The 72,089-nt window shown below is 38.8% G+C and overlaps 1 pseudogene; it reads right to left on the bottom strand.

Annotated features, from left to right (window-relative positions):
* Positions 1–26,585: 26,585 nt before the first annotated feature.
* LOC145805601 (cuscuta receptor 1-like) lies at positions 26,586–68,656 on the bottom strand (annotated as a pseudogene).
* Between the last annotated feature and the right edge of the window lie 3,433 nt (positions 68,657–72,089).

Genomic DNA, 72,089 nt, shown 5'->3' with positions numbered 1-72,089 from the left:
CTCTATAGAAAAACACCAATATCGACTAATTAGACGGACCATCAAGAAGTAATGCTGGCTCTATAAAAAAACACTAACATGGACTAATTAGACGGACCACCCATCCCTTGAGGTTTTTAACAAATACACAAATCTTAACGTAATTTTAAAATTGAAGGGAAAGTCCGTGTGTTTATCAATTAAGATGATTCGATTCTTAGGGTACTGTCAGATTAATCTAATAATGGACCATAAATTTATTTTACACAAAAATTTATAACTCACTCTGTACTTTTTATTTTTTTTTATTTTTTCCTTTCAAATGTTACCATTAAAGTTATAGGGAATTTCATTAATTTCTAGAGACATCAATGGTGTGTACCATATGCATCTTAATATAAATTGACATAATTTTATCACAAAATTTTATAACATCAACAACAAAATGAGTAACCTTATCAGAAATTGGGGTAAAAAAAATTATTGTAACCAAACGATAACTTTTATTACATGAATCACAAAATTTTAAACATCTTATTATGCTAATTTGTGGCTAATGTTACAAAATTTTCCAATGAAATTATGTCAATTTATAATATGGTACATATGGTACACACCTTGAAAAAATATGAACCACAAAATTTCACTAATTTCTATATCTATATATTAACTTTTTAAAAAATTTGTTTTATAATGAGCAGTTAATGTTAAATCATAAGTGTTCACATCATTGAATGAAACAGAAAATTGAGCAATTATTCATTGCTCATGGGGCATTGACATGGCTATGTCACAAAGTCATTCATTTATGTGGGACTCACGTGACACTCACACAAATGAATAATTTGAATAATTTTGGGACAATATTACATGGGGCATGAAATATTTTCTTTTAGAAATCATAGCAAACTACCCCTTACGTACAATTGAAGTCGCTGGACGTAAGCGTTAAGCTCCTTCTTATATTTTTCATACTTTTTCATATTCTTCTCGAAGGTCTTAACTTAGACACGCATTGATAATTTAAACAATTTATCTCGTATGCCTGGCAGTAAATATTATTTTTGTAAAAAATTAATTTTATCAAACAATTATAACACAAATAAATCATATTTTGTTTTATAAAATAGATAATTTAAGTTTTTAATCATTTTATCGTTCATTTTATAAAACAAAATGTGATTTATTTCTATATTTATAGTTGTTTGATGAAATTAATTTTTTACATAGATGACTTTTACTGTGAGACTTACAAGATAGACTGTTCAAATTATTGATGTGAGTCCAAATTGAGACCCACAAGAAAAATATAAAAGGATATAAAAATAAATAAAAATATGGAGGAGAGCCCATTTCTACACTCGAACCCAAACTAATTTCGACCTCACTATCATACATTAGTCTACAAAATTATTATTCATATGTAATACCGTGTGGATTTGGGTATCAAAATTTTCCTTCATATTAGCATTACTGATAGATTCAATTTACAACCGCAAGAAAAGAAAAGAAAAGAAAAAAACCCATAATATCATAATATGGCTAGTTCGTTTGGCCATAGTATTTGACTCTCAGTTGTTCGAATCTTTCTATCTATGTTTGGATCAATTATATGTTATATTTAATTTTTATTATTATGATTATAAATTCATTAGTTTCACTGTAATATCATATATAAATTAAAGAATTAAAATAAAAGCTTTATTCAACATTGTAAAATAGGATTAAATTCAAATAATTGTAATCCATTATTTACATCATTTAACAGACTATGAACCTACAATAGCTAGAAAGCGATCAACAAATCAACCAAGTCCAACAACCACTAATAATCACATACAATATGTAAAATAAATTGATGTATTATTATTGATTGATGTGTATTGAATTACAAGATTGTTGTATTGATATGTATGTTACAAGCTATTATATAGGAGAGGTGTGAGGTAAGTGAGTGGTGGTAGTGGATGGTAGTGGAGGTGGTGGGTGGTAGTGGAGATGGTAAGTGTGTTAGGTTTAGTGGGGTGGATGTAGTGGGTTAGGTTAGTGGGTTAGGTTTAGTGTACATTAACAGCCCCCCTCAAACTCAAGGAGGATAGGAACTAACCAACTTGAGTTTGAAGAGAGTAACAAAACAGAAAAGTAAGCTGACAATTAAAAATGGGATAGGAGACACTGTATGGTCGTGTCGGACCGTTGTAGCAGACAGTTTACGGGGTCATGTCGGACCGTTGAAGCAGACACTGTGTGGTCGTGTCAGATGTAGAAGACAGTTTACGGGGTCATGTCGGACCGTTGTAGCAGGACAGTTTACGGGGTCATGTCGGACCGATGTAGCAGGACAGTTTACGGGGTCATGTCGGACCGATGTAGCAGACAGTTTACGGGGTCATGTCGGACCGTTGTAAAAGACAGTTTACGGGGTCATGTCGGACCGTTGTAGAAGACAGTTTACGGGGTCATGTCGGACCGATGTAGTAGGACAGTTTACGGGGTCATGTCGGACCGTTGTAGAAGACAGTTTACGGGGTCATGTCGGACCGATGTAGCAGGACAGTTTACGAGGTCATGTCGGACCGTTGTAGAAGACAGTTTACGGGGTCATGTCGGACCGATGTAGCAGGACAGTTGTGGTGGTGCACCAAGGGGGCGACTTAGGGAGTGCGCCATGAGCGACTTATACATGATACTGTGTATAACCCCCCCTCAAACTCAAATAGGTGTGAAGATAGAAACCTATTTGAGGTTGAAACAAAGGGATTGATAAAGCTGACCGGGGTAAAAGACACTGTATGAGTGTGTATATAGGCTGCCCAAAAAAAAATATACATGGATGTAGATATCGAGCCCTCAAAAGTCGTGCCCTCAAAAGGTGTGCCCGCACCCTCAAAAGGCGTGCTATCAAAAGGCGTGCCCGAATGCATCAAAAGGCGTGCCTGTTTGTCGGCGAGAAGAGGCGCGCGATGCGCGTGGCTGCCTCGGCTATTTAACCAAGACAGAGCTGAGGCAGAGGCGAAGACAAACAATTGGCGAAAATCCTCTGAAAAACTCTTCGTTTTGCTGAGAAGGTTTTGCTGAGAAGATACTCTGTAACACTCTCTATAACACTCTGTTGCCCAGAAAAAATGGCTTCGTCTTCCCGCGGGCTGCTTACCCTCTTTCCCGACCTCAACGAGTCTACAGGAGAGAGAACTGGTGCGGTGGCCAGTGAACCTCAACCAAACACTGCTGGGTTTGCTCCGCTGAACTTTCCGATGCGGTCTGTGGAGCAAAAAATGGCGTTGCAGTCGGATGTGGAGGCCAATCAGTATACGTTGAAGGCATGTGTGGAGTCCATGACGGCGGTCACAAATCTGTCGCACCGGCTACAGAGTAGGACAAATGAGGTGCAGCAGTTAAACTCCCAGCTGGCTCTGCTCCAACGCATGTATAAGGATGCGCGAGCAGAGATGAGCGTGCTAAGGGCAGAAAACAAGGAGCTGAAGCGGAAGGCCACCGTGATGTTCCGATTTGGAGGTCCGCCATATGCTGCAGTGGAAGAGTTTGGGGGAGTGAACGTGCTCGGTGGACAAGGAAACACGGAGGCAACACCGTCAAGGGCTGCTCAGGACGGAGGCAAGAAGAAGAGACCTGCAGCAGAGTAGAGAAGCAAAATCCCGCCTGTGGATGTGGTTGTTTGGTTGTGTGATATATTTGTTTTTGTTTTTGTTTTTTTTTGTTTTTTGTTTTTTTTTTTTTTTTGTGTGTGTGTAAAATGGTGATCGGGGTGAGCCCCGACATGAATAAAAGGAAATGAGTTTGGTGTTCGTTTTCTTCTTCTTCTTCTTCTTCTTCTTCTTCTTTTTTTTTTTTTTTTTTTTTTTTTTTTTTTTTTGCAAAGAAATAAAGAAAATAAATAAAAATAATGAATTGGGAATCAAAACGGAGGAGAGAGGGGACAAGACACATGGGTGTCGTGGTGTAAAGGAAATAAAAGAAAAAAAATAAAGAAATTGAGTGGGTGACTCAGTGGATGGCCGTGAGGAGAGAGGGAGAGATTCGAAAAAGGTGAGAAAAATGTGAGTGGTGTGCGTCTTTAGAGAGAGAGAAACCGTGAGTGGTGTGTGTGTATGAATCTGAGTGTGTTTGTCGGGTGAGTGGAGTGTATGTTGTAGGGTATTGGGGTGAGAATGTGAGGTGTGTATCTGGGTGTGGAAGGAGAGAACCAGCCCTAGAGAGAGAGCTTCGAAAAATGTGTGTTCTCAGTATCTCAGTGTGTGAGTGTCTTGTGTATGGTGAAGCTGCCGTGGTGAAGCTAACATGTGGTGTGTTGTTCTGTATGTGGGTTCTTCCCCCCCCCTCCTCTCTCACCCGAGTGTGCTGTGTGTCTCTGTGGAACGCCAACCGGATCGAGGTGTGCAGAAACTCCAGAGCCGTCAGGATCGGCAGCAACCCCTCGTCAAATCTCACATCGACGACGGCGCCGATGACCTGGCAGAACTTCCCGATGGAGCCAGCACTGGTGAACTCGTCGGTGATCGTTCCGCTGGGGCCGCCTGTTTTCGGGAGAGGTGGTGTCGCCGCCGTCGGCGACGGAGCGGCCGCGGTGGTGGCGTAGTCGAGGATACGGTTAAGGAGGAAGCCCTTGGGGGAAGGGCGGTAGGAGGTGCGCGGTGGGAGGTGCATGGTGAGGGAGCTCAGTCATGGTTTCCACTGAGCGGAGCAATACCATGGACGGGTCGGAGCTTGATCATCCGAAAAGAAATTACAAGCCTTACAAGTATGATTTCTATCTATCTGGGAACTTGTGTGTTTCAGTGAGGTGCCGAGAGGGAGAGGGAGGTGTGAATGGGTTGAGACCCGGCGGGCGGTCAAGGCAAAGTTGCCGCCCGCCAGAAGGCGAAGAGCACCAAGAGCTTAACCTATAGCTCTGATACCATGTAAAATAAATTGATGTATTATTATTGATTGATGTGTATTGAATTACAAGATTGTTGTATTGATATGTATGTTACAAGCTATTATATAGGAGAGGTGTGAGGTAAGTGAGTGGTGGTAGTGGATGGTAGTGGAGGTGGTGGGTGGTAGTGGAGATGGTAAGTGTGTTAGGTTTAGTGGGGTGGATGTAGTGGGTTAGGTTAGTGGGTTAGGTTTAGTGTACATTAACACAATAAACCAACACAAAGGATATCAAACTTCTTTTTATATGAGTTGAATTCAAAATCTCACACCACAAAAGCTGCTGTACAATTACTTAGACCAAATACCGTGGTGAAATGTTGTTGTAATAGTGCATCTCAAAAATGTAATTATATTGCACACTCACTTTCATAACATCATGCATTTAGTAAAGTCTATATATCTCAGACTTTGAAATGAAGACTTGGAATTAATTTGTATGATTTGAGAGGACCTTGACTTGGGGTCAACAATAAATATCCTATGATTTTATAAATCTTGAATTTGCACAAATAAAATTCAATTTGAGTATAAATCTTGAACATTTTATTATGCTAATTTATGATTAATGTTACAAAATTTTCCAATAAAATTATGTCAATTTATAATATGGTGCATTTTATTATACTAATTTGTGATTGATGTTACAAAATATGTACCACAGAATTTCCCTAATTCCTAATATATTAAGTTTTAAAAAAAATTCTTTTATAATGAGTAGTTAATGTTGAATCATAAGTGTTCACATCATTGAAGGCGACACAAAAAATCGGCCATGGTATTGACGGGGCCATGCCACAAAGTCATTCAAATCATTTATTTGTGTGGAATTTATGTGGAATTTACACAAATAAATAATTTGGATGGCTTTGAGGCAATGTCACATATATTTTTTTTCTACAAAATCATAGCAAACTGCCACCTCCTTATAATTGAAGTTGTTGGATGTAATTGATTAAAGGATCATTCTCAGCGTTAAGCTCCTTTTTATATTTTTCATACCTTTTCATATTCCTCTTGGATGTCTTAACATAGACATGCATTGATAATTCAAACCATCTATTTCGTATGTCTCGCAGTAAATATTGTTTATGTAAAGTATTAATTTTATCAAACAATTACAAGATAAATAAATTACATTTTATTTTATAAAATGAATAGTTTAAGTTTACAATCATATTTATCGTTTATTTATAAAACAAAATATGATTTATTTTTACATTTATAGTTGTTTGAAGAAATTAATTTTTTGCATAGATGACTTTTATTGTGAGACATACAAGATAGACCGTTCAGATTATCGATGCAAGTTTGAATTGAGACCCACAAAAAAAATATAAAAGGGTATAAAAAAAAAAGGTATAGAGGAGAGCTCATTTCTACACTCGAACCCAGTATAATTTCAACCTCCTTATCATACATTAGTCTACAAAATTATTATTCATATGTAATACCGTGTGGATTTGGGTATCAAAATTTCATTCATATTAGCATTACTGATAGATACAATTTACAACCACAAGAAAAAGAAAAGTAAAGAAAAAAAAAAAAAACCCATAATATCATAATATGGCTGGCTCGTTTGGCCATGATATTTGAAGCTCAGTTGTTTGAATCTTTCTATCTATGTTTGAATCAATTATATGTTGTATTTAATTTTTATTATTATGATTATAAATTCATTAGTTTCACTGTAATATCATATATAAATTAAAAAAATTAAAATAAAAGTTTTATGCAAAATTGTAAAATAGGGTAAAATTTAAATAACTATAATATCATTCAACAAACCACTAACCTACAATAACCGGAAAGTGATCAACAAAACGACCAAGTCCAACAACTACTAATAATTACATATAACCCCCGCAATGGGGGATATCAAACCTTTTTTTATTATTTTTATTTTTAAGAGTTAAATTCAAAATCTCACACCACAAAAACTACTATACAATTAATGGACCAATTGTCGTGTTTAAATCTTGTTGTAATAGTGCATCTCAAAAATGTAATTATATTGCACGCTCACTTTCGTAACATCATGCATTTAGTAAAGTCTATATACCTCAAAATTTGAAATGAAGACTTGGAATTAATTTGTATGATTTGAGAGGACCTTGACTTGGGGTCAACAATAAATATCCCATGATTTTATAAATCTTGAAATTTGCAGAAATAAAGTTCAATTTGAGTATATTTATTACCGTCAATTTTTTGCTTAAATTTCACTCTCATCATTCTTATTGGAATTTGTCTTAATTTCAAACGAATTTTATTGTGAAGTTGAAATATAATATAACTTTATTTATATATATTTTTCATATTTAAAAATTTTATAATAGCAATTCAGGGATCAAAGTGAACCAAGAAAGCAAAATTATGATTTGATGAAGTTATTTCAATTGAACATCTGATATGCTTTTTATTTTTTATCTTTTTATGAGAAAAAGAATAAACCAACACAAAATTATGATTTGATGAAGTTGTCCGAATCTTTCTATCTATGTTTGGATCAATTATATGTTATATTTAATTTTTATTACTATGATTATAAATTCATTAGTTTCACTGTAATATCATATATAAATTAAAAAATTAAAATAAAAGCTTTATTCAACATTGTAAAATAGGATTAAATTTAAATAATTGTAATCCACTATTTACGTCATTTAACAAACTATGAACCTACAATAGCTAGAAAGTGATCAACAAATCAACCAAGTCCAATAACCACTAATAATCACATACAATAAACCAACACAATAAACCAACACAAAGGATATCAAATTTCTCTTTATATGAGTTGAATTCAAAATCTCACAACACAAAAGCTGCTATACAATTACTTAGACCAAATACCATGGTGAAATGTTGTTGTAATAGTCCATCTCAAAAATTTAATTATATTGTACACTCACTTTCATAACATCATGCATTTAGTAAAGTCTATATATCTCAAACTTTGAAATGAAGACTTGGAATTAATTTGTATGATTTGAGAGGACCTTGACTTGGGGTCAACAATAAATATCCCATGATTTTATAAATCTTGAAATTTGCATAAATAAAATTCAATTTGAGCATATTTATTACCGTCAATTTTTTTCTTGAATTTCACACTCATCATTCTTATTGCAATTTGTCTTAATTTCAAACGAATTTTATTGTGAAGTTGAAATATAATATAACTTTATTTATATTTTTTTTTTATACAAACTTGGAGTTTTAAAAATTTTATAATAGCAATTCAAGGATCAAAGTGAACCTAGAAAGCAAAATTGAGAGACTTGAAAAGTGAAAAGTATTATAAAATGTAAGAGCTAAAAACATCAAAATGAAACACTACCACTCCTAAATGTCAAAATTATGCTTTGATGAAGTTATTTCAACTAAACATCTTATATGCTTTTTATTTTTTATTTTTTTATGAGCATAATAATAATAATAAAATTAAAAGGGTAAATTACATTTTTAATCTCTATATTTTGACTCAAATTTTACTTTGGTCCTTATAATTTCAAATTGAACAATTTTTTCAATACACTTTAAATCTAGTTTCAATTTGGTCTTTTCGTCTAAAATTCTGTTAATTTTTCTTACATATATACTTTTCTTATATAGTAAAAAAAAATCTTACATATATACCTTAGGAGACTAATAAATGTCCCAAAATCATTATTTAACCTCCAACTTAAATAGGAGGACCAAATTAAAACTAGATTTAAAGTGTAGGGACGAAACTATTTAATTTGAAACTATAGGGACCAAAATAAAATTTGAATCAAACTATAAAGGTGAAAAGTGTAATTAATCCAAATAAAAAACATTTGGAAAAAAAAAAAAAACCCATAGTTTGACCATTTTGTAACAAAATAAATCATGAATTTTTAATTATATGCTTATATAACATTTGATGGAATGACCTCAATTTCCACCAATTTAATTCCTCTACTTTGTTCACTATAATAGAACAATAACAGATTTACTGTTTTTTTTTTTTTTTTTTTTTTTTTTTTTTTTTTTTGTGGGTACGATTTGTTTGTGATAAAATATAATCTTGCAATGACTTTATCTTAATTATAAAGACTTTATTCCAATGGAAAATTTTCAGGTTCAAATGCTTTTGAGGGTTATCTACACTAGAACCCCTTAAACTATTGAGAATTATCATTTTGATTCTTTAAACTATAAAAGCATAGTATTGAACCTCCTAAACTATTAATAAGTATCATTTTACCATCTAAATTATAAAAGCGTACAAATGTTTTTAAATTATAAAGACATACAAATTGGACCGTTAATAGAAACGAACAAAGTGAAACACACCAATAGTTTAGGGGGTCTATTTGTATGTTTTTATAGTTTATAGGGGGCAAAATGATACTTCTTAATAGTTTGGGGAGTCTATTTTTATGCTTTTAAAATTTTAGAGGTTGAAATAATATTTTTCAATAGTTTAGGAAATTTCTGCACAAATAACCCTGCTTCTAAAGGAAAATGGAACAATTTTAGTTCTAGGGTTCATTAACGTAGTGAATAATAAATTTAGTATGACTGTGATAGTTTATTATCATAAACACTTTGTATTGTAAACTAATAATAAGTAACTATTGTTTAAAAAAATAATAGATAATATTTGGGCATACTTTCTTTCTTTTCTTTTCTTTTCTTTTCTTTTTTTATTATATTTTTTTAATTAGGAAGAGAATAAGAAAATTATATTAAACTAGACAATCAATTATATAAAAAATTTTTACAAAAACATCCATTCAAGTCCAATATCAACAATTATTGCTAAAAAAAACAGAAAGGCCCATTATTAGGAATGAATAAACAACTAAAACAAGACAATTGTAACGCCCTCAAATAAACCCATAATAACCATAGCATTAACATGCATTTATAAAAGAAAACGAATCATTTGAGTTAGTCATCAGAGTATTCTTATTGAAAGACATCACATGTAACATCCTGCAACATCAAAGTAAATGCCCTAAGGGCTTACATCTTTCCAAACTAACACTTGGACACAAAAAGGATGAGTACTAACTCATTTACAAGTTAAGCCCTAGGCTTGAATGTTTACATGAAATCTCAAAAATAACAAAATAAAACATATAACTAAAGACAAGTCTTCAAAATCCCAAACATCAAATCCTTCCAGGCTAAGTCCGTGGAGGTAGCTTATCACCTGAACCTGAAAATGATGTTCCCATAAAGGGTGAGCCACAGCCCAGTAGAAAAATACTAAACCAAATATAAGCATTGAATAAAGCCATAGCATTCAATAGATGGTTAACCAAGATAATCAATTTTATCATTAAACATGTCTAAGACACATTTCACTTTCCATTATTATCAACATGGCTCAGAACCTGGCCAAACTCACAACAGTGAATTATATATCATATTCACATTACTTCCAATATCAACAAAACAAATGAGACTCATGCTCATATCAAAACACTTCATACTTCCCATTTGATACACATTTTAGTGCTGTATCAATAATCATGTAAAAACACTTCAATATAATAAGCACACATAAAAATGGTGCTAATGGAGTCCATCCCCTATCTCTTCCCAAACGAAAATCCGGTTTAGAGGTCCATCCCCTATCTTCCCCTAAACCGTGGAGTACATCCCCTATCTCCTCCCACACAATATGCAAATGCAATGCTCAACCAATACACGTATTTTCAGTATTAATTCAATAGTCAAAATTAATGACTTAACCAATGTGATTAGTTTCAGTTATTCCTAATCCACATGCAATGTCTACAACAATCACGACTATCCTCCACCGATAGCCCAAAACAGTTATTTCTAGACTGGAAATAAATATATCAACAATTCAATAGGTGAGTGATTTAAATCATCCAACTACACCAATTAATCAATGAATTTAACCAAATTCCCCAATTCCCTTAAATTAATTTTACAAATTAATTAATTAATACAACTAGGGTTTTTCCCAAAATTATCTAAGTAACCCCAACATCTTAAAATACCAAAACTTAGAACAAAGCTTATAAAATAGAGTAGGAAATCCCTACCTTGAAGATCACAACTAAAATAGAGAAGATGGAGATGATGACCCAAAATCCAAAGTGCTCCAAATCCTCTCTTTTTCAGATTAAAAGAAAGATCTCGCGAAGCTCTACCTTTCTTCCAAAGGAACTAGGGTAGAAGACCACAAGGAATAGATCAAATCTTAGAGAGAAGGTGAGAGTAGAGAGAGAAACTCTCAAATGGCGGTTTTTAAAGGTTAAGAAAGAAAAGGTAGGTCAAAAAGTGATCCAAAAAGTGAAATCACGGACTGATATAATCGGCTCTACGCTCGAGCGTAGAAAGCCCCGCTCGAGCGTAAGACACAGAATCATGCTCGAGCGTGAAGAAAGCCGCTCGAGCGTCGTTTGCACCCTTCCAGAAGTTTTGCAGGCGCTGGCACCCGCTCGAGCGTCAAACTCCCCGCTCGAGCGGAGGAGCAAAAACAAGGGATCACGCTCGAGCGTAAAAACTACCGCTCGAGCGGAAGAACTGCAGAGCAAAAAAAAAACAACTGGGGGATGGAAAATCACGCTCGAGCGTCAAGATTCCCGCTCGAGCGGAGAAGCAACAACGAAGGGACCGCTCGAGCGTTAAAACTTCCGCTCGAGCGTGAAGGCCAAAATCTGGGGCATCACCTATTGGCATCCAAAATCAACCAACCTGTAACAGACCCGCCCAACACAACCTATACTTCAAATACAAAGAGATTAAAGGACAACAACAACCAATAAGTAATGACAGGATCCACAGAACCTAAGTCCGGATACAATAATTTAAAGAGAAAAGACCGGGGTCGCTATAACAATAATGATAGAGAGTTTTAATTTTAGAATTTTAAAGAGAGCTCTAATGATGTAGAAAGAGGAAAAAAAATAAACAAAAACAAAAACCGACAATGATACATACCACTAAAAGTGATGCTCTAAAGCACCACTAATGAGTTGGCATTCACTTTTAAAAAAAAAAAAAAAACAAGGCACAGCAACACTGTAGCAATGGGTGGGGCTCACTGCCACATCATTAGTGCTACCACTAAATAGTGGTCTCAACCATTTTCCAACAAAAACATAGTCACACACATCACATTATATGTGGGCCCCACTATTTGTCACATCACTAGAACTCTCTTTAGAGTTTCAAAATTAGAATTTTCAATCTTTATTCAAAACAAGACCCGCTAACAAAGAAATAAATAGTCAATCTAACCTTTGCAATGATTGACCATCCTACCTATTATTTCAGAATGTACAAGATTGCCAACTCAGCTAATTCTTCCTCAATTGATTATGTAGATATAGTTAAAGTGGGTAATTATTTGATAGTCCGGGAATACCATATGGTATTGATTATGGGGTTTTTTTTTTAAGGTCCCTCGTATTAAGATTTTATAGCATAAAGGACATCTAATATTTTCATAATGTCTAAGGTCCCTCAAGTTGATCCAGAGAAAATTAGTCTTGAGAAAATTGGTCAAGAGAAAATTAACGCCACAGAGAAAGTTGGTCCAGAGAAACAACGTAGCAACCCTTTCTTCAAACAACCTTTGCTCTTGTTGGAAATCCAGAGAAAGTTGGAAAAGAAGAGGTTGCACTTGTTGGGGGAAGAGACGGTGGAGGAGTGGTTGATGGAGGATAGAAAGTGCATACAACATCGAGCTGATTACCAAAAAAAAAGAAAGAAGCAATAACATCAGTGGGATTTGTAGACTAAGAAGCACAACCATTGAAGGAATGAAATTAAACATACACACATGGGTACAGGTATATGTGAGTGTGAAATCTATGAAAATATACATAATATATATGTATATATATATATAAACAATTCCCATGTTTAATAGTTCTTCTATGAGTTTGTGATAGATTTTCTTTAAACATGCTATAAATTTCTCTGGTCCAGAATTTCTCTGGATAGAAATTTTTTTCCAGAGAAAATGAATGAAGAATTTTTCTAGATCACTTTAAGCTAGAGAAATTCTCTCAAAATCAATGAAATTCCTAAAGAAACATTTCCAAAGAAATTCTCTTTAACCTAGAGAAAATTCAGGAATCCACATCCAGAGAAAATTCAAAGGTAATCTAGAGAAAAATGCCAAATCCAGAGAAAATTCAAGAGTAATCTAGAGAAAAATCAAGGGTAATCCAGAGAAAATTGTCAAATTTAGATAAAATTTGATCCAGAGAAAATTGTCAAATTCAGAGAAAATTCAAAGGTAATCCAAAGAAAAGTGCCCAAATCCAGAGAAATTTAACACTATCAACACTGTCATAAAAAGAAATTATGATTTAACCTGAGTTGAATAGTTCTTCAAGCATAAAAAGAAAATGTATTTACAAATGATAAGTTTGAAAACAATAGAGTAACAACCGTGAATTAAGATTTCACCAGAAATCTTATTCACACTCTTTGACCCTGCAGTAGAACTCTTGGCTTCTTCTTTTCCTGAGAAAACTGTATTTTTAGCATGGTCACTTGAACAAGATTGACTGTTGTTGTGAGACTGACTTGAACTGCTGCTCCTTTCCCTTGCAGTAGTTGAAGGGAGATCAGAGGTGCTACTGACTGCTATTCTGTGTTGACCATCTTTGCCTGAAACAGGTGACGCCACTGATTTCATTGGCACTGGAGATGAGGAAGCAGATTTGGCAGTGTACTCACCCTGGACAAGCTTAACTAATCCAGTTATAGATGCAGAAAGCTGTGAAACTGAGCTCTTCATGGCAGCCTCAGAAGACCCACTACTTTCTGACGGCTTTAACCTCGATTTCTCCACTGCCATCCCCAATTTGAATCTCAAATCGACGATTCTCAACTGGTGCGACTCCTTCCGTACCGAACGCCCTTGGTTACTGGATTACAGCTCCATCGAGACCACGGTTCGTGGGTTAATGGCTCTTGTGAGAGAAGACGATGATTCAAAAATTAGGGTTTCTGAGAGAGAGTTGTTGAAAGGCGTCGCTAGCATTGCGGCAGCGATGATGAGGCCGATGGAAGATGCTAGGGCTTCGAAGAGAGAGAGAGAGAGAGAGAGAGGAAGTGCTGCTTTGCAGTAGAGGAGGAGAGACAAAGAGTCAAATTTCTCTGATATATGTTTAGGAACCTTAGACATCAAAAAATAATTTTGTGGATCTCTTCCATTACGAAAAGTGGAAGAAGAACCCTAGACTAATTTTTCCATTGTTTATATGATATTTTAAATCAATCATGTAGTAAAAAATTTTATGTATAGAACATACTAACTCATCTTTCTTAGGTACTTAGGGGATAAAATATGACTAGTTTAGTATATATTGTAATTTTTCAGTGGCTGGAGACATTATCATAATACTTTATGAATATATCATAATTTTCCTAAAACTAGTGGTTAATGAATTATATTTGACGATAGTTACATTTAAATGATGAGAATCACCAAAACTCCATTGTGCATATGTTGTAATTATTAAATTGTTTGGATGGTAGTTACATTTAAATAATAAATTTCATCAATCTTATATGATGATTTATTATTAAATAATTACATGCCATATTAATAATTATGTGATACTATTAAACTGAATTTTTATTTATGAAGATATCTCAAGTTAAAAGAAAATTATTCCATGTCATAAGTACTCTAACGTTGACCTTCTTATCATGGGTTGGTTTTCATGAAATTCAAATGAAAGGGTTGGTGGCAACCCAACCGAACGGAAAAACGTGCATATCACACAAACATTCATAGCATCATCATGCATCTAGTAATGGTAAAAGCACTCTTTTTTAGGGCTTTTGAAATTTAATTCTACTCTTTAATTTAAGTGTGTTATTTAGTTATAGTTTTAGAAAATTAATTTCACATCTACTTTTTAAAATATTTTTAAAAATACTTACTTTTCAATATTATATGTCATATCACTCATTTAAAACTCATAACTAAATAAATTTTTTACATTCAAATCATAATTTTAAAACTCACAAACTCAAAATACAACTCTATTCTTAAATCATAATTCTAAAACGCAACCAAAGTCTCTTTATCAAAATTTTCTACGAAAGATTTGAGACCTTGACATGGGGCAACAATAAATACCCCCTGATTTTATAAATTAGGGGAAATTTTAATGCAGTTTATATTTTTTTTTTATAAAAAATACAGATAAGTTGTAAACTATATATATTAATAATGAAAATTATATATTTCTCATAAATTTGCAATATTTTTTTAACAGTCCAGTTGTCTGGTAATTTCCCCTATAAATTATGCAATTTGACGGGGAAAAACAGTACAAACCAGTGAAAAAAAAAAAAAACAAAAGAGAAAAGAAGATAAAATACATTTATATTCCTTTAAAATATGTGTTTTTTTTTTTTTTTTTGGTGTTAGTTTTATCTTTTAATGCATGCCGTGCAAAGTAATTATATTTTACGATATAAAATGTCTGTTGTCTTAAGTGTAAATATTTTACGACGTATTTTTGTATGCCGTGAAAATATATATTTTTTATGACATACTTTTACATGCCGTAAAAAAAAGGATAAATTATGCAAATAGTCCCTATAGTTTATCCGTTTTTTTTTAAATTTTTTTTGTCCCTATGATTTCAATTTACTCAATTTTACGCCTTAATTTTACGGATTGTGTCATATTAGTCCAATAAATAACTGCGGTTAAGTTTGACGGACGGAAAATTAAATGATGTGCCAATTTGGTCCCTGTAATTTATAGGATGTGTCAATTTGGCCCCTGTAGTTTATATTAAAGTCAAAACAACAGGGACCAAATTGACACATCCTGTAAACACAGGGACTAAATTGACACATCATTTGATTTTCCGTCCATCAAATTTAACCGCCGTTATTTATTGTAATAATATGACACAATCAGTAAAATTAAGGGACAAAATTGAGCAAATTGAAATAGCAGGTACCAAAATAAAAAAGAGGTAAACTACATGGACCATAGGCTGCTATAATTTGAACTAAAAAAAAAAAAACAGATTGAATTTTTTTTTTCTTTTTGTCGAAGTTTTCACGACATGCTAATGCATGCCGTAAAAAGTTATAATATTTTACAACATGAAATGTATGTTATTTTAAGTGCAAATATTTACGACACACTACAACAAAAACACATTTTAGTGACACCATACTAGTGACATGTTCTTGAAAAATGTCACAAAAAGAATATTTGGTGACATTTTTTAAAAAAATGACATAGAGCCACAAACATACAAGGCTTTAGTGGCATTTCAATTAAAAAAAGTGTCACTTCACTACAACGAAAATGTCACTACAACAAATTTACACTTTAGTGACACCACACTAGTGGTATGTTTTTAGAAAATGCCACAAAAATAAAAATTGGCATTAAATGTTTTAGAAAAATGCCACAGAACCGCAAACATATAAGGCTCTAGTGGCATTTCAAAAAAAAATGTCACATCAATTTTGTGACATTTTATAAAATAATGACACAAAAAATTATGCTCGTGACATTTACCAACAGATGCCACTAACCTTTAGTAGCAATGGCATTTTTTAAAAAATGTCAGGACACTAGGTATGTACAAATTACTTTTTATGGCACTTAGGTGAAAAGTGTCATAAACAAATATTTTATAGCATTTTGAAAAATGTCACTAAGCTAAAAACTTTCAAAGCTTATAATGGCATTTTTGAAAAAATAAAAAATGCCAATATATTTTCTAAAATTTTAAAATGCAGTAAATGATTAAAAATAAATAAATTAAACTCAATATACACAAAGGAAAAAGCACATTCGATGACTAAATTTCCTGACCAAAAAAAATTTGGTCGCTGAAAGTATAGCTTTCAACGACCAAAACAACATTAGCAGCCAAAAGTAAAGCTTTTTGGCAACTAAACAATTTTAGTAGCCAAAAGTTTACAATTGGCGAGTAAAACTAAGTTTGGTCGCTGATTATATGGGTTTTAGTGACTAAAAAATCTTTAGTAGCCCAAAGTAAAGCTTTTTGGCGACTAAAAAAATTTAGTAGCCAAAAGTCTACAATTGGCGACTAAAAATAAATTTGGTCGCTGATTATATAGGTTTTACTGACTAAAAAAATTTTAATAGCCAAAAGTAAAGCTTTTTGGTGACTAAAAAAATTTTAGTAGCCAAAAGTCTACAATTGGCGACTAAAAAATAAGTTTAGTCGCCAAAAGTGGTCATTTTTAGCGCCGGAGAACTAAAATCCTAATGCGGGAATTAAATTTTTTGGCGACCAAAATTTTGGTAGCTGAAAGTGGTCATTTTGGCGACCAAATCCGATTTTGGTCGGCAAAAGTTAAGTTTTTTAGCAATTAAAAAATAATTAGTAGCCAAAAGTATAGAATTAACGACTAAAAAATATTTTTAGTCGCCAAAAGTGGTCTTTTTTTTATTTTGCTAGTAAATAATTTATTTTACATAAATTATATTCAATAAAATAATTATGTTTATACATATATTTTTATATTAATATGGATGCATGTTCTATATAAATAATATATGTTGCAAATATAATCATGGGTGCTATATAGGTGTAATGGGAAGAGTGTGGTGTGTAAGGCTTATGGTGCGGGATGTTGGCGGTTCGAGTGTCCACAAGAGCGGATCAAATTGTTCTACAACGAATTATCGTCACGAATGACACTTGATAGCGTCATGAATAGTGCCTACCATGACCTTAAAGTGTAACTAAAAGGTTTTAGTCTTGATAGTGTAATGACACTTATAAGTATCACTAACTCTTTTTTTAATGGCGCTGGATTGTGCCACAAATAATATCTACCATGACATTAAAGTGTCATTGAAAGTTTTTAGCCATGATGGTGTAGTGACACTCGCAAGTATCTACCGTGACTCTAGTATCTATCGTGGCACGGATACAAATGACACTTGTTCAAAATGCTACAAGACTAAAAAATGTCATTAAACCAATAATTTTGTGGCACTTTCAAATGTCACTAAACTAAGAAAATGTTGTAGTGACATATTTTTGTAAGATGTGAAAATATAAAAGCATGTCATAAATATATGAATTAACAAGGGTAAATTACACTAACAGTCCCTATAGTTTGGGACTTGTGTCACTTTAGTCATTGACTTTTCAATTGTGACACATTTGACACTGAATTTTGAATCTTGTTTCAAATAAGGACAATTAAAGGTACCATTGTTTAATTTCAAGGGCAAAATCGTTAATTTAATAAAATATAAACTAATTTGACAAAAATAAATGTCAAAAAAATATTTTAATTTTTAAAAATTATTTCTATCTACTAAAAATAAAATTATGTAAAATTGATCAAAATTAATAAAAATTACATGATTAATTTTAAAAATTAATTTTACATGATCATCATCCAAACACATAATAAAAATTAATTTGGTAAAAAAAAAAAATGTCTAAAAGATTTATCAAATTTATATAATTTTATCTTTAGTGGGTAAAAATAATTTTTAAAAATTCAAAAATATTTTTTTGACATTTATTTTTGTCAAATTAGTTTATATTTTATCAAATTGACGATTTTACCCTTGAAAAATCTAATGATATCTTCAATTGTCCTTCTTTGAAACAAGATTCAAAATTTAAGGTCAAATGTGTCAAAATTGAAAAGTCAGGGACTAAAATGACACAAGTCCCAAACTCTAGGGACTATTAGTATAATTCACCCAATTAACAACTTACATGGTATGTATTATTGAAAAAATATTAACAGCTTACAAAAAAAATAAAATGCCGTAAAATTTACTAACTACGACATGCATTTGATGTATGCCGTAAATATAAAGCCATAAATAATTAGTTTTGTTGCAGTGATCTTTAAGTTTTTTAATTTGAGTCAATTTAGTCTAATTTTAAATGAAATTAATGATAATAAAAATATTCTTAAAGTTTGTGTTTAGTATAAATTTGTCATAAAAGTTGTTAATTTTGTCAATTTAGTTTCAAAACATTCATAAAAAATAAAAAATAACCGTATAATATTGAGAGGCAGAATTGAGTAAAACGAAACTTTAAGGATTAAATTAATGCAAAATGTATACTTAGAGATGATAATTAAAATTCATAGGGGCATTTACACATAGGTCTCACTTTATAAACTTATACTTTATTAGGTGCTCTATAAGATTTTTGGAAAATTCTATTTCCACATGTTTTTTGTCTCTATGCACACTTAATGAAAAAAAAAATTAATGACCATTTTAGCATAAAATAAAATGATCATAATAGGCATCAATAATCACTACAAATTAAATCTATATTTTCTCCGTACACATTTTTAAAAAATAATAATTCTCAACGCACATCTTTTAGAAAAACAAAAATTAAAACCTAATTTCTCCATTATTTCTCACTTCGTCTATTGTATTCCGTTACTTACTACAGTCCATTGTTACACTATCCATTGCTCCATTGTTCATATGAAATTAATATTAGACATTATATACAGATTTTGCTGCTTTTACTCGATCCAAGGACACCAAGATTCAAGAAACAAAGCTAGGTGGTGCGATTTAGATGGATTTGAAGGTGCTGTATAATGTCATTGTTCTTGATTGTCATTCGTCAACTCACCGAAATTGAAGCAATGGTATAATAAACACCCCAATTAACCCCCTTTCTCATTCTCATCTTCAAGTTTTTTTATTTTTATTTTTTTATTTCAACTAGTTCTTGATTAGTTTTTACTCAACAATGAAATAGAGCTTAATGTAGGTCTTCAATGGAGTTGTGTTTTGTTGGAAGGATCTTCAATAGAGATGTTGTGGTTTGTTGCCGTGGGTGGGTGTGTGAAAAAGTTGAGTCTCTGAAGGGTTTGCAAGGTTTAAAAATGTGAAAAACCTATTTTGGTGGTGTGTGTACAAAATGTGAATTAGGATTATAATTGAAATATGTGGTGTGTGGAATGAGAATAATAACACAACTATTTTCATGAGTGTGTGAATTGAGATATAATGTGCATAGAGAAGAAAAGGTGTGTGGAAATAGAATTTCCCAAGATTTTTTGGTATTTCAAATCCCATTAATTTTTAATAGACAAAATTATCCATCAAACAATGTTTGTTCATCATTTGCAATTGTTTAGTTTGGAAATTGAGGATTGTGTGCCCAGTGGGAAAAGGAATAAGCCGTTTTGGCCGTGTGGTGTGGACATGGTTGGGTACTCTCTAAACGCTCTGAGGCTGGCAAATTCGAACTCGTGGATGTGGATTCGGCAAGATGTTCGAAGGTTGTGAGGTTGAAGGTAAGTTCGGATGATACTATTGTTTCTGCAAGTATTTTGTTTTGGCAGGCTCAATTTAGTTAGGATAAATATGGTATAATGCGAACTAAGAAAACTAAGAAAACTAAAAAATTTCTTAGTTGATGGAATAACTATATGAAATATTTCTGTGCAAAACTAAGAAATTTATCAAATTTTTTTTTTCAATTTTAAAACTAAAAAATTTATCAATTTAAAACTGGAAAGTTTTCAAAAATTGATAATATTCTCAATTTTAAAATTCAAAAATACTAAGAATTTTCTCAATTTTACTCAATAGTTTCGCAAACTGAGAAATTGTTAATTTTGTATAGCTAAATATTTTAAAAATAAATGTGTATAATAAAAGTTATGAAAGTTTTAAGTTTTGAAATAACAAAACAAATATAAATGCCACATAACTAATATGAATAAGAGAAATTATCTACTGCTTTTGAGGAGTGTTAGTTTTTTTTTTTTTTTTTTTTTGATCGGCAAAAAAAACTTTATTGATGGAAAAAACACTTTACATCAATAAAGAGGAGGTTGGAGCTATAAGAAGCTCCAATCTCCTAGATGGATAGAAACCATCACACAAAGAAAAACAAGAAAACCAAAGAAGTTAAACCCAGCAACCAGCAGCCCTTCCAGCAGCCCTTCCAAGCCCCATCTTTGTTTAAACCCAGCAACAAGCATCTGAGTCATAACAGCATGCTAACCAACAGAGCAGCCTCCAAGACTCTGAGTTCCAGATGTACTGACTCACCCAATTGATATTTGAATCAATCTCAACCAGCACATTTACAGCATTCCAATTGTGATGCATCTGAGGCACCTCATCACACCAGTGGCAACTCAACTTCCATTTCTGATGCAACACCAACCAGCGTACCTGATGCAACTCAGCATGCCTTTCAACACAGCATGGCAACCCCTCCACCCAGCAGACCCGAGCAACCAAGATATCTAGCATTCCCCAAACCTTACTGCCACCCAGGTTATGTAGCATAATCCAGCCGACAGAGCATCCCCCATAACTGACCCAGTCCAAACCTGACAATAAGGACCAGCCAGAGCACCTCATCCTCATGCAACCAGAACACCCCATGGCTAATCATCAAGACCATAACAACAGGCATCAACTCTGTTGAGCTACCAAGACCAGAGCAATCTGCTGCCTGAACTCCTAATGCAAGCACTTTTTAATCTGCTGCAGATTATGCACCAGATCATGGACAGTGTATTTCAAATCTGGGACATAAGATTTCACCCACAAAGCAATTCGTACCTCAATGGTTTCACACAGAGCACCGAAATTAGGTTCCACCCCATTGAACACAGAGTCGTTCCTCTGTTTCCATATTGACCAGAAAATAGCATATGGTATTACACTCCACAACTTCTTTTCAATTTGCCTCATACTACAACCATACCACCATTGAAGAGCACTCTGAATCGAACCAGGTGAAACCCACTGCATCCCCCACCTTTTGACAAAATAAGACCAAATCAGCCACACATAAGGGCAGTGAAGTAACACATGATTAATAGTTTCCTCTCCTTCTTTGCAGAAAACACAGCAGACATCAACATTGGCATTGAGGATACCAATCCTATGCAAATAACTAGCAGATTTGATTCTTCCCCTCCAAACCAACCAACCAAAGAATAGTGCTCTTGGGGGAGCAGGGGCCTTCCACAACCAAGTAGAGATCAAACTATTAGACCCAAAGCCCAATTCAAACCACTGATAGACAGATGATACACTAAAGCCGCCAGATGACGTAGCATTCCAAGTCAGACAATCAACAACATTAGCTCTGAGCAAAGGGGGGCTACTTAGATGCTGTAGCAATCTACTCAATTCTTCTTCCTCCCAGACAAAGAGGGGCCTCCTAAAATTAAACACCCAATTCCCATATACATCTCTATTGCTGTAAAACATGAATACAGACCCTTGCTTGTCAACTGATAAGGAGTATAGCCTAGGAAATTCATCTCTAAGACAGACGCCCTCTGCCCAACAATCAGACCAAAATCTAATTCTTCTGCCATCTCCAATCTTGACCACAGTATTGCTCTTAAAAAATTGCATAAGCTCTGCCTTAGAAGCCACAGTATAAATAATGTCAGCCCATATCTTGGAGAAAGTGCTAGCCCTCTCACTAGAAGGAAACCATGCCCCACCTAACTCCCTGTACTTACCACATATAGCATCCTTCCAAAGAGATTTCTCTTCAGTACCAAACCTCCACCACCACTTCAGTAAAAGGCATACATTCGTAGTTCTAATTCTCTTAACACCCAACCCTCCTATGTTTTTATTTTTAGAAACATCCTCCCATTTCACCAAGTGCACTTTCCTCCTCAAATCTGAGTCACCCCAAAGAAAACCAGACTGAATGCTTTCCATCTTTTTTGCTACCATCTCAGGCATCTTAAATATTGAGAGATAAAATATAGGTAAGCTGGCAAGGACAGACTTAATCAAAGTTAGCCGACCTGCAAATGACAGATATCTCCTCTTCCAAGAAGCAAGCCTTTGTTTACACTTATCAATCACTGGCCGCCAAGTTCTGTTACTTCTTGGGCTGGCCCCTAATGGCAGCCCCAAGTATTTGATGGGCAATTTCTGGAATTTACAATTCAACCTACTTGTAAAATCTTGGCCCAGCTCATCTGGAATCCCCACCCCACAGACCACACTTTTGTTAAAATTAATTCTAAGTGCTGGCAAGACTTCAAAGCACCTGAGAATTCGTTTTATATTGACCATTTCCCCCCAATCTGCTTCACAGAACAAAATGGTATCATCCGCAAATTGAAGATGAGTAATCCGAAGACCATTGGGCCCAACAGATGCCCCTCTAATTAGGCCCAAATCTTTTGCTCTACCCAACAAGATATTAAGTGCTTCAGCCACAATGATGAATAGGAAAGGTGACAGTGGGTCTCCCTGTTGAAGTCCCCTCTGGGGGCAAAATTCGGGAGTTGGAGACCCATTAACCAACACTGAAGTTCTCACAGAAGCAACACATTCCTTCATCCAACTTACCCACTTAGGGCCAAAACCAAATTTAGATAACATAGAATACAAAAATTCCCAATTGACCGAATCATATGCTTTATGGAAATCCAGTTTAAGCACAACTCCACTTCCTCTAGTCTTCTTCCACCCATCTATTATCTCGTTAGCAATAAGTATGCCATCTAAAATATTTTGCCCCTCAAAAATGCTGATTGAGATTCACTTATGATCCTAGGTAGCACTTGTTTCAACCTATTTGAAAGTACCTTGGCCAATATCTTGTATACAGAGCCCACTAAGCTGATGGGCCTATATTCATTAAGACTAGCTGGGTTCTCATTTTTTGGGATTAAAGCTATCAAGGAACTATTTAACCCTCTGACCAACTTGGCATTTTGATGAAATTCCCTCATAACTTGCAAGACTTCCTCCTTCACAATGTGCCAGCATTTCTGAAAAAATCCCATATTAAATCCATCGGGCCCGGGAGCCTTGTTTCCTCCACAAGATTTAATAGCACTAAAGATTTCCTCCTCAGAAAATTCTGCTTCCAAAAATCCAGAATCATGGCCTTTCCCAATTGACCTAAAGGGGCCATCTAAGGTTGGCCTAACCCTCCAAGGCTCCTCAAACATGTTGGTAAAGTGTTTCAAGACTTCATCCTTAATAACTATTGGCTCTTCTACAGTATTTCCACCCACCAAAATAGAGCATAAGGCATTTCTATTACTTCTACACCTGGCCATAGCATGGAAAAAGGAGGTATTTCTGTCACCCAATAATGCCCATTTAAGTCTAGATTTTTGAAACCACATTCTCTCCAGCATTGTACTTAATTTCCAAGCATCACCTTTCAGTTCTCTTTTCCTAGCTACTTCATCTGCAGACAAAGCCCTTACTTCAGCCACTAAATCAAGTGCATGAACTTCGTTCTCTGTAGCTTTAAGCTTGTTCTCCACATTTCCAAACACCTCATTATTCCACCTCTTCAAAGCTGATTTTAACCCTTTGAATTTGACTAAACATCTGAATCCAGCCCAACCCATCACATTTAGAGCAGCCCATGTTTGTTCCACAAATGACAAGAATTTTGGATGCATAATCCAAGCACTTATAAACCTGAATGGCCTAGGGCCCCAATCCCTCTCATCTTCCATCAAAACAATGGGGCAATGGTCAGAAACCAGTCTAGGTAAACCCCAAAGCTTGAAATTGAATGTCTGCACCCATTCTGGGTTTAGTAAGAATCTGTCAAGCCTGCTCCATCTATCACCCTCTTGTGACTGAAAGAGCCAGTCAGAGTTCAAACAAGGAGGCAACTGATGAGGCTTCCGACTCAATTCAGGGCAACTTGCCGGTGGTGCAGGGGGACAATGAGGCTGCCAAGGTAGGAGTTGGTGAGCACAGGGCTGTTGTGGCAGTAGGGGTGCGTCCTGTTGTGGCAGCAGGGGAGTGTTCTGTGTCAGTGGATGATGGAAAGCTAAACAGTGGACAGAGTGTTTCTGTGGTGGAAGAGACAACTAGTTTGCTGGAGGTGGCATGTGGAGCACGTAAGGTCAGCCCTGAAGTCAATTTGGTGGGCTCTATGCAAGGTGTGAGTGGAGGTCATGCAAATGTCAATAATGTATTATGCACGCCTGGTTTCATTAGAAGTATGAGTGGTTCTGTTGGTTATGGGGCTGGTCTAAACCTTGAGGTGGTGTTGGGCAAAGCCCAAGCCCAATATGGGGAGAATAAATTTAATCAGGCCCAAGGCCTTGGTGATTCTAGATGTGCAGAAAGTCCAATTAATGTTGAGAATTATTGTCAGCCTATATGTGGGGTTACGGCTCAACACCAATTACAAATTGAGTCAGGTAGTGGAGTGGGTTTGGGCAAGTCTGGGGAATATTCAAAACTCTCATCCCAGGTTAACAAAACCTACAGGAAACATAAGAGTAAAGGTATGAAAAGGAGAGTCTGGAACAAGAAAGGGGGCCTTGAGCTTCATAACCGAATTGGTCCAGCAGCACAAGTCAAGAAAGGAGCAATTCTTAGGTCTGCAGTGGCTGCTATTTCACTGTCTATGGCAAGTGATTCCAGTCGCAGTAGATTGTTACTCAATGAGGCCGAAGCAACTCTACAGCTGGTTACTAAAATATTTGTTATTGCTGGAGAAGGTAGGACTGACCCACAATTTTGTATTAGGACGTCAAGCATAATTTTATGTGATTGATGGATGACATTATCATGTGGTGCACTTGTAACACTTAATAATTTTTTATTAACACTAAATGGATTGGCGCTTCTCAATTCTTTTCAACTTTTAATAAGGGTAAAATGGTCATATATACATAAAGTTAACGGAACACCAACCTTATTAGTAGGACTTTTAGATAGTTAATCTAAGCTTATATTTATTCCGTTAAAAATTTAACCGGCCTTTTGAAATTGGATAATTTAATTCAAATCGAAAATTTTAAAGATGAAATTGACAAAATTAAAATTTAAATAACCAAATGATATGAAATGCTATAACTATATTTTATTCAAAATAATAATAATAATAATAATAATAATAATAATAATAATAATAATAATAATAATAATAAAGGATTAGAAGCATAATTTTAAAGACTAAAAACAAGTTTGTATAATAATTGTATATCATTAGATACACGGTTTCGCACTGATGAAAGATTGAAATCTGAGATGGAAAGAAATAAGAAGAGAACAATTCAGACAAAATCCAAAGAGAATTTATTTTAAACATTAAAATGAAGATGGAATGGAAGTGAAGCACATTCACATGTTTTTCAAATGCATTTTTCTTCGGTGCCTGGAAAACCCTTTCAGAATAGAAAGTTTTCGGAAGATTTATTAGACGTTTCTTCTTCGTTGTATTCACAACACTTGAACCGTCAGAGGGGTTGAGGTGGGCCATCTGATCCAAATTTTAAAATAAATAAGTAAATAATAGTTTGGATCCATTCGATTTTTATAAATTGAGTTGATTGGATATGATTTGATTTTGAACTAATTTTACTATTATCTCGTAAATTATTTATATTCTTTTACTTTATTCTTAAATTATTAATTTTGTTTATTTGGTCTTTAAAGTTTTTAATTTTTATTCATGTGTTATAATTGAAAATAATTATACATATCAATAATTGTCTAAACCTAATTTAATAAAAAAATGATTATTCCACAATTTAAATTGTACAATAAAATACTTTTCTTTTTTTTTTTGGTTTTATTTGAGAAGAAACATAGTGACATAGATTAGAACGGATATCTAAGACGTTTTCATTTCCTTAGATTCGAATACAAGACTTACATCTAAAACGAGAAGATTACATACTTCTGTTGCTCAAACAAAACTGTCCAAAACAAAATAGTACCAAGTGGTCATGCAAACTTCAGTGAGGTGAAACCAAGCCCGTCGCCAATGTGGATTTATGAACAAAACTGCAAAGATCCCCATCAACACGATAATATAAGAGACTAGAAAGCTGACATAGAAAACCTCCATATCTATGAAACCATCATATTCTACCTCTCCATCCTGCACTTTCGGCATTGTTGATGTTGGAATAGTTCCAAGGCAGTTGGTTTTTAAGGGAAGTCCACAAAGAAGAGAATTTCCCTCGTAGCTACTTTCTTCAAAAGTTGCAAACTGAGCTTTCCATTCTGGGGTCGAACCTGATAAATTGTTGTATGCAACACTGAAGACTTCCAAGTTGCTTAATTCAATCAATTGTGGGATTTTTCCATTCAAGTTGTTGTAAGAGAGATCCAAGCTTTCTTTCTCCCTCAGATGTGAGAATGTTGTTGGGATTGATCCGTTTAGATCATTATGGGATAAGTCTAGTGCATGGATGTTGCTCAACTTTCCAACTTCAATTGGGATTTCCCCTGTTAAGTGGTTGCAAGAGAGATCAACTCCTGACATATAGTCAAGAGTTTTGCCTTTATATGAATAAAATCCATACTTTGTTGTGAATCCCACTTCTTGTTGGATATCCAAAAATCGAAAACGTTCATCAATCATGTACGGGGAAGAAATAATTCTCCTCGTATAATCCTGTTGACTAAGTCCACGCTCCTCCGTACGACGTCGCTTTGTCACCTGAAAACACAAACGTGAGCTAGCCGGCGGGTGTGTGCCGGAAACCTCTCCGATGCCTAAGTCAGAAAACTTGACAAATAGACAAAGCTCTGAGTATTCAAAAAGCAAAGTTGTGTGTTACCTCCTCCAAGGTGATGTTTGTGAGCTTTTATAGATTTCAAGTGGCCCAATCCTAGTAGGACTTTTATTCCTCCATGCAGAGTCCTCTTAGGATTCATACTCCTAGAGGATAATGCTTATCCTCTTACGTACCCCCCCCACTGCTTAAACCAAGTGGGATGGTTTGCACCATAGCCGAACTGCCATACGACCGAGATAAACTAGGCTATATTGAGCCACAGAGTACGCCGAACTTATCCTTAGTTCGGTTCTTACGTCTATCCCTTCTTATCTCAGCTTTCCATGCAAGACCCATGGTACGACCTTTAGACCGAACCACTGATTCGCGGCCGGTATAACTCCAAGACCGGCACAACTCCAAGTCGTTCCCGGACCGAAGTAGCTTTACAATCTTTGAGCTGAAGTAATTTCATCTCTTTTGACCGGAATAACCTTATCCTTCTTGGGCCGAAGTAACTTTATCCCTTGAGCCGGAGTAACATTACGGTCTTTTTCACACAGTCCTTCGTACTCTGGGCCACAAAGTCCATCTCACAGCTCGGCCCAATTTTCACCAAAAATTACCCTCTCAATTGCCCCTTAATTCCATCTGCATAGCATGATTGGGATTACCAGTCTACTAGCCGAACTGGAGTTTTTTAAGCTTTTCCAGCCGAGATAAAACCCTTCAGCTTCTCCAGCCGAGCTAAAAAATCCTAAACTTTTTAAGCCGAGCTAATTTTTACTCCGGGCTCTATTTTGTCCGGTCAAAACGTCTCTTCAATCACGACTGTAACGCTTCCCTTTCCAATGACACGTGGTAGATTCTGATAGGCTGGGGGCAACTGTCACGCCGCCCTCGTACTACGAAATTTTTAAACAGTTCCCGCCCTTTCTCTTTCTCTTTCCACAAAATAAACATTCTGTCCTTTGGATTAATCATTCTATCATTACCTCTCCTCTCTCTACCCTGTGTTCTTGCTGTTCTTCCGTTGCACCTGAAGACTGATATTGCTGCCACTTTCCCATCTCCAGTTCCCTCTTCTTCAATCCGGTAAGCCAATCCATTTTTCCTCCTTTGTTTTGCTTTCGTATTTTGCTTTTAATGTTTATGCGAAACATTTTTGCCCATTTTCTGGTTTGCTTCTGTACTTTTATTTGGAAAAAACTTTATCATAGAACACTTGAATATATGCCATATCCTGTAGAATACTTGTTTTCAATCCAAAATCACCATTTAATCGAACTCGGATACCGTTCGTGCTAGATGTAAGTTTTATCAAGATAAAACCGAATTAGAGAAGATGCATGAAATAAAATGCACCGAAATAATAGGTCTTCATCTTCTTGATTGTCTTTAGCCGAGATAAAATGCACCGAACTAAGTCTGAATTTAAAACAACAAAAATCTTAGTCTTGGACCGAGCTCAGCCTTCGGGGCTAAGGCAGCTTTCTTAGTTCTTTAAACCGAACTCAGAAAGCTGCCCCTAGAGGCTTAACCGAACCAGCCAAACCAGAAGTTCAAACCGAGATACAAACTGTAGCACCAAACATAGCCGAAGTAGGACTTTATCTTGTTTTTATTTGTAGCACGGTCCGATGATCTGTGCTTAACCCCTATGTTTTCCACTTTGCAGACTTAGGTAGCCTAGGCACTCCTTCTTGCGCTCAACCGAGCTACTGAGCCCAATCTTCCGACCGAACTAATTTATTCTTAATTTATACCATAGATGGGTAAGTATAGGTACCTAGTAAACACTCCAGGCGGCCTAGCCGAATTCAGGAAGGACTATAACATACCTGATGATGTCCACCTGACATTAGCCGAAAGAGATGTCATTCCTTGGGATAACGAAGGCTTTGTCCCCTTCACCCTTTTATCCATTATAGAAACCGGACTACGGTTTCCAGTCCAACCATTGATCTGTGAATTTCTTAGGCAGACTAGACTATGCCCTACCTAACTGTCCACTAACTCATACCGCATCATTATGGGAATAGCCGCACTGAACCAACAAGCCGGACTAAACCTTGGCCTGGCCGAAATCTTCCACCAATATTCCATTGGCTCAAAAGAAGATGGGTGGGTTTATTATCTTAGGATACGTCGCCGCCGAGAGAAGATAATTAAATATACATCGGACAAAGACTTAAACGACGATGATTTTTTCTAGGTCTCTGGGAACTTTGAGGATTTTCAAGCCCAAATTCCTGGCCGACCTATCAATTGGAAAAAAGGAGAGCCCGGTAATTTTAACTTTGGTCTTCTTTCTGGCATATATATTTTTTTTATTTCGGTTTGTTAGTCTATCAACCGAACTAACAGTTCTTCTTTCGTAGATTCCGCCCACCTCCATTCCTTATACAGTTATCCAAACCTTGAGATTTTGCGAGCCGCACTACGATATCCTGAACGTAGTTGGGCCAAACTGCTGAAATTCGAGCCGACCTACCGATACAGTGGTCGCCGAAAAGCCAGAGTAACTGACTTTCTTCTCGAAGACGCCCCAGAGCCGGACCCAAATTTGCCACAAATAAGATTAATTGCTTTAACTGCTGAGGAGGAAATGGCCAAGAAGAAAAGACTAAGGGCGCTTCTGACCGAGACAAGCAGGCCGGAAGTGCCGTTACCAAGCCAAACGCAGCCTGCCGTTGTGGCCCTTCCCTCTGAACAACCGTCTTCATCGCGCCGAACCAAGCGCGCCCAAACCACCGAGTCTGAACCAAGTTTGGTTGATGAAGATGAGACTGGTATTCCACCGACTCTGCCACCGAGCCCCCAACCGGAGCCTACCAACCGAACTACCGCCAGCTGGGCCCCAAAACTTACTTTCAACAACCGAGATGTCCTAGATGCTGATTCGGTTGTCGCTGAAAAAGATCACCAGCTGGCCTTTAGCCTGGCTAGGAGTGTGTGCCTCCCCAAGGATATGGAGCACCACCAAAAACAGCTAAACACCGAATTGAAGTCCATTCGGTCTGCAACGAAGTCCATGATCCTGGTAAGTAGCTCTGTCCGTTTTTCTGTCTAGTTTTTTTAAACTTTTACTTCGGCTCATGGGAAGTTTTGTTTTGTCAGGCAATTCAAAAAAACTACAACACTCACAAGAAAGTGCTGGAACTCAGAAAAACTACAAGGCAAGCTGTGGCAGAAGCCGAAGTGAAGTCGGCCGAGGTAGAAGACATCAAGAAGCAGATGGCCGAGCTACAAGCTGAGAACACCAGGCTGACCAGACTGGTTAGTTCGGCCGAAGCAGAAAGGCAGAAGGCTGCCATAGCTCTGAAGGACAAGTACCTGCGCGAGCTGGTGAAGCTCGAAAGAAAGAAAGATGCCGAAATATCCCAAGTGAAGGAGAGCGCAAAAGAAGCCGGCAAACAAGGCTTCAAGAAGACAGAGAATGCTTATGCCAAGCAGTGCAATGCTGCCAAGGAGCTGTTCTTCAAGTGTGGCTGGAGGGCGGCTGTTGAGAAGCTCGATCACAATCCACAGACCGAGGTTTTCAACCCTCCAGCCTACTTTATACCGAGCTCTCTTGCAGAGTATGCTAACGTCATGCAACATCAGTTTCTTGAAGGCTCAGACTCTGACTCTGACGAAGACTCTGCTTCTGAAGATACTCCGGTTGTTAGTGCGGACCAGACAATTCGGTTGGAGCCCACGGTGGAAGATCTGACTACTAATCCTCCAGGTGAAACCGTGGTTCCAACCGAAACCACTCTCCCAACCGAGAGTGAGCTCCCGTCTGAAGCCGGTTTTCATGTTGATGCTGATGCAGCTTTTGATGCTGATATTGAAGAACTTTTCTCTTGATTATGAATTTTTTCCTTTCGTTATTTTTTGTCTTTGTAACCGGGCTATGCCCTTCTGTAATGAATGAAAAATTTGCTTGAACTCTTATTCCGGTTGTGATATGTATGCCTGTACTTTGTAATGTCTTCTATTACTCTAACTACTATTTCGGTTCTAAATGGTAAACTATGCTTACCAGCCAACCACTCCTTAGCCGACATAATTACTTCGACTGAGGAGTACACAGAATTTGTTTAATCCAGCCAACCATTCTTCAGCCATACCTTTACTTCGGCTGAAGAGTACAAGGAGTTGGTTTATTTCAGCCAACCACTTTTCAGCCATACCTTTACTTCGGCTGAAGAGTACAAAGAGTTGGTTTATTCCAGCCAACCACTCTTCAGCCATACCCTTACTTCGGCTGAAGAGCAACAAGAGTTGGTTTATTCCAGCCAACTACTCTTCAGCCATACCCTTACTTCGGCTGAAGAGTACAAAGAGTTGGTTTATTCCGGCTAACCACTCTTCAGCCATACCCTTACTTCGGCTGAAGAGCAACAAAAGTTGGTTTATTCCAGCCAACCACTCTTCATCCATACTCTTATTTCAGCTGAACAGCAACAAGAGTTGGTTTATTCCAGCCAACCACTCTTCAGCCATACTCTTACTTCGGCTGAAGAGCAACAAGAGTTGGTTTATTCCAGCCAACCACTCTTCAGCCATACTCTTACTTCGGCTGAAGAGCAACAAGAGTTGGTTTATTCCAGCCAACCTTCTAAGTTAGTTTTTCCAGCTAACTTAGAATAATGTTTGGTTGTTCCGACCAAACGTCCTGCAGCTTGGATCCTTATCCTGGGCTTAGGAAGGGTGTTGGTTTATTCCAGCCAACCTCTAAGTTAGTTTGTCCAGCTAACTTAGAATAATGTTTGGTTATTCCGACCAAATGTCCTGCAGCCTGGATCCTTATCCTGGGCTTAGGAACGGTGTTGGTTTATTCCGGCCAACCTCTAAGTTAGTTTTTTCCAGTTAGTTTTTTCCAGCTAACTTAGAACAATGTGTGGTTATTCCAACCAAACGTCCTGCAGCCTGGATCCTTATCCTGGGCTTAGGAAAGGTGTTGGTTTATTCCAGCCAACCTCTAAGTTAGTTTTTTCCAGCTAACTTAGAACAATGTTTACAATATTCCTATCTTTACTAAAGCTAACTTTTACAAAGAACAATTCATGCTAAAAAAGAATCGCTTGTTTTATTGAAGAAAGAAAAAATTACACATGTTTGAAAAAGAAAAGCTAAAAGTAAAATAACTTGAGATTGGCCGTGTTCCATGGCCTAGGGATTGCTTTGCCGTCCTTGTCTTCTAGGTGGTATGCCCCTTTGCCTGCTAACCCAACCACTTTGTAAGGACCTTCCCAGTTTGGCCCTAACTTGCCATCTCTTGGTACCAAGGTGTTTCCCATTACTTTGCGCAGTACCCAATCGCCGATCTTGAATTGTTTTGGATGTACCTTTTTGTTGTATTTTCTAATTAATTCTCTTTGGTACGAAGCAATGTGAACCAGTGCCCTTTCTCTTCTTTCTTCCGCAAGGTCAAGTTCCAATGCTATGGCTTCTCTATTTAAGTCTGGATCAAAATTTTCGCTTCGAATTGTGGGGAGGCCAACTTCCAGTGGGATCACTGCTTCCATTCCGTAAGCTAAGGAGAATGGTGTCTCTCCTGTTGATCGCCAAGGTGTAGTGCGGTAAGCCCATAAAACATGAGGAAGTTCATCCGTCCATTTGCCTTTTGCTTTTTCTAAACTTTTCTTTAGTCCATCCAAGACGACTTTATTTGATGCTTCTGCTTGGCCATTAGCTTGGGGATATGCCGGTGTAGAATTGTAGAACTCTATCTTGTACTCTTCACAAAAGCCTCTGAAGATTCTGCCGTCGAACTGAGTGCCATTGTCTGAGATTAGGGCTTTTGGTATGCCAAACCGAGTGATGATATTCTGCCAAACGAACTTCTTCACATCTTTTTCTTTGATTGATGCCAATGCTTCTGCTTCTACCCACTTTGTGAAGTAGTCTGTTGTTGCGAGAAAGAACTTCCTGTTGCCAGGAGCTGTTGGAAGTAGTCCTACTATGTCCAAGCCCCACATTGCGAAAGGCCATGGGCTAGTTAATGGTAGGAGTTCTCTAGCTGGTTGATGTATTTGGTGCGCGAATTTTTGGCATTTCTCACACTTCTTCACATATTTCTCTGAGTCTGCCTGCATATATGGCCACCAATATCCTTGCGAAATGGCCTTGTAAGCTAGCGATCTTCCCCCTTGATGGCTTCCGCAAACCCCTTCGTGTATTTCGAACAAGAATGCTTCCACTTTGCTGTGATGGACGCACTTTAGGTAAGGCCCTGAGAATGACTTCTTGTATAATGCCAAAGATGGAGATAGCCAAAATCGCTGCGACTTCGCTCGTATTCTGTTGGCTTCTTTTTTCTCTTCTGGTAGGATGCTGTCTTTTAGGAATAGGATGATGGGATCCATCCAGGAGGGGCCTAATTCTGCGCAACATACCTCTTCTGCTTCGGGGTCCTCTATGCTTGGTCTTGGTAAGAAGTTGATGAGCAATGGATGAGGGATGGATGTATCTGCCATTGAGGCAAGGCCTGCTAGTTCGTCCGCTCGGCTGTTTTCCTCCCTGCCAATTTGTTCTATCCTTACTACATCGAACTTCTTGATCTCTGTTCTGACCAGCTCTTGGTACTTGGCCATTCTGTCATCCTTTGCTTCGTAGTCGCCAAAAATTTGGTTTACCACCAGCAGAGAGTCACTGTACACCATTAGTTCGGTGGCCTTCATGTAGTATGCTGTTTTGAGTCCTGCAAGAAGCGCTTCATACTCTGCTTCATTGTTGGATGCTGGGAAGCCAAGGTTGATTGCGTGCTCTACAACCAGGCCGTCTGGAGAGATGTGGACTATGCCGAGTCCTACACCATGCCGGTTGGATGCTCCATCCACAAAGAGCTTCCACATCTCTCCAACGAACAACTTCCAGCAAGTGGAGGGGTCAGATGATGTCGTGGGGTCAAGAGTGGTGTTTTCTTCAAGGTCCATGCTTGCTGTCTGCCCCTCGACATCTGTTTGGACTGTTGGTGAGTCTTGGTTTGCTTAGTTTGCTTCTTTCTTGCTGTCTTTGTTCTGGTCTACCTTAGGGTCTGACTGAGTGCTTTCTACTAGGGGTTGCGCTATTCCGGCGTCAACTTCCATCCCTAGTTCGGTTGTGTCAGTTAGGTCGACTGGGCAGATATGATGACTTCCAGGAGTGAACTCTGCGACGAAGTCTGCCAAGGATTGGGCTTTTACTGCGGTTCTGGGTTGGAACTTGATGTCAAATTGCCCCAACTCCACTGCCCACTTCAAGATTCGCCCAGAAAAGTTCGCCCTCTCAAACAAAGCTTTTAATGGAAAAGCTGTGAGGACAACTATGGTGTGGGCATGAAAATAGTGTGCCAATTTCCTTGAGGCCATCATTAAGGCTAATGCGAGTTTTTCCAGTGGCAAATACCTTGTTTCGGCTCCCAGCAATGTCTTGCTGACATAATAGATGGGCAGGTGTTGGATTCCTTTTGCACGAACCAAGACTGCGCTAACTGCGTGTTGAGAGACTGCCAGGTACAAGAAGAGTTCTTCACCAGGTACTGGGGTAACAAGCAGTGGTGGGGAAGACATATATTCCTTCAAGCTTTCCAGAGCTTGGTCGCATTCTTCATCCCACTCAAACTTGGCCTTTAAAGCTTGAAAGAATGGTTGTAGTCTGTCTGACGATTTGCTTATGAACCGATTGAGCGCAGCCGCCATGCCGGTGAGATGTTGCACTTCTTTGACTGAGTTTGGCCTCTCCAACTCCTGGATTGCTTTGATCTGAGAGGGGTCTGCTTCTATACCCCGTTGGTCACAAGGAGCCCAAGAATTTGCCTGATCCTACTCCGAATGCGCACTTGGATGCATTGAGGCGCAACTTGTGCTTCTTCAAGACTTCAAACATTTCTCCCAAGTCCTTGAGATGGTCATTCTCATCCTTGCTTTTGACTACCATGTCGTCGATTTAAGCCTCCATTGTTCTGCCTAACAATGGTTCAAACATCTTGGTGACCATCCGCTGGAATGTCGCCCCTGCGTTCTTTAGGCCAAAGGGCATGACCTTGTAACAATATAGTCCTCTTGGTGTTGTAAAGGATGTGACCTCCTGGTCTGGTTCATGCATGGCGATTTGGTGGTAGCCTCTGTATGCGTCCAGAAATCTAAGTCGATTGTGCCCTGCCGTTAGGTCTACCAGTTGATCTATCCTTGGTAGAGGAAAGCTATCTTTTGGGCACGCCTTGTTGACTGTTTTGTAGTCGACGCAGACACGCCATTTGCCATTCTTTTTTGGCACCACGACTGTGTTGGAGATCTATTTTGGGTAGTGCACTTCTCTAATAGCTCCTGCCTCTAGCAGGTTACCTACTTCTTCTGCCACTATTTCGGCATGGTGAAGTGCTGATCTACGAGTGCGCTGAATGACTGGTCTGGCGGATGGGTGGACATTGAGTTGGTGACAGATGAAGTTTGGGTCAATGCCTGGCATGTCGTAGGGTGTCCAGGCGAATACTTCGATGTTAGAGGTCAAGAATTCCTAGACCTCTAATCTCTCAGTGCTGGACAACGACGAACCGAGCAAAAAGAACTTATCCGGGTTCTTTTCATCAATTTTTACCTCTACCAAGTCCTCCACTGCTTTCTGATCCGCTGCTTTGCTGACGTCTGCGAAGAGCTCATTACTTTCTGGTTCTTCCACCGAATGAACGTATCCTTTGGCAGCGCGGCTGCCATTCACCGTGGCGAAACATTGCTTTGACATGATCTGATCTCCATATACTTCTTCAATTACACCGGTGTCGTTGGGGAACCGCATTACTTGGTGGTAGGATGATGCCACCGAACGCATGGCGTGTAGCCACGTTCTGCCCAAGATGATGTTGTAAGTGGAGGGGACCTTCAATATCCAGAACTCCACTTGTTTTGTTACACTTCCTGCTCTGACTGGAAGAATTATTTTGCCGACAGGCCACTCTGGCATGGAGTTGAATCCAATTAGGGGAGATACTGCAGGCGCCAAGTCTTTGTCTTGTAGCTTTAGTTGTTTAAATGTGTCGTAGTACATGATCTCACATGAACTACCCTGGTCAATCAGAATCCGCTTGACGTCAAAATCCTTGACTCGGAGAGTGACGACTAGGGCATCATTGTAAGGACAGTATATTCGATCCAAGTCTTTATCTGAAAAAGACATAACATTTGTCGCCTCGGTTTTTCCCTTCTTGATGGCAGGTTGGGCACTTAGCACCTCTCTAAAGTGCTCAGCCTTTTTAATTGACCCCCTGAGTTCGCATACACGCTTAGGCTCAAAGATTCCATGTATCACATTGATAATGCCTTGAGGTGGGAGGTCGATTGGCATTCCGTTGGGGTTATTGTGATCCTGGGGGGCTGGTTGCGTCCCTCCTTCAATGTATTTGTCCAAGTGGCCCGCTGCCACTAACTCTTCCAGGTGTTGTCTTAATGGTGTGCAATTCTCCGTGCGGTGTCCCTTTTCTTTGTGGAAGGTGCACCGCGATCTTTCGTCATAGTCCTTCTGAGTTTCTCCTAGCTTGGCTGGCCACTTGACGAAAGGCTCATCTCTTATCTCACTTAGAATCCGATAAATCGGTTTCTTGAACACCGTGGTTATGGCAGTGCGGATTCTCAACCATCTTTTATCGGGGTCTTCCTCGTTATCTCGTCTGCCACGTCCGTTTCTGTTACTTCGGTCTACCGTGTTGACCTTGGCTGAGGTTTTCTTTTCTGGTATTGCGGTCGCACTAGATTTTGCTTTGGCACGTGCGCCATCCTCTTCTACCCTGATGTACTGATACACTCTTTCCATCAGGGCTTCCATAGTGAGGGGTGGCGTCATGGTAATCGAGTCCCTCAGTCTGTTCCCAACTGGAAAGCCTCTTTTATATTGTGCAATGGCGAGATTGGTGGGGCAGTCCCCTATCTGATTGAATGTCTCCCAGTAGCGACTGTTGTAAGATCTGAGGGTCTCTTTTTCACCCATGTCGATGGAAAGAAGCTGGTCGATCTCCACCGGGGTTTTAGTGTTTGTTCGGAACCTTGTTACGAAGGCTTCTACCAATTGTGCCCAAGAGGGTATGCTGCCTTCTGGTAGTTTCTCGAACCAAGTCAAGCCTAGGTCGCCAAGACTTGATGGGAAGAGTATGCACGTCAAGGCCTCGTTTCGCCTGTATACAGCCATGACTTGGCGAAAGTGGCTCAAGTGCGAGTACGGGTCCGTCTTTCCTTCATATGTGGTGAATTTTGGCTGAAGGAAGCCTGATGGTAGGGGCGCGTTTTCGATTGCTGGAACAAACGGCGAAGTCTGTAGTCGTGCCAATGCTTTGTCCGTTGGTTCGTAGGCTGGGCGTGGTATTGGCATTCCAACCTCGATGCTTCCATGCGTTCGAGGAGCCAACCGCTGTAAGGCAGAAACTCTGTGCAGATCCCGCGCCCTGGCATCCTCCTTGCATCGTGCTTTCTCTTCGAGCACGGTTCGTAAGTCGGATGATCTGGGTAATTCCGTCTGTCTAGATCTAGTTTGATGCGAATGTGAGGGCCAATATGTGCTTCCTTCAGTGTATGACCTTTCAGATCTCGTCCTCTCAGACCTGGAGTGATGAGTTCTGGAAGACCAGGATTGAGTGTCGCCTGTCCTGAGGCTTCTGCTCTCTCCTTGCGAGGGTGTAGTATTCCTACTACGATTTTCTGTGTGGCGAGGGGGCGTCTTGTTTTTGCGCCCCTCTCCTGTCGCCACTTCTTTTTTCTTCATTTGGCGTTTCAAGGCCTCCATGTCCGCCGCCATCTTCTTTATCAATTCATCTTGCTCTTTCACGCGATCTTCCAGAGCTTGAGGGTCAATTCTCCGTCTTTGCCTGTCTGGACTTTGTGAATGAGAGCGATGGGGGCTGTTATTCCGCCTTCCCCTAGCATCCCTCCTGGAGGTATGTCGTTGGGGCTCCAAGTCCGCCATGGGAGGGACAGCAGGTAATCCTTCACGCCTTGCGCCCCCATCTGGAGTTAGTCCGTCGACGGCGGACTGCGGCAATTCTTCAATGTGTGTCATTGATTGCAAAGGGGAGAAGCTTTAATCAAGAGGTTTTGTTCTGTCTGTTATTCCCACAGACAGCGCCAATTGTACGGGGAAGAAATAATTCTCCTCGTATAATCCTGTTGACTAAGTCCACGCTCCTCCGTACGACGTCGCTTTGTCACCTGAAAACACAAACGTGAGCTAGCCGGTGGGTGTGTGCCGGAAACCTCTCCGATGCCTAAGTCAGAAAACTTGACAAATAGACAAAGCTCTGGGTATTCAAAAAGCAAAGTTGTGTGTTACCTCCTCCAAGGTGATGTTTGTGAGCTTTTATAGATTTCAAGTGGCCCAATCCTAGTAGGACTTTTATTCCTCCATGCAGAGTCCTCTTAGGATTCATACTCCTAGAGGATAATGCTTATCCTCTTACACACCCCCCCACTGCTTAAACCAAGTGGGATGGTTTGCACCATAGCCGAACTGCCATACGACTGAGATAAACTAGGCTATACTGAGCCACAGAGTACGCTGAACTTATCCTTAGTTCGGTTCTTGCATCTATCCCTTCTTATCTCGGCTTTCCATGCAGGACCCATGGTACGACCTTTAGACCGAACCACTGATTCGCGGCCGGTATAACTCCAAGACCGGCACAACTCCAAGTCGTTCCCGGACCGAAGTAGCTTTACAATCTTTGAGCCGAAGTAATTTCATCTCTTTTGACCGGAATAACCTTATCCCTCTTGGGCCGAAGTAACTTTATCCCTTGAGCCGGAGTAACATTACGGTCTTTTTCACACAGTCCTTCGTACTCTGGGCCACAAAGTCCATCTCACAGCTCGGCCCAATTTTCACCAAAAATTACCCTCTCAAATCATGTCATAGTGATCGCTTGACCTTGACCCCTTCACAAATTTCCATATTGAATAAGGAATATTAGACCCCCACAAATTAGTTTCTACAGAAGATTTTGTATGGGTTGTCTCAAAAGGTATGTCAATGAAGCAACAAGGTGTGGGACCAGAGAAGTTATTTTGAGAAAGATCCAATATGCTTAACTGTTTCAACAGGCATAATTGAACTGGAATTTCATCTTCAAAATTATTAAGTTTTAAGCAAAGAATGCTAAACTCAAAAAGGGTTCTGATCCAGCTCGGAATGGTTCCACTTAGGTTGTTATCACTAACATCTAATGTAACCAAAGAAGAATTGTTGTAAAATGAAAATCCCAACGGACCCCTTAGCTTGTTTTGATTCAAGTGGACATGTCTCATGTTCAATCTATTGAAGGAAGATGGTATTGAACCAGACAGGTTGTTATCAGAAAGGTCTAAAAACTCAAGGCTATCAAGTTTGAATAACTATATTGGAATATGTCCTTCCAAATGATTTGAGAACATGTTAATTCCAATCAATTGAGACATGTTCCATATCCATCTTGGAAGCTTTCCAGACATGTGGTTGTTGCTAATCCCAATTGCAAATAATCTAGGGAAAAAAGACATGCTATTTGGAATTTTGCCCACAAAATGATCAAAATGATTATTGTCCAAATATAAGTATTGTAATATGGTTAAATTCGCAAATGAGGAAAGAGGTATTAGGCCAGACAAATTATTGTTTGACAGTTTCAAGAATCGTAAGTAGGGGAATCTAATTGTCAATTTCTCTGGTATCTGTCCTAACAAATTATTGTTAGACAAGTCTAAAACCTCTAAGGAGTGCATGTCTCCTAAAAAAATAGTAGTGTATCCCTCAAATAGATTTGTAGACATGTTTAAATCCCTCAAATTGGGAAAGATCAAGCCTATGTTTGTGAGAACTTGGCCTTCAAGATGATTGTTAGAAATATCAATTGAAGAAACAAGGGGACTAGGACAAGATGGCAATAGAAAAGGCTCTGTGAGGTGTCCTTTTCTCAGAGTAGGAACTTCTAATCGTGTATTGTTTTTTAACAACCAAACTGGGAACATTCCAACCAATGTGTTGTTTGATAGATCAACTCAAGTCATATTGGTAAAAGAGAAATTGTGGAAGTTTCATACCAGGCTTGTTTGATCCACAATTTAACAAACTGAAAACTTGCAGTTGGAACCTAGGAGTCCATGTCTGAGACTCAATTTGGTCACCCAATCTGTTGTTGTCACCTAAAAGTACCTTAAGCTTTGAATGGTTAAAAAATGAGACAAATGATGGTGGGATCTCGAAATTATTATAGGAAAGAAAAATGAATTCAATTGTTGTGAGATTAGTAAGTGGAGACAAGGCAATATTTCCGGTGAACTGATTTAAGGAGAGGTCTAATAATCGGATTGATGTTAAGTCTCCAAAACATGAGGGAAGCGTTCCATTAAAACCATTCTCACTGAGATCTAACTCTTGCAAGTAAGAAAGTTTAGACCAACCTGTAAAAAAGAAAAAAGTGATGCTTAGCTTGGACATTTTTCTGTATGGAAATTAGTTAATTGAAGGTAAAAAAAAATTAATGGGTAAATTACACTTTGCCCCTTTATGTTTAGTCACTTTTTCACTTTGGCTTTTCAAATTCAATTTTTTTCCACTTTGACTCTTCATGTTTCAAGTTTTTCCCACTTTACTCCTAAAGCTAATTTATGTTAAAAATTAGACAGAAAATGACACATTGACAGTTTACATGTCATAAAAATATTTTATTATATATGATTCACAGCTCTAACATAAATTTAAAATCTAATATAATAATATATTTTTTATATGGGATTTACCCACAAGTCCTAGTTTATGCATTTATACTCTATTAAGTCCTAACTAAAATTTTTTGAATCTTCAAGTCACATTAATATTTTAATAGTCAGAATTACCCTTCAAATAATGATTGTTTATCATTTATGATTATCTATAAAAGAACAGGATGATTTGACATTTATTTTGATTTTCAAAATTTTAAAATATCAACTTTCAAATTGAAAAAACTCAAAAAAAAAAAAAAAAAATTTATGTGCAAAAAAAAAAAATATTTTTTATTTTGAAAAAATTGAATTATTTTTTTCTACAAAACTGAAAATTTTGTATCTATAAAGTAGTATGATGATGAAGCATTGGTGCAAAACTAGCGAAAAATTTTAAAAATGAAAAAACTGATAATGTTCTTAGTTTTATTGGATAGTTAAATCAAACCAATAAGTAGAAGAGCAAAAACATGGTCTGTTTTTTTTCCTCAGTTAGTAGTGAAACAATTATCTAGAATATTACAATGCAAAATTGATAAGGTTCTTAGTTTTAAAAATTAGAAAAACTAATAATATTCTTAGTTTTATTAAATAGGATTTATTGATTTAAAAAATTTTAGATAGGACCTGAGTTACCATAATATTTGTAAATAGAACTTTTAAGTAATTAACTCTTTTTTATATTATGTAATAGTTATTGTGACATTTTCTATCTAAATTTAAATAGAAGTTAGCTCTTGGAGTAAAGTGAAAGAAATTTGAAATATAAAGGGTCAAAATGAGAAAAAAAGAAAATTAAAGATCAAAGTGAAAAAATAACTAAATATAAAAGAGGCAAAGGGTAATTTCCGCAAGAATTAATAGTGTGAATACCTTGGTCAGGTAGGCTCCCATTAAACCGAATTCCACGCAATGTCAACACCCTCCAACGTTATAGAGAAAGCTCTTGTTAATAGATGAATAATCCAAATACAAGTGTTGTATGTGTTTCAATCCATCTAAACCTGTAAATTTCAATCATTCCTTGAGAACTACAAATATTATTCAAATAATGCATCATTGTGAAAATTTGATGTATCATGCATGACTCGATACCTGAAGCCATGTAACAAAAGATATGATCTAAAAGGCTTCTTACTATTAAGGAAGGAAGCCGATATACGTACTAAAATTTTATACTACGTTTTTAGGGAAATAACAAGAAGAAGAAGAAAAATTCTAGAATTTGAGCCTTATAAAAAAAAAAAATTTAATTTTTAATTTTATCAATTCAAACTCAACTCTTTTGATTTATTTTTAATTTAAATTATTTTTTTTTATTTTCGTTAAGTAAAGCTATTGAAAAAATATATTTAGTCATTAAATTCAATATAGGAATACGAAAAATATCTAAAATATCAATTTCTATTGAGTTTAATGACTAAAATATATTTTTCTAACAATTTTATTTAACGAAAATGGGTAGATGATTTATATTGAAAACAAATCAAAAAATTATGATTTAAATAGGAAAAATAAAAAATTTTGAATTTATTTATTCTAAGACTCAAACCCTGAGATTTATTTTTTGTAATTTCACCTACTTTTTTTTTTATAATAATATTATAAGTGAACAATATTGCGTTTAAATTTTTTCAGCTAGGAAAAGGAGGGTAAAACCACTAAAAACTTTTGGGAAATCACTATTGTATACCTTTTATATTTTCTAATGAATTGCCACCCAAATCTAGCTCCTCTAAGTTGTTCATATTGCGGAATTCTACAATGAAAGAGAAAAAAGAAAAAGAAATGAGTGTAAATCTGATTATATTTGTTGTATGAGTCATATTAAACTTCATTTGAGGGCAAAATGAAGTTTGCGTCAGCAACTTCCATTTGATTATAGACGACAACTGAAGGCAGGGTGAAATTGATCCAAAATCAAATAGATTAGGTATAAAATTGATATCTTGAAAGAACATGAGTTAAATTAATTTTTGAATGATAATTTAGAAGGCAAAATAAAGTTTTATCCATACAATATGGTTAAATTACATTTAGCATCCTTGCATTTTCATCAAAATCTCACTTTAATTTATTTACTTTCAATTGTAATAGTAAGTGGCGTCTCCAAAAATTTGTAGAGATGGATTCACCTTGCATGTTCAAGTTCCATAAATTCTAGAAACTAGAAAAAATTTTTAAACTAAAGACCTTATTTGAAAACTCGACTTTTAGATTAAAAAAAGCCGAATTTTTTTTTTAAAAAAAAGTACAAAAACAAAAAGTTAAAAACTGCTACAAAAGTAAGTCTTTAATGCCAGTCAACACGTTTTTTCATTCAACTAAAAAAGGCATTATCAAATCCATTTGACCCTTTTCATCTTATAAAACAATCAAAAAATTTAACAATTACTAAAAAAATCCAAACCCCAAATGATGCCCTAAACTTTTCAAACTTTTTATAACTAAATTTCTGAAATTTTAAGTAGAATAAACTGCAAAAATATTGTACTGTTTGTCTGAACAACAAATAATATAAACTTTTACACTTGCATTTGATGAGTTTTTATTTTTTACAACTGTTGCATAATAACTTCATTGTTAATAATGTCAAACACATTTTCTTGTATATATGTAATTAAAAAATTATTCATTTATTGATGTCAAACTATAGAATGAGGTCCCTTAATTTTAGTAAAATTAAATCATATTAAATAAAATATTAATAATATAAGTAGTTGTTCTATTAAGAGTTTGTGATAGGTTGATGGGGAATGAAACCCCATCAACCCTAAGCTAACGTCACTCCAGGTAATAGTCAAAACCTTACATTTTTGATCAAGTTGCAATATTACCTTTCTATCTATTTGTCATTAACAAAGTTTATAGAACTTGTCATTTGAAACACAAGTGACTTTTTTTTTTTTTTGGTCTCGTTAACACTCTTACATTTTTGTTAAAATCTCACTTTAGTCTTTACTTTCACCAAAATCTCACTTTAATCCTTCAACTTTTAATATATGCTAGCTTATTAATGATAAATGGATAAAGCAGTTTTATTTATTTATTTATTTTGAATAGCTAAAAAGAACTTTATTGATAAAATTTAGAGTACATTATACAAAGATCAAAGTGAGGAGAGAGCACTAATCATCAAAGCTAGTAATTACATCCCCACTATGTTGGTACCGAAAAACGAGCCCTATCACTTGCTAAGGCACAATCCCACTAGTTGGAGAGAAACCAACCAACAATGACAAGAACAAAATCAGAAAAAGAAAACATAGAAGAGCAAAAGAAACTAAAAGCTAGTGCATGGTATAAGGCTTCGATTTCTGCTTGCTCAATCACCCAACACCACTTCTACATGAAGTTAACTGTTGCAGGTTGTATATAATATCATTGATAGAGTAAGCTAGTCCTTTTGAATTGCAGGTTGCATATAAAAGGGTGAGATTGCAATTTGATCGAAAGTATAAGGGGTTGACTGTTACAATTGAAACTGAATGTATCAAATTGAAATTTGGACTTTTCTCATGTGTGCCTTGCATATGGTATGCAAGGCACTTACACCCTTCTATTTTGCATTTACACATTTATATGTATTGGGTTATATCAAAATATTTGGAAACTTACACATTGGTGACCTGCTAAGCAGGTCACTTTCCAGGTAAATTAATAAAATAATATATTATTTGACTAAAGGTGAATATGGTCACAAGAAAAGTATAAGTTTTCAAGAAAGGCGTAAGGAATTTCAGAAAAAAGGCGTAACTGATTACTGAAAAGTATAAATCATTTACACCTTTTATGAACACTTACTCCTTTTGTGTAAGAATTTTTGGCATAAGATTTATACCTTTTGCTTCGAACATACACCTTTTGTGGAAGCCCAACTTAAAGCTTTTCGGAAGTCACTTATACCTTTTGTGAAAAAATAAATTCATCAAATTTACACCTTTTGCTTCAGCTTATACCTTTTCGTGGAACTGCTTATATTTTTTTTGAAAAGTTACTCCTTTTGTGAAATAATTTTTCTCATAAGATTTATACTTTCTTTTTCTTCAAACTTACTCCTGTTGTGAAAGAGTATATAACCACAAAAGTATAAATGTTATGCCAAAAATTCTTACACAAAAGGAGTAACTTTTAAAAAAATATATAAGCACTTCCACGAAAAGGTATAAGCTTAAGAAAAAGGTGTAAATTTGATGAAATTTTTTTTTCACAAAAGGTATAAGTGACTTCCGAAATAGGTTTAAGTTGGCCTTTCACAAAAGGTGTAAGTTCGAAGAAAAAGTATAAATCTCATGCCAACATTTCTTACACAAAAGCAGTAACTTTTCAAAAATGGTGTAAACATTTTCACGAAAAGTATGAAGGAGTAACATTTCAAAGCATTGATAACCAGAAAAGGCGTAACAAAGGGTTCATTTCAAAATGTTCGTAAACACAGAAGGAGTAACATATGTTCATCTGAAAGTAGTAAACACAGAAGGAGTAACATTTCGAAATGTTCATAAACCCAATTGAGACAACCACTGAACAAATCAAAGGGTCGTGACCCCCGCTGACCACCCAAGCGTCGGTGGGCTCCGGTGCTCACAGCCATCTGAGATCGGCACCTCCACTGGCACCGCCGCCGCAAATCAAAGGTTTTTTGAAAGATTGGCTATCGATCTTGGTCTCTCTGTGTCGATGTCGGTCTCTCTCTGTCGATCCCTGTTTATCTCGGTCTGTCTCCAGCGATCTTGGTCTGTCGGTGTCCATGTGGGTCTCTTCTCGGTCGATCTCTGTCGATTTCGGTCCCTCTGTCGATCAGTGTCCATCCAGGTCTCTATGTCTGTTGAGCTCAGTCTATCTCTCTCTCTCTCTCTCTCTATCTCTCTGTCCGTTGCTCTATATTAAAAACGGTCTCTATGTCTGTCGATCTCAGTCTGTCGATCAGTTATACCTTTTGTGGAAAAATAAATTCATCAAATTTACACATTTTCCCTAAGCTTATACCTTTTTGTGGAAGTGCTTATATTTTTTTTGAAAAGTTACTCCTTTTGTGTAAGAATTTTTGGCATAAGATTATACCTTTTCTTCGAACTTACACCGTTTGTGGAAGACCAACTTAAAGCTTTTTGCAAGTCACTTATACCTTTTGTGAAAAGATAAATTCATCAAATTTACACCTTTTGCATAAGCTTATACCTTTTCGTGGAAGTGCTTAAATTTTTTTTGAAAAGTTACTCCTTTTGTGTAAGAATTTTTGGTATAAGATTTATACCTTTTCTTCGAACTTACACTGTTTGTGGAAGGCCAACTTAAACCTTTTTCGGAAGTCACTTATACCTTTTTTGAACAGATAAATTCATCAAATTTACACCTTTTGCTTAAGCTTATACCTTTCCTGGAAGTGCTTATATTTTTTTCGAAAAGTTACTCCTTTTGTGTACGAATTTTTGGCATAACATTTATACATTTTCTTCGAACTTACACCTTTTGTGGATGCCCAACTTAAAGCTTTTTCGCAAGTCAGTTATACCTTTTGTGAAAAAATAAATTCATCAAATTTACACCTTTTGCTTCGGCTTATACCTTTTCGTGAAACTGCTTATATTTTTCTTGAAAAGTTACTCCTTTTGTGAAATAATTTTTCTCATAAGATTTATACTTTTTCTTCAAACTTACACCTTCTGTGAAAGAGTATATAAGCACAAAAGTATAAATGTTATGCCAAAAATTCTTACACAAAAGGAGTAACTTTTCAAAAATGGTGTAAGTATTTTCAGTAAAAAGTGTAAGCTTAAGCAAAAGGTGCAAAATTAATGATTTTTTTTTTTCACAAAAGATATAAGTGACTTCTGAAATAGGTTTAAGTTGGGCTTTCACAAAAGGTGTCAGTTCGAAGAAAAAGTCCAAAGTATAAATCTTATGCCAACAATTCTTACACAAAAGGAGTAACTTTTCCAAAATGGTGTAAATATTTTAACGAAGGAGTAACATTTCAAAGCGTTGATAACCAGAAAAGGAGTAACAAAGGGTTCATTTCGAAATGTTCGTAAACACAGAAGGAGTAACATATGTTCATCTCAAAGTAGTAAACACAAAAGGTGTAACATTTCGAAGTGTTCATAAACCAATTGACACAACCACTGAACAAATCAAAGGGTTCGTGACCCCCGCTGACCACCCAAGCGCGGTGGGCTCCGGTGCTCACAGCCTTCTGAGATCGGCAACTCCACTTGCACCGACGCCGCAAATCAAAGATTTTTTGAAAGATTGGCTATCGATCTTGGACTCTCTGTGTCGATGTCGGTCTGTCTCTGTCGATCCCTGTTTATCTCGGTCTGTCTCCAGTGATCTTGGTCTGTCGGTGTCCATGTGGGTCTCTTCTCTGTCGATCTCTGTCGATTTCGGTCCCTCTGTCGATCAGTGTCCATCTAGGTCTCTATGTCTGTTGATCTCTCTCTCTCTCTCTCTCTCTCTCTCTCTCTCTCTCTTTCCGTTGCTCTATATTAAAAACGGTTCTTTTTTACATTGACATACTTGGTTGGATTTGGGGTCGGAGTCGCTATTCCAAGCCCTCCCAGACTCGTCTTCTCTGAAACGGAGTTCTACTGGGAGAAAGGCCAAGCCCTACGAAACGCCCTGCTCTCTCACATTGCCATTATCTGAACAAGACAAATACAGTATGATTGGATTTTAGGAACTTACAAAAAAAACGGAAGTTGGACGTTTTGCGAAGTTACTTACATCTCTTTGTGGCATAGATCTATACGTTTTCTCCAAACTTATACCTTTTGTGAAAGTCCAACTTAAAGCTTTTTTGGAAGTCAGTTATACCATTTGTGAAAAAATAAATTCATCAAATTTACACATTTGGCTTAAGCTTATACCTTTTCGTGGAAGTGCTTATATTTTTTTTGAAAAGTTACTCCTTTTGTGTAAGATTTTTTGGCATAAAATTTATACCTTTTCTTCGAACTTACACCGTTTGTGAAAGCCCAACTTAAAGGTTTTTCGGAAGTCAGTTATACCTTTTGTGGAAAAATAAATTCATCAAATTTAGACCTTTTGCCTAAGCTTATACCTTTTAGTGGAAGTGCTTATATTTTTTTTCAAAAATTACTCCTTTTGTGTAAGAATTTTTGGTATAAGATTTATACCTTTCTTCGAACTTACACCTTTTGTGGAAGCCCAACTTAAAGGTTTTTCGGAAGTCAGTTATACCTTTTGTGAAAAATAAATTCATCAAATTTACACCTTTTCGTGGAAGTGCTTATATTTTTTTTTGAAAAGTTACTCTTTTTGTGTAAGAATTTTTGGCATAAGATTTATACCTTTTCTTCGAACTTATACCGTTTGTGGAAGGCCAACTTAAACCTTTTTCGCAAGTCACTTATACCTTTTGTGAAAAGATAAATTCATTAAATTTACAACTTTTTCTTAAGCTTATACCTTTTCGTGGAAGTGCTTATATTTTTTTTGAAAAGTTACTCCTTTTGTGTAAGAATTTTTGGCATAAGATTTATACCTTTTCTTCGAACTTACACCGTTTGTGGAAGGCCAACTTAAACCTTTTTCGGAAGTCATTTATACCTTTTGTGAAAAGATAAATTCATCAAATTTACACCTTTTGCCTAAGCTTATACCTTTTCGTGGAAGTGCTTATATTTTTTTTGAAAAGTTACTCCTTTTGTGTAAGAATTTTTGGCATAAGATTTATACATTTTCTTCGAACTTACACCGTTTGTGGAAGGCCAACTTAAACCTTTTTTGGAAGTCATTTATACCTTTTGTGAAAAGATAAATTCATCAAATTTACACCTTTTGCCTAAGCTTATACCTTTTCGTGGAAGTGCTTCTATTTTTTTTGAAAAGTTACTCCTTTTGTGTAACAATTTTTGGCATAACTTTTATACCTTTTCTTCGAACTTACACCGTTTGTGGAATGCCAACTTAAAGCTTTTTCGCAAGTCACTTATACCTTTTGTGAAAAGATAAATTCATCAAATTTATACCTTTTGCTTACGGTTTTACCTTCTCGTGGAAGTGCTTATATTTTTTTTCAAAAGTTACTCATTTTGTGAAATAATTTTTGTCATAAGATTTATACTTTTTCTTCAAACTTACACCTCTTGTGAAAGAGTATATAACCACAAAAGTATAAACTTTATGCCAAAAATTCTTACACAAAAGGAGTAACTTTTCAAAAAAAATATAAGCACTTCCACGAAAAGGTATAAGCTTAAGAAAAAGGTGTAAATTTGATGAATTTTTTTTTCACAAAAGGTATAAGTGACTTCCGAAATAGGTTTAAGTTGGCCTTTCACAAAAGGTGTAAGTTCGAAGAAAAAGTATAAATCTCATGCCAACATTTCTTACACAAAAGCAGTAACTTTTCAAAAATGGTGTAAACATTTTCACAAAAAGTATGAAGGAGTAACATTTCAAAGCATTGATAACCATAAAAGGAGTAACAAAGGGTTCATTTCAAAATGTTCGTAAACACAGAAGGAGTAACATATGTTCATCTGAAAGTAGTAAACACAGAAGGAGTAACATTTCGAAGTGTTCATAAACCAATTGACACAACCACTGAACAAATCAAAGGGCCGTGACCCCAGCTGACCACCCAAGCGTCGGTGGGCTCCGATGCTCACAGCCTTCTGAGATTGGCACCTCCACTGGCACCGCCGCCGCAAATCAAAGGTTTTTTGAAAGATTGGCTATCGATGTCGGTCTCTCTCTGTGTCGATGTCGGTCTCTCTCTGTCGATCCCTGTTTATCTCGGTCTCTCTCCAGCGATCTTGGTCTGTCGGTGTCCATGTGGGTCTCTTCTCTGTCGATCTCTGTCGATTTCGGTCCCTCTGTCAAAAATGGGTCGTCTCTGGGCTTTGACATTCACTCCCGTCATTGTTATGACTTTCAAGTTCTGTCAAAGAGGGGCAACTGTAGACACCCCATTTTTGACCGCCCTTAAGACTTGGGCACTACTGATGGTTTGCTCGGTGTTGAGAGATGTGCAGGGCAAAGAATCAGTTTCTTCGGCTAGAAGAGAGGCAAATCTTTCAAAACACTTTGTTTAGGGTTTTGGAGTTGAAGAAAAAAGGAAAGGAGAGGAGAAAACTAGTTTGGGAGAAGTTCGGCATGAATCCGGGTAGAAGCGAGTCGAGCAGCCCTCGCTGAATCGGGCTTATCTATCTGTACACTTGGATTTTATCTATGGGGCCACCACCGTTGGAAATAAGACTTCCGGGGCTTCATTTTTCACTCAAGAATCTCCTAGAGCCAAGTCCGGGTGGGGGAGATATGATCAGTTGAAGTCGGGCATCATCCTGGTTGGATCGAATCTGCGCGGCTTCACGAAAAAGGGCATAACTTTTTGCACAGAAGGAATTTTAATGCAAGGTTTCCGCCATTGGAAAGCTAACTTCCGGGGCTTCAACCTGGACATCCACCGGCACTTTTTTGACCTCACCGGCCACCCATCGGCACTCTATTTGTGCCGACCGGCAATTTATTGTGCCGACCGGCCATTTATTGTGCCGACCGGCACTTTATTGTGCTGACCGGAAATTTTTGCTAGCCGAAGACCTTCCGGAGCATTCTGCAGATTGAGTGTATGCCAGCTGTGCCAGCTGGAGGGCACAGAATGGATCCTCCATACACGTGTATGGAGGATATGCACCCTTGTTTAGCTTCCTCAAGAAGCTTTACACTTTGTTTTGCCTATAAGGAAAGCTCTCCTCTTCCTTATACTAGGTTAGAAAAAACCAGCTGAGGCACCATTATACATACAAACCTATATCCATACATTCAACCCTCTCTTCCAAGCTCCAAAGTTCATTATCCTTGGCCATTTCTTCACCAATCCATAGCACCACACCCCACACTTCATTCCAGCACATTGGAGGTCATTTGCAGAGGCTAGGAGCACCCAAACTTCAACCAAGAGGTGCTAGCTCATTGGTCTACAAAGGTGAGTCCTCTTCTTCCCTTTTCTAGCCTATTCTTGCATCATATCTAAGCCATAGTTTCTTGTATATTTGAGCTCCGGCCAAAACTGAAAGTAGCATTTTTTTGAGCTGTATTTCATCTTTAATTAAGGGTCCTACCCTGTTTGATACCACCATTTGGCACTTGCCTCTTTACACCTTTGTATGCCATCATTTTTGCATAGTATTTTTGGCCCATGTGTAATCTGTTTTGGAGCATGTTATAAACTGTGAATAGGCTTATTTTGAGCCCTTATTCAACATTGAAGAAGGGCTCATCCTTGTTTGGGACCTCCATGTACCACTTGCCATTGTAGCCCTCTTTGGCCCCCTTTCTTGCATAATTTATTAGCCTGTTTTTCTTCTGTTTTTGTGGCTTGGTCCGAACTTAAAGTGGCCATATTTTGACCCCCTTGTCATGTTTCATTAAGGGTCTTTGGCTATTTGATGAATATTTTGTGTACTTCATGTTATAGCCCTCTTGTGGCCTTAATCTTGCATAAATTGTTTTCCATGCTTGTATCTGTTTTCGAGCCTTGTCATCTACTGAAAAACATCATATTTTTGGTCCCTCTTCAGTGTTGTAGAAGGGTATTTTTCTGTTTGGGTTTTTCATCTACCACTTGCTTCATTACCTCCCTTGCGGAGCCGTTTTTGTATGCCATTTTAGCCCTATCTTTGCTTGCTGTTTGGCCATGTCATAAACTGTAAAAATGCTTGTCTTAGGGCTGCCTTGCTTCTTTCTTCATGCTCCATGTCCATATTGTGCATGCTTTGTATAGCTGTAGGCCATTGTGAATGCCTAATTTTGCATTTCGGGTCGCATGTCATGCATCGGGCGCCATTTTGCCATGATTCGGGGCTGTTTCGGGTCATGTTTAGCTTCTTAAATTTGCATGCTGGCATATCATCTTGCCATGTCTTGTTAGAGTGGCATTCCGTGCCGTAGGTTCGGTCCTCGGTTTGCGTGCACGCGTGCACGTACTTCGAGAGTCCCATTTTCATCCGTCGGCATCCTATGTGAGTATGGCTGAGGCTCTCTCATGTTAGTGTAAGCCCATATCACATTTTCATGTCATTTACATTGCGTATGCCATTGCCTCGGTTTGCGTGCCCGTGTGCACGCATTTCGAGGCACTTCATTTTCATCCATCGGCCTCTTATGTGAGTGTGGCTGAGGCTCTCTCATGTTAGTATAAGTCCATGCTGCATTCTATATGCCATTTTAGCCATTGCATTGCATATGTCATTGCCTCGATTTGCGTGCCTGTGTGTACGCATTTCGAGGCACTTCATTTTCATCTTATGGCCACTGATGTGGGTGCGGCTGAGGTCCACTCACATTGGTGTAAGTCCATCTTACATTGTGTATGCCATGTTTCAAAGCGTTGTACATGCCATGTAGTTGCATAGCATGCTTGTATTCTTGTTTGCATACCTAGGTTGCATTGCATTGACATGCATGCCTTGCCTCTTGATCATGTGATAGAGGTTGGGCTTTATGTGTTTGTTTGGTTTGCATGACATTTGAAATCAACGCGCATACTTGGTTTCTTGGGCCATCATGCATGGAAATACGTGATTGGTGGTCCGGGAATCGAGGCACATGCCCCTTTGAGTCATCACTATGATAAGGGACATGAGTAGTGCATACATGCTTTGAATTGTGCTGCCATGCTTTGCTTTGCTCTCTGTTGCTGTTAATTGCAGATTCTGCAGGAATACTCTGCCGACCGGCAGTGTAAGGTGCCGGCCGGCAATCTTTTCTCTGCCGACAACTTCAATTTTGTGCCGATGGATACACACCAGTGCCGGTGATGATCCCACTCAGCCGGTGGTACTCCCCAGTGCCCAGGGATGTAACCCTGAGGTTTTGACAGCCTCCAGAGGAGTGAAGGAAGGAAAACAGAGGCAGCTTGCGCATGGCGGCGCGTTTCCCGAGGCGTTTACTGCTTTTCTTAGTCTATTTTAATTTGTTAATTAAATTAGGCAATTTGTAACATTTGATTAGCTTGAGTAGTTAATTAATTTGTAATATTTATTCGGTCCCTCCGAGTGAGGGCAAATTTGTAATAAGTGTGTGTGGGTGGTGTGTATGTTTTCCAATCCCCACTTCTTTCTTCCCTTTTATTTACCTGCTTATGATGGTAGATTAGGGCACATTTATTTTAGCATACCTTATGCTATGCATGCGTGCATTCATGCATTTGTTGACATGCATCAGGCTCGGTACATCACGCTAACTGCATTTGTACTTCAATTTACAAATCGAATATGTGATAATTGATCGCATTACATATGTCATGCTTAGGTTAACCGAGCCTATCTAAATTGCATCCTGTATGTGTTGCATTAGGCAATTTAACATGAACTAGGACACGCACATTTTGCTAACTAGTTTACTGTTTTGGCACGGAGTACTAGGTAAGCTTTTATGCTTTAGCATATCGCATGCGTGTGAATGTTGCCATGATAGCATGACCACCATGAGGCTAGCTGCTTATGTGATATAACTGCTTGAATGCCTGTGGATGGAGGTTGAATTACCTAAATTGGAATAATGCATTAAAACTGCGAGTCTTAAGCCCACTAGATAGTGGCAAAATCATCTTTTCTAAAAGCCCACTTGAGGGTGGCAAAATCTGCATTTTAGCCTATTTGCGAGTAGCAAACCATTTTCAAAACAAACATGAAATGTTTTGTTCCAATTTGGGCGATTTGGTCTATACTTGTTTGCTGTGCGCATAACATAGTAATTCTAGGCTAATAACCGGAATAAGAATACATAAAGTTTTCAAAAACGGATATCACGGTTAGTAAAGGCCGGTCTTCGGACCGGGCGAAAGGGGGTGCTCATAGCTGACCTTCCCCGATCGTACCCAAGCTCCCGAGCCGGGACAACTCCGGTGATGACGGACATGTGGCCTTCGGCACCGAGTCAGGGTTTCCTAAATTCTCCCATAAAAAAATATTTAGGTGGCGACTCTGTATCTGGCAAAGCAGTCCATGTTTGACACTTCTTTCAAAAATCTGTTTTCTCAAAACGATTTGCCGGATTTGGACTCTTTGGTTCAGATTTAGAACCGTGACACAAATCGAGTCCGAACTGTAGCATGAGGCCCGCGGGCGCGTCAACAGTTTCTGGCGACTCCGCTGGGGATTTAGAGAGCTTGACTCGAACTCGTGATATCCTGTTTTGATTTCACTTATGTATTTCTTTGCATTGCATGTGCATTGGTGTGCCTAGGAACACAGTGTTTGCCATCTGCCATTCCTGAACGGTTTGCCGGAGGCTTGTCTTGTCAAGGCATGACCATAAGGCTGACCGGCTATGGGCTCTGACAGTATGGGAACACAAACCCCGGTTTACCGGGGCACCCTTTTGACCATTCGACCTAGTGCATATTCGGAATCCATAGTGACCATTCCAAACTAGGACAGGTTGCTTACTCGATGCTAAGTTGTTTGAAACCGCTGTGTGCGTAGTGAAACCCTAGCTCCTGACAAAATAGGACAGGGAAACCCTACCCCAACATAGGGGTGTTTTGGCTCTTTTTACTTGCTATGTGCTTTTAGAGTGTATCTCTATAGGAATGCATATATCGGTTTGCAAGTTTGGGCATCAGGCCTGTGGGCATCAGTATTTGGGGAATCAGTTTTACCTGAGGGTATCAATTTTGGGACAGATATTTGGGGAACAGTGATCAGGGTTGAGCACAGTCATTCCACTATGATCATATCCGAGCTGAGATGCTGTCTGTTTTCTCTTTTGCAAGGTAGTCCTGGAACCATAGCTTCAGAAGGCTCTGATATCCCCCGGGTACATTGGACTAGTGCTGATAGACTTTGTTAGGTCAGAAATTCAATTCAAGGGCAACCAGTGTTCTTTCGCCGAGGCAAGGTAAAGAAGGGCCAAACAGGGCTCATTGGTTCATCTGATCCGACAGTCACCAGCCACATCACCTTTGTTCGGACTCAGCAGACCATGATGGCACAGGGTTCAGAAGAATTTGTGGCCGTGATAGCAGCGTTAAATCAGGGAACTGCCATGCAGGCTGAGACCAGTATTGAAACGCAGCGCCCACCTGGGGTATCTGCCTCACATCCAGCTTTGGAACCCCAGCCAAACTTTGACCCACTTCCGCCGGTTGAAGATTTGCCGTGTCTGAATTCTCGGGAAAGGTTGACTCAAGCTCAGGTGCTCAGACCCCTGGTGCAGCCTACTGAGAGGCTTCGACCCTTTCATGTTAATGAGCTCAACTCGACTACAGTGAAGATTGCGAACCTTGAGAAGCAATTCAAAAAGGCCCAGGGCCTTAACTCCATTCCCGACATTGAGGATGGGCACACCGAGGCTGCCGTTCGGCTCCCAGACAGATTCAAAATGCCATGTATTGACCGTTTCGACGGGTCTGGAGATCCAATGGTACATATCCGACTTTTCTTGGATGTCCTAAAGCCGATGGGACTGACTAAGCCACAGAAACTCTCTCTATATGGAAGAACCCTGTCGGGTGTAGCAGCCACTTGGTACACTAAGTTGGAGGACAAAGTGAAGCAAGACTGGGAAGAATTGGCTGAGGCCTTTGTTGATCAGTATTCCTACAATACCCAAGTTGAAATGACCATGCAAGAGCTTGAAACAACCCGCCAGAACCCAACAGAGCCTTTTGTGGAATTTGTAGCAAGGTGGAGGGCAAAGGCAGCACAGATGACAGATCGCCCTTCTGAGAGGGATCAAGTGCAAATGATGGTGCGAAACCTAAAGCATGATATGTTGCAAAAGTTGATAGTCGCTCCATTATTCACTTTCAAAAGTTTGCATGAACTGGGGGTTCAGGTCGAGAATGCGTTCAACAGCGGGATCATTCCCAGAACAAGTGAACCGACAAGGAGGGCGATTGCAGGGAGTACCAATGTTGGTAGTAGCGTCATTCCCAAACCCACCGAGATCAATGCAGTCGCCACAGCCAACCCTTTTGCCAAACCAAGCCTACAAACAGCCGGTCCAGCCCGAGCTCAGGGCAGAACTTTCACTCCCCTCTATATGAGCTTGACCAGCGCACTAAAAGCCTTGATGGAACGAGGGCATCTCAAACCCCTCGATCCTCAACCTCTGCCTAACCCACTTCCAGCCAGACATAATCCCTCCAAGTACTGTATGTACCATCAGCAGCGCGGTCATGGCACCGACCGTTGCTACCGCCTTCGTCATGAGGTCCAAAATCTCATCGACAACCGGACGATAGCTCCACCTTCAGGCCCCAATGACCAAGTACCTCATCCATATCTCAATCTGATCCACACACTGGCCATCCCTTACGACCCCAGCGTATACATCACCCCGGCCTATCTACCCAAGCCTGAGGTGTTTATCCCGGAAAGCATGGACTTATGCATGATGGGTGCATCTGAACCCCAATCATCTCAAACCCACGAACCCACTACTTCCGAGCTGATGAAAATGATTGAAGACCTTCAGAGAACTGTGGCAGATCTGGCCTTTGGAGTTTTGGCCCTGTCATCAACCGCATCACATACCAGGGAGTTCATGTCAAAAGGCTCCTCAGGACGGGCTGCATTTGAAGGAGGCCAATCCCTTGGCAAAGTGGAAACAAGTGGTAAGAACAAGGTAGGGGCAAGCATTGGTCCCCATGAACACCTTCAGTGGGATATTGAGGCTTTGAAAGCCGAAGGGTTGAACAAACAGCAAGTACTCGCAGTTGTTACAAAAACTGTGGATGACACTTTCGCCACTCAGAATGAGAGCAGTCTGAATCAAGGGGCAAGCCGGGAGAAGGGCCTTTGTACGAGGAATGTTCCTTTCAGCCCTAATCCCGTGCTCAGAAACGATCAGCAAACCCAGTCAACGCCTGCCAATCCCTTTGCTGGTGCGTCCAGCAAAACTCCACAAACCTCAAAATACCCACCTCGAGGCCAGAGGGTGTTCGCACCACTGTACATGTCTCTATCAGCGGCCTTTAGGATCTTGATTAGAGAGGGGGATTTGAAACCCTTGGAGCCACGACCACTGCCAGATAGACTTCCTCACTCCCATGATCCGACCAAGTACTGTGCCTTTCATCAGCAAGTCGGCCATGTCACTGATGGTTGTTTCCGTCTTCGCCACGAAATACAAGATCTGATTGACAATAAGGTCATCATCGCACCAACTCAACAAAGTCTATCGTCATTGGATTAGTGAACCTGGGGGATAATGCGGTGTGATCAGGGGATGAACCACCTGTGGGCGGCACTCAGTTTACTCCAGATGTGGCGTTTGGCACGCACTGTTTCGAGCATTTTACGAATACTAGTTTTTGTGTTTTCTGACTTGGGTATTGGGTCAATCTTCTCAATTTGTATTGAGTCAGTCTTTTCATACTGAGTCAGTCGGGTCTGTCTTGTTGTATCGAGTCAGTCCTGTTTTGTTAGAGTCGGGTGATTCCGGGGGTGTTACTTCGGATATCACTATTTTGCTTTGTGTTTGTCCTTTTGAGTCTGTTTCTGCCAGGGAGCCAGTTGTGCCAACAGATCCGAATGGAACAACAGTGATTTTCACACTCTTGTGTTTGCTTCTGCCGTGTGCCAGTTGTGCCAGAAGTTTGAATGACATGACAGTGCTCTTCGCCTGCCTTTTCTGTGCCTTTGAAGTCATTGTAATGACCTAAGTTTTCCAAAACTTTTTTCGAAACATTGTGATAAAAACAAAGAGAAAAGAATTCCTTGGGTTTTGCAAAATTTAATCAATTGAGAGAAAGAGAGGCATGCTAAGCCCTTAATGATCGAGATCATGCTTGTTAATGTGAGTACTGAGAAGGATCCTCACTTGATCCAGATTGGTCCCACACTGTCTTCAGCACGAGCGATCTGTCGCTTTCTTAAAAACTTTCAAAAACAAAATGTTTTGCGCGGTCCTGCGAAGACCTGTGTGGAATCGCTCTTGAGATTGTGCAGCCTAGGATCGCTCTCAGCCTCGAGACTCGACCCCTCATTTTCAAACCTTGAACTTGGATTCAGAAGGTTCGACGATCAACCACAATGTGAAGCCTGTGTGGCCTGATTTGAAGCAGCCCATGAATTAGGGGCAGGGAAGTCAGACCAAGAAGATCAGATGTCATCAAAAGAAGCTTGCAAAGCTAGATCAGAAGTATCCCTGGAACTAGGGGCAAAAATGCCAGATGTGCTCGAAGAGCCGAAGATTGGTCGTCCTGCAAATCAATGAAGACCGGCAAGAACGCCAAATCCCAGAGGGAAGAAAGAGAAAGTATTGTTAAAGAAAAATTGAGTTCCGATCTACAACACTAGGGGCAAATCCAGCCCCCATGGGATGGACTCCTGCATTGTCAGCGAACAACAGTCACTCTCCTGGATTCAGACGGATTCGAGATCTCAGAACCATTCGACATGGACAAAGCTACACTTTTACCCTTGAGAAGCTCGCTGGGTCGAAAACCCGGAAGGGCGACCCAGGCAAAAGTTAGAGCAAGGAAAAAAGGAAAAGAACAAAAAAGAAAAAAAAAAAAAAGGAAAAGAACAAAAAAGAAAAGAAAAAAAAAAGGGGAAGAAAAGAAAAGAAAAGAAAAAAAAGAAAGAAAAGAAAAGATAAAAAATGAAAAGAATTGAAAAGAAAAGAAAAACAAAGCTCGCAAGGTCGAAAACCCGCATCGGGCACCTTGGCAAAAGTTAGAGCCTAAAAAGGAGAGGTTAAATACCCGAGTGTACCTTAACCCCGAACTACGTAGGGCTTGATTCCCATCTTTGGGATACGTAGGCAACTTCATTCTGAAGTCCAGCCGTAAAATACTTCAAATTCAACTGAGTCCATGTGATGGTTCTAGTCATCTTTGTCTTTTCTGTATCTGGGAGTTCGGTTGCAATCATCGCTCTGAGGACTGATTACAATACACTACGGGGCCATTCAGACAAGGGGCAACTTTCCGTTGCCATTCAATGCGCTGCGGTGCCGTGCAAACAAGGGGCAACTTTCCGTTGCCATGTAGCTCTCTTCGAGCAAGGGGGCAATTTTCCTCCAAATCTGAAGTTGTGCATCTCAATAGCAGGTTCCGTGCTTGTTAAGCATTGGCCGTTTGCAAAAATAGTTTTTGAGAATTTTTACTGAAGCTGACTACTTTTCTCGAAAATTGTTCCATCTTTTCCAAAAACTGGACCATTTCTTGGACCCAAAAAAGGAAAATTTTCAGTGCTCATAGCCTGACTTGCATGATTTCAAATCAAAAATCGAACAAGTATGTTAATCTAACTCTCATATTGGTCAAAATTGTTTTAGTAGAAAACCAAAACAAAAAATGGTCAAAATGATGAACTAGGGGCACAGTTGAGTCAGGCTTCCTGTCTTTTTCCCATTTTCAACATACCTGCCAAGAAGGGCACTCTACCTGCCAGAAAAGGGCACAACTGAAGTCAATAACAAAGGGCTGAAAGCTCTCTCATCCTCCAAGCAACGAGGTATCAAGAGAAGTACGAGGCACGAACTGGAATGGGGCAAGATATTCCACTCCCTCATCTGGACAGATCTAACCACGTCCAAACTCCCCAGCAGGGCATCATCAACCGATGTTAGCTGCAGATTTGCTACATACCCAGTTGTAGCACAACCCCTCTGTGGGAGAAACTTACTGTTGTGAACAAGAGTCTGGTAAAATACCAGGGGCAAGAGCCCACAATTTCCAGCTTATCCATCAACCACCCAGGGGAGGGATGAAAAACGAGAGATTAAAGAATAGAGAGATGTGCGCTGAGAGAAAAAGCGAGAAAAGGGTTTTGAGAGAAAAATCGAGCTTGAGAGCCGAGTGATGTGAGAATCACAAATAAGAAATGGTGGGAATAATACCCGGTGAAACAGGCTCCATGTGCACATTTGAGTCTTGTATTTTATTTTGTCTGTCTCGATTCTTGTTTTGAGTCGCTTCGAGTGTTACTCGATGTGTTTAGGTTGTTTACCTTTGTTTTTCCCTTGTCGAGTCGTTTTGGCTGTGGCCAGTCGTCGGCTCAATACCCGGTTAAGAATTCATTTCTCAATTTCCAAAAAATCATCTTGTGCTCAGAGTGCTGTGCCATTCTCCACATTTGTGCAAAACAGTATTTGTTTTTTCGTAAAACTGCAGGGTCCACCCCCGATAAGTGTGAACAGTAGAACAAGGGCCTATCTGAAGCTATGTAGGTTCCAGACTGCAAAGCAAAAGAAAAAGAAAATTTGGAGCATCTTAGGGTGTTCCAGCTTTGGCAAGATCCAAGACTGCATTTCAGGTGCACCTTCCCAGACCTCGCCATTTCTCTGGAGTATGAGTGTATCTCGACCCCAAGTGTAAGCCTGCTTCAAGTCAGAATGGCAATTAAAGCAGCAGCAGATGTTATCTCTCGCCAATATAAACAGGGTGTCCCCTTTTGAGCTGAGCGTATTGCCAAGTCCTCCGAAAGGTAAATCGGAGGCACCAGAGTACGTGTTTGACACCCTTCCATTGCATAGAATGTGCATTTTCGTATACACTTCTGTGACATGCGTGCCACACATCGTTATGATTCATGCATAGAATATGCTTGCTTTCGATTCTGCATAGAATATCCTTTCAATATTGCATAGAATATGCTCCTGTTTCTTGCATAGAAAATGCTCGTATCTTTTGCATAGAAAATGCACTCTTCCATACTTGCATAGAAAATGCACCTCATTTGCATAGAACATGCATTCGCTTGCACTATCTTGTGCACTTACACTTTGTATCTCACTCGCACTGTCTTGTGCATCTTGTGGTTGTATCTCACTCGCACTATTTTGTGCATTGCATTTCAATCGCGCTGTTTAGCGTATCGCACTGTTTAGTGCATTTCAAATCAATCGCGCTGTTTAGCGTATCGCACTGTTTAGTGCATTTCAAATCAATCGCGCTGTCTAGCGTATCGCACTGTTTAGTGCATATCACTCGCGCTGTTTAGCGTATCGCACTGTTTAGTGCATTTCAATCGCGCTATTTTGCGTATTGCACTGTTTTGTGCAGTTTATCATTCGCGCTATTTTGCGCACCTCAATCGCACTGTTTTGTGCAGTTTACATTCGCGCTATTTTGCGCATCGCACTGTTTTGTGCAGTTTACAATTCGTGCTATTTTGCGCATTGCACTGTTTTGTGCAGTTTACATTTCGCGCTATTTTGCGCACCTCAATCGCACTGTTTTGTGCAGTTTACATTCGCGCTATTTTGCGCACCTCAATCGCACTGTTTTGTGCAGTTTATCATTCGTGCTATTTTGCACATCGCACTGTTTTGTGCAGTTTATCACTCGCGCTCCCTTGCGCATCGCACTGTCTTGTGCATGTTTAATCACTCGCGCTGTTTAGCGTATCGCACTGTCTTGTGCATTTCAAATCACTCGCGCTTTCTTGCGCATTGCACTGTTTTGTGCAGTTTACATTCGCGCTATTTTGCGCATCTCAATCGCACTCTCTTGTGCATTTCATCTCACTCGCACTGTTTTGTGCATTTCAAATCACTCGCGCTTTCTTGCGCATCGCACTGTTTTGTGCACCTTACTTGCATTTTGCATGCATTCTATCGCGCTATCTTGCGCACCTCACTTGTACTTGTTAGTACATTGCATTGTTTTGAATACAAACCGGCTTCGCGTAGCGTATAAGTCCAATTATCAAAGTCTTCTTTTATATCATTTGCATCCTGCCCCTGAACTACGCTGGTTTGATTCCTTGCAAAGGGATACGTAGGCAGCCTGCGGGCACAACCATTCATTCATTTGTATTTTGTTTGTTTGTCCAAGTCTTCGGCCTTGTCAAAAATGGGTCGTCTCTGGGCTTTGACATTCACTCCCGTCATTGTTATGACTTTCGAGTTCTGTCAAAGAGGGGCAACTGTAGACACCCCATTTTTGACCGCCCTTAAGACTTGGGCACTACTGATGGTTTGCTCGGTGTTGAGAGATGTGCAGGGCAAAGAATCAGTTTCTTCGGCTAGAAGAGAGGCAAATCTTTCAAAACACTTTGTTTAGGGTTTTGGAGTTGAAGAAAAGAGGAAAGGAGAGGAGAAAACTAGTTTGGGAGAAGTTCGGCATGAATCCGGGTAGAAGCGAGTCGAGCAGCCCTCGCTGAATCGGGCTTATCTATCTGTACACTTGGAGTTTAGCTATGGGGCCACCACCGTTGGAAAGAAGACTTCCGGGGCTTCATTTTGCACTCAAGAATCTCCTAGAGCCAAGTCCGGGTGGGGGAGATATGATCAGTTGAAGTCGGGCATCATCCTGGTTGGATCGAATCTGCGCGGCTTCACGAAAAAGGGCATAACTTTTTGCACAGAAGGAATTTTAATGCAAGGTTTGCGCCATTGGAAAGCTAACTTCCGGGGCTTCAACTGGACATCCACCGGAACGTTTTTGACCTCACCGGCCACCCATCGGCACTCTATTTGTGCCGACCGGCAATTTATTGTGCCGACCGGCCATTTATTGTGCCGACCGGCACTTTATTGTGCTGACCGGCAATTTTTGCTAGCCTACGACCTTCCGGAGCATTCTGCAGATTGAGTGTATGCCAGCTGTGCCAGCTGGAGGGCACAGAATGGATCCTCCATACACGTGTATGGAGGATATGCACCCTTGTTTAGCTTCCTCAAGAAGCTTTACACTTTGTTTTGCCTATAAGGAAAGCTCTCCTCTTCCTTATACTAGGTTAGAAAAAACCAGCTGAGGCACCATTATACATACAAACCTATATCCATACATTCAACCCTCTCTTCCAAGCTCCAAAGTTCATTATCCTTGGCCATTTCTTCACCAATCCATAGCACCACACCCCTACACTTCATTCCAGCACATTGGAGGTCATTTGCAGAGGCTAGGAGCACCCAAACTTCAACCAAGAGGTGCTAGCTCATTGGTCTACAAAGGTGAGTCCTCTTCTTCCCTTTTCTAGCCTATTCTTGCATCATATCTAAGCCATAGTTGCTTGTATATTTGAGCTCCGACCAAAACTGAAAGTAGCATTTTTTTGAGCTGTATTTCATCTTTAATTAAGGGTCCTACCCTGTTTGATACCTCCATTTGGCACTTGCCTCTTTACACCTTTGTATGCCATCATTTTTGCATAGTATTTTTGGCCCATGTGTAATCTGTTTTGGAGCATGTTATAAACTGTGAATAGGCTTATTTTGAGCCCTTCTTCAACATTGAAGAAGGGCTCATCCTTGTTTGGGACCTCCATGTACCACTTGCCATTGTAGCCCTCTTTGGCCCCCTTTCTTGCATAATTTATTAGCCTGTTTTTCTTCTGTTTTTGTGGCTTGGTCCGAACTTAAAGTGGCCATATTTTGACCCCCTTGTCATGTTTCATTAAGGGTCTTTGGCTATTTGATGAATATTTTGTGTACTTCATGTTATAGCCCTCTTGTGGCCTTAATCTTGCATAAATTGTTTGCCATGCTTGTATCTGTTTTCGAGCCTTGTCATCTACTGAAAAACATCATATTTTTGGTCCCTCTTCAGTGTTGTAGAAGGGTATTTTTCTTTTTTGGTTTTGCATCTACCACTTGCTTCATTACCTCCCTTGCGGAGCCGTTTTTGTATGCCATTTTAGCCCTATCTTTGCTTGCTGTTTGGCCATGTCATAAACTGTAAAAATGCTTGTCTTAGGGCTGCCTTGCTTCTGTCTTCATGCTCCATGTCCATATTGTGCATGCTTTGTATAGCTGTAGGCCATTGTGAATGCCTAATTTTGCATTTCGGGTCGCATGTCATGCATCGGGCGCCATTTTGCCATGATTCGGGGCTGTTTCGGGTCATGTTTAGCTTCTTAAATTTGCATGCTAGCATATCATCTTGCCATGTCTTGTTAGAGTGGCATTCCGTGCCGTAGGTTCGGTCCTCGGTTTGCGTGCACGCGTGCACGTACTTCGAGAGTCCCATTTTCATCCGTCGGCATCCTATGTGAGTATGGCTGAGGCTCTCTCATGTTAGTGTAAGCCCATATCACATTTTCATGTCATTTACATTGCGTATGCCATTGCCTCGATTTGCGTGCCCGTGTGCACGCATTTCGAGGCACTTCATTTTCATCCATCGGCCTCTTATGTGAGTGTGGCTGAGGCTCTCTCATGTTAGTATAAGTCCATGTTGCATTCTATATGCCATTTTAGCCATTGCATTGCATATGCCATTGCCTCGATTTGCGTGCCCGTGTGCACGCATTTCGAGGCACTTCATTTTCATCTTATGGCCACTGATGTGGGTGCGGCTGAGGTCCACTCACATTGGTGTAAGTCCATCTCGCATTGTGTATGCCATGTTTCAAAGCGTTGTACATGCCATGTAGTTGCATAGCATGCTTGTATTCTTGTTTTCATACCTAGGTTGCATTGCATTGACATGCATGCCTTGCCTCTTGATCATGTGATAGAGGTTGGGCTTTATGTGTTTGTTTGGTTTGCATGACATTTGAAATCAACGCGCATACTTGGTTTCTTGGGCCATCATGCATGGAAATGCGTGATTGGTGGTCTGGGAATCGAGACACATGCCCCTTTGAGTCATCACTATGATAAGGGACATGAGTAGTGCATACATGCCTTGAATTGTGCTGCCATGCTTTGCTTTGCCCTCTGTTGCTGTCAATTGCAGATTCTGCAGGAATACTCTGCCGACCGGCAGTGTAAGGTGCCGGCCGGCAATCTTTTCTCTGCCGACAACTTCAATTTTGTGCCGATGGATACACACCAGTGCCGGTGATGATCCCACTCAGCCGGTGGTACTCCCCAGTGCCCAGGGATGTAACCCTGAGGTTTTGACAGCCTCCAGAGGAGTGAAGGAAGGAAAACAGAGGCAGCTTGCGCATGGCGGCGCGTTTCCCGAGGCGTTTACTGCTTTTCTTAGTCTATTTTAATTTGTTAATTAAATTAGGCAATTTGTAACATTTGATTAGCTTGCGTAGTTAATTAATTGGTAATATTTATTCGGTCCCTCCGAGTGAGGGCAAATCTGTAATAAGTGTGTGTGGGTGGTGTGTATGTTTTCCAATCCCCACTTCTTTCTTCCCTTTTATTTACCTGCTTATGATGGTAGATTAGGGCACATTTATTTTAGCATACCTTATGCTATGCATGCGTGCATTCATTCATTTGTTGACATGCATCAGGCTCGGTACATCACGCTAACTGCATTTGTACTTCAATTTACAAATCGAATATGTGATAATTGATCGCATTACATATGCCATGCTTAGGTTAACCGAGCCTATCTAAATTGCATCCTGTATGTGTTGCATTAGGCAATTTAACATGAACTAGGACACGCACATTTTGCTAACTAGTTTACTGTTTTGGCACGGAGTACTAGGTAAGCTTTTATGCTTTAGCATATCGCATGCGTGTGAATGTTGCCATGATAGCATGACCACCATGAGGCTAGCTGCTTATGTGATATAACTGCTTGAATGCCTGTGGACGGAGGTTGAATTACCTAAATTGGAATAATGCATTAAAACTGCGAGTCTTAAGCCCACTAGATAGTGGCAAAATCATCTTTTCTAAAAGCCCACTTGAGGGTGGCAAAATCTGCATTTTAGCCTATTTGCGAGTAGCAAACCATTTTCAAAACAAACATGAAATGTTTTGTTCCAATTTGGGCGATTTGGTCTATACTTGTTTGCTGTGCGCATAACATAGTAATTCTAGGCTAATAACCGGAATAAGAATACATAAAGTTTTCAAAAACGGATATCACGGTTAGTAAAGGCCGGTCTTCGGACCGGGCGAAAGGGGGTGCTCATAGCTGACCTTCCCCGATCGTACCCAAGCTCCCGAGCCGGGACAACTCCGGTGATGACGGACATGTGGCCTTCGGCACCGAGTCAGGGTTTCCTAAATTCTCCCATAAAAAAATATTTAGGTGGCGACTCTGTATCTGGCAAAGCAGTCCATGTTTGGCACTTCTTTCAAAAATCTGTTTTCTCAAAACGATTTGCCGGATTTGGACTCTTTGGTTCAGATTTAAAACCGTGACACAAATCGAGTCCGAACTGTAGCATGAGGCCCGCGGGCGCGTCTACAAGGGCATGTGGCCAAGTCTGAAGGAATGTCCACGACCTGAAAGTGGGCTCTCTGCATGTGGGTCACCTAGAAGTGATAGGGGAAGTTTTTACCACCAGTCATGGAGTTAGCGGGCACACTTTCAGGAGGAAGCATGAGACAAAGCAGGAGCCTTGCTCTGTTGACAGAAGTTTAAAACAGTTGGTGGCCATGAAATAAACACAAGAAAAGGGAGCTCGACAGATAGAAGTGGAGGTTTAGTATTGATATCCGTATACTGTTTTTGTGGCCCATCATTGCATGATCCCACACGTCTACACCATAACTGCCACTGTAACTGCCCCGACTTCGAATCTTCAAGTCCACTCTGCCAAATATTGACTCTTCCCTGTCGACCTTCCTTTTCACCATTGTGGGGCATGTCCCTCATCATTATGAGACAAAAATCGACAGAATATTGTCCACTAAACACAACCACAGTCCTTGCAAATTGGGTCAATGAACCGCAACACTTGGCCACTCACAGTTACTGCCCCTGACTATGAATCATCAAACTTTGCCAAATATTGAATTTTCCCTGTAATTTAATCAAAATATATTCAATGTCGGTAAACTTGAAAATACGTTTGAAATAACCTTTTTCTGTATTGTAATGACTTAAACACAATTGTTGTCCTACATTTTACGTAACGAAAATACACAACTTATTTATATCAAAAACAAAATATACATCTCGGGTTTATAATCAAAAAAATGGGAACTACTTTTTTTTAAAAAAAGTTCACTCATATTTTCACCTACATTCTGATTGGATATTAGATTAAAAATTCCTCTTTGCACCTATTTTTCCCACATCCTCCTAACAGCTGCTCCATTCAACTAACATTGAATCTTGCATGCCACCTGACTTACACGCTGGAGCAGTTACTGGCAGTGCTCATGGATTTAGTGGCCACCCTCCAAGAGGAAACATGAACGAATTGGGAGTCTGTATCTGTCGAGGAAAGGCTAAAAGGACCTGGGCACAGGTGGTAACTTCAATTATATGCACTTCGACAGGTGGCAACTTACTTTCTACATTGTAACTTCTGTGTAGTTTTTTCCCTTCTACTTTCTACTTTGTTACAAACAACACAACAACACAACAACTTACTTTCTACCTTCTACTTTCTACTTTGTTACTTTCTACTTTGTTACCATCAGTTCATCGAAAGAAGTCTTCATCCATTTCAGGCATTTTAACCAATACCACAATTGCTTGATTTTCTTCTTGAACTTGTCAACTTTAAATTACTGCTTCGTTGCTGTCTATATAGGCCCACCATAATTTTACTAACAATAAACCCATACTTCCATAGTAAACATTAAATAATTTCACAACTCCTGTTCGTAACTCGTAATTCATATACCGATCGGCATGGAGATAAAGTAACGAGTTCGTTGGGTTACTTTCTCCAAGTAACACCCAAAATTAACTGCCACTTGGATTATATACAAAATGCATGTGCTGGTATGTAATTTTGCAAACCCACTTGGACAAAATTCGTATTTTACTCGAAATATAATACTAATTTACGGACACAAGTCATAACAAATCAATACGAAGCGAAACACATCGTTAGTTGATAAACCACACCGCAAAAAACCCTTCAGTTAGATCCAACCAAATATGGAACAGAAACAAGCAACCCGCAATAGGAATCTTGGAATACAGACATAAGCCAATTTTCCACCCAAAACAACACACAGACAACCCATATATATCTCACCTCACCTTCAGTTAGTTTTGCAAATGACAAGTCACTGCAAACACAAATGACAACATCACTCTAAACAATATGGGAAATTTACAACTCGTGGCCTTGTACATAAGTAACGTTGTGCCATTTCCTGGCATTGTACATAACCAATTATTTACACGTTACGTACAGCAATCCGTGCAAAATGAAAACTACATACATTATTTCCATGTGTTTTCAATAGCTAAGGGAATAAGTAAATCATACAAATTATACAATTACCTGATTCACCTCATCAATTGTGTTCGAATCATTTTTCCACACTGCTGCTTCAACACTACCGTATTGGCCCATAGGCTGCTTGGAATCAGGAGAAACATCAAAAAATAGTCGCCGTTGCTTAATGTGCGGTGTACTTGGATCCACCAACCCAGTTTTGCAGCGAACGGGCAATGACTCCGCATTGTACTCACGGTCAGTTATGTGGGGTGTATCTGCATTTGAGTTATTACCCACTGTTCGGCTAAACCGAACCTTAGGACACGTTCGCTTTGTGTGCCTAATGCATTTGCAATTCCCACATTTTCTTGGTTTTCGACAGTTGGACGAGGCCCGTCCTGGGTTCCCTTTTGTCTTCACAACATCAGGATCTTCTACTCCAAATTGTCGACGGAATGAATGTTTCCCTTTGTCTCCATTCCCACCGTTCAAATTCCTCTCATATAACTCCTTCATCCGGCTCGTCATCGGAAGACATGCATTCCTAGCATCGTTGAAACCTTCCGTTGATTGCGAGGCATAGAAACACATTTCGTTGTAGGAAGAACACAATATCCCATACCGGGCCGTCTGTATTGTAGTGCTATCAATTGAGGGTTGAGGCCATTGCTGGCCATCCTGGCTTGCAGCCCTTGTCCATCTATGCAGCACACAAGTTGGGGGAATTTGCGTTAAATTTTCAGCTTTCATAACACATATCATGTGGCAGCAAGGTAGCCCCAACGACTCAAACTTCATGCAAGAACATCTCATTGCAGCATCCATTGGACTGTGTGTTACTATCCATGATCTGTCCTTCACTCTGTACTTATGAATATAGTAGCATTTCTGACCATCCGGCAAAGGGAACACATCCTTCACATTCAACTTCCCCTCTTCTAAGATTTCATCACGGAACATTCTAAATATATTTCCGGTGAATAGCTCAGCTCCATGTCTCTCTATATCTCGCAATGGAGTAATCAATACCGGAAAAGTGTTATTTGTTTCAGCATCATCTCCAGCCTCGTTATACCTTATCCTTGCAAGAGCCCGATCATAGTGCCTAACAAATTCATATAGCTTCAATTTGTGTTGGAGGAAGGGATTGAAATAAGCATTCATACACTCCGAGCGCTGAGTGCTCTTCATCCCAGCAAAGAAATGTCCACGCATATATGCCTCAGCCCACATATGACGCTTCTCATATGTCTCCAACACCCAACTGTTGGTTTGAAGTCCAAATTCTTCGACCATTGTCGTCCAGCCATGCTCAAACTTTGTCTCATCCGTTTCCATGTCCATGCACTGCTTGAAAGCATGTGCAAAGCCACTTATGTGAACATTTGAAACAACATTTTTCCCAAGATGCCAATTACATAATCGATGTCTTGCATCTGGAAATACTCTTCTGATTGCCTCTCGCATCGACTTATCCCCATCTGTCAGTACGGACACAGGTGCTTTATTGCCCATCGCCTCCATAAATGTTTCCAAAACCCATGTGTATGTCTCAATTGTCTCATTAGCTAGCAAAACACATGCAAATATCGTGGTCCTAAAGTGGCTAGTCACACCAGCCAACATGACAAACGGTTTCTTGTATGCATTGGTTCTGTAAGTTAAGTCAAATATCAACACATCACCAAACTTTGCGTAGTCGGCCCGCGATTTCGAATCTGCCCAGAACAGATTTTGTAACTTGTTATTGTTACACACATCATACTTGTAAAAAAAACGTGCATCAACATCAAGTTTTTCGCATAGGTAAACCAACGCACCCTGCGCATCACCATCCTCAACTTCTGCTCTACATTCGGCTTGAATATGGTTGTGCAGATCCGTGCGGATGAAACCAACATTCTCATAAGACCCGGATTGATTTACCATATAGTCCATGATTTGGCTAGTCTTCACACCGACATTGCGCATAGCCATTGCTTGAGCTTTGTCACCGCTGTTTAAACTGCGATGTGACCTCAGATACATCACACAGTGTTGTTCCGCCAATTCATGGTTGTGGTCTGCGACGAAGTGTGTCACAACATACTTTCCCCCTTCACCAGCATCCGCATCGTACCGTATGCGAAATTGGGCTTTGCAACCTACTCTTGTTAGTGCCTTGGGAGCTCTACTCTTCTCAACAACACGGTCCAAGTATTTTGGTAATATCTGACCTTCCCTTGAACACAACCACAGCCTACTAACGACCTTTCCCTCTTTATTTGTGTTAAATCTGGATTTTCGTATACTAAATCCCTTGGCTTTAGCATACGCATTGTAGAAATCTTCTCCATCTTCGACCGAATCAAATTTCTGTTCCAGAATAGCACGTTCAACATCACCAACCATGTCATTGCGATGAGCATCGTCAACCATTTCTTTTTTCACATCGGCTCCGCCATCTTCAACGTTCATGTTGGTTGCTTCTTCATTGCTCGGACCAGCTTCGCAACCATGATCAGGTTCTGCCCGACTTTCATTCATCAAACGGATGTCATCTGCTTCATTTGGAATGTCATAATCATCACCTTCCCTTTTAACTTTCGCTGGGGCCATACTGCACATGACATTACTACCAACAATTACTTGATGACCGAAAATTGTTAACACAAACACAAACATGACATTTTCACACGGTTTACCTGTTTGTGCAAACACAAACACTCGCTTGAGAAACAGAAAGAGAAAGGTTAGTTGCCAATGGAGGGGTTTCCGTTGGAGCGAAGCGTAGAGCGGTTGAAGTTAGGATGGGGGTTTAGTTGAGGGAAAATAGCTGAAGTGAACGGGCCAGAGAGACAGAGAGGGAGACAGAGAGAGGGACACAGCTCCATACCTCATATCTAGTTCGAGAGAAGGGCTTCACATCAGCAATGGAACCAACACAGCCTTCTAGTTACGTTGTTGTTGGAAATCGCCCGTTATACTGTTCCCTACAGAGCTTCGTCAATGGAACGAACCCAACAGGGGCTTCTCCCTGTTAATGGAAATCAACGGTTACACTGACTCAACCTTACACAGAGAGGAGAACAGAGAGAGATAGAGACGAAATACAGAGAGTGAGTGGGATGCAATCATGCAAATACAAGCATTAACCGGTTGCCCCGGTTTCAACTTTTTCACGATTAAACAATTCAATGGTCTTGATCAATTATTGTAATCTAACGGCTAACAATTGGGTTGCATATGGTGTGCAACCTTAAGGGGGTTGCAGACTTAAGCATGACCCTTGAAATTTTGGTGAAAGTGCAGGGGCACTAAATATAATTTACCCTTACAATATTGAAAAGTGTTTTGAATTGATCTCCCAACTTAATTCTGTCTATCTTTATGTCTCAACTAGGGGTAAAGCTTGAAAACCATAAATACACATTATCAAAAAATAAAAAAATAAAAATGTAAAAGCCAACATCTCTAGAAAATAATATTTACATTATTATAATAAAATGTAATTTTCATACTGACGAAAAAATAATTGGTCAACCAAAGCTTATTTTCAATGATAAATGAGATCTTTGTCAATAATTTTTTCATTAATAATTTTCTTGGTGATAATTTTTCATTGTAATATATTTATCTATTTTAATATACAAAGTAAAGGCTGTCGGTGGTGTTGACAATTTTCTTTCTCAAAATTACCCTATATTTAGAGTTTTTTTTGTAAAAAGTATGCAAAGAGTATGCAAAGAGAAGGACAGGCCTCAAACCCATGATCTTGGGTTTAATAATGAAAGCTCGTACAATTAGTATCTTGTACGATTATTTCATCAATAAATGTTTCGTTTGTTAATAAAATATATATATATATATATATATATACATATATATTATTTTTTAAGTTACACACACATCGCGTGCGCAGACCTCTAATATATATATATATATATATTTGCAGTATATCATCATGTATGATTTGATATATAAGTAACATATATAAATATTAGACAACTAGAATATTTCCCCCAAAAATGATTTTTTTTTTTTT

The sequence above is a fragment of the Camellia sinensis genome, chromosome 13 (genome assembly GCF_055761805.1).
Source record: "Camellia sinensis isolate YWXY chromosome 13, ASM5576180v1, whole genome shotgun sequence".
NCBI lineage: Eukaryota > Viridiplantae > Streptophyta > Magnoliopsida > Ericales > Theaceae > Camellia > Camellia sinensis.
The sequence above is the reverse complement of the archived record's forward strand: the minus strand, read 5'-3'. Positions and strand labels throughout refer to the sequence as shown.